We start from the raw sequence: 72,089 nt of genomic DNA on the forward strand, positions 1-72,089 counted from the left end.
AGAGTCCTTGTAAGGCATCCCCTGTATTTTTAGACAAGTCCTCAAGGGCCCGTGTGAGATTTTGTAGCATGATTTCATGGTATGCGAAACCTCCTCAGGAGGCCACCAGTCCAAGAGCAATCCCTACTCCTGCCAGAGTGAGTTCTATTGCCCTTGTATCTGGGGGCTGGGTGACATTATGAATGGTTATACCTAGGTTCCTCGAACTTAGCTGGCCTAGCATGCATTGTGCACAAACTGGGCATTATCAAAGCAAGGGCAGGCTAGAGCCCACCCTGGAAAAGGGAAGGCGTTGGGGTTGTTCTGATGTGGCAGCTGGTTTACTCTCGGGCCACAAAGGAACAGGTACCCAGGGGGCGTGCATGTCTGGTGCACCTCTGAGTAATTGAACCACCTCTGTAAGTGGCTAGCCCAAGAGGGGGTGCCCTTGTAGTGTGGGGAGAGAAGCCCACCTGCATAGCAGGGGTCACTGGGGGATTCTGGACCTAATGGCTTTTCCCCAGACCTCAGGAGGGCCACTTACTAAACCCCAGACAACTGGTGTCTTCCCTCCCCAGTAAGTACATCTCCCATCTGGTCCCTGTGTGTATTCATTGAGTCAGTGCAGAGGGCACCAATGGGTGAGATTTCCATAGGAGTCAGTCCCGGGGCACTTAAATTGTGGGGTAATGGAAGAAGCAGTGATCAGAGTCCAGAGCAGCCCTCACTGTTATTGCAAGTCCCTCCCTTTGGTAAGGGCTGCTGACGGGCAGTGGCAGCAAGACAGAGACTGGTTAGAGTGATGGCACTTTAGAGTGAGGGCTTTGTATTTGTTAGAGATGTTAATGCAAGGGGTGAGGTCCAAGCAGGGAAGCTGCATTATGGATGGGATACGAACTTCAAGTGGGGAAGGTTTAGCAGACTCGTTAGCCAAGGTGAGAGTGAGGCTGTCATTCTTAGGGGTAAAATGTAATACCTTTAATCCATAGGCATCACTTTGTGGTTGGGGGTGACAGACCAGCACTGGGATAGACTTTGACCACGGGCTATAATCTGTGAGAAATTTACTATTGCACTGAGTTCCCATTCCATGTGGACAGTTGTAAGAGAGCAGAGAAGATAAGAAGGAATAGACAATAATGGCTACTCATCCTGCTTCCAACGTTAATGTCCCTGATATCCAGCATGGACAGAGGAGATGTCTGCCAGAGGGAGGGAGTTTGGCAGAACAGCAGAAGCCAAGTAAGGCAATAGCAATGACAAGGCCAACTACTAAGCCTGCCCACCGCATTACTTATCTATTGGTAAGTTAGGCCTTTTGAAAAGTAACTTAAGGTCTGTGACAGGTTCATAGGCGCTTTGCGTGGATGGCTCAGTAACTTCTTCCTTAGGTGTAGGTGCTGTTTTCACTCTGGTAAGGTGGGCCCATGGAGTTATGCCCTGTAACTGTAAAGCAGAATAAGTAGTCCAGATTACTAGATAAGGTCCTGTCCACTTGGGGTCTAACTGGTCTTGTGGATTTCCAGCCTTCCAGGTTTTCAAATAAATCAATTTTCAGGGGAGAAAGGATGTAAAACCCTGTCTAAAGGGGAAGGCAGTTCCGGATTCCCGTAGGCATGTAAAGCTTTAATTATTTCCCCTGTCTGTAAGGTATATTTCTGCCGGTCCATATCCTTAAGATTGGTCTTGGAGCCGGGTCCTTCAGGAATGGGCCTTATGTACCTGGGCTCATATGGACTTAACCTGAGCTTTCCTTTAGGGGCTATTCGCAGTCTCGAAAGTGCTGTGGGGAGAAGGGAGATCCAGGGTTGATGACTGTCTTGACATGGTTTGGCTAAGTTTCTTTTGAGGGTTTGATTTATTCTGCTTTTCTTTCTTTCTTTTTTTTAAGATGCTGGGGGTAGGAGTTTATTAATTTATTTATTTTTGCTATGTTGGGTCTTTGTCTCTGCGCGAGGGCTCTCCCAAGTTGTGGCAAGTGGGGGCCACTCTTCATCGTGGTGCGCAGGCCTCTCACTATCGCGGCCTCACCCATTGCAGACGCGCAGGCTCAGTAGCTGTGGCCCACGGGCCCAGCTGCTCTGTGGCGTGTGGGACCCTCCCAGACCAGGGCTCGAACCCGTGTCCCCTGCATTAGCAGGCAGACTCTCAACCACTGTGCCACCAGGGAAGCCCTATTCTGCTTTTCTTGAGTATTGTCATCTCCAAGTGGAGTGTAAACCCCATTTAATTCCTAGAGCTCTAGCGACTCCCTTAGTCATTTGGGAAACAAAGGCAGGCCCACTGTCATTCTGGATGGACTTAGGGAGCCCAAACTGAGGGATTATTTCCTTGAACAGGGCCTTAGAGTCCTCCCAGGCAATCTCAGTTCAGGTGGGGAATGCTTCCATCCAGCCGGAGAAGGTGTCAGTCAAAACCAGCAAGTATCTAAAACTTCCTTGTGTCCAGGGCATTACTGTAAAATCAGGTTGCCAGTCTTGACCTGGATATGTGCCTCTATGCTGGGTGGGGGTCACTCCCTTGACCTTGGTTGGGGGTTTGTGTTGGCCTTATTCTGGAGGCAGGTAGGGCAAGCTTCAACCACCTGTTTAAGGAGACTACGGAAATTGGGGGCAGTCATGGATTTGATGAGCCATTAAAAAAAATATATATTTATTTGGCTGTGCTGGGACTTAGTTGTGGCACGTGGGATCTTCTTTGCAACGTGCAGGATCTTTAGCTGCAGCATGAGGACTCTTAGTTGCAGCATGTGGGATCTAGTTCCCTGACAGGGATCAAACCCAGGCCCCCTGCACAGGGAGCACAGAGTCTTAGCCAGTGGACCACCAGGGAAATCCCTGATGAGCCATTGATATAGGGCCTCCTGCTCACAATGTGTCCTCTGGTGAGCTTCCAGGATGGCCTGCAGTGCAGTGGCTGATGAGGAACAGCTGCCCATGACTGTTAATCATCCACCTTGGGTATTCTGGGCTTTTCAGTGGTAAGGTTTTTTGTCTCAGAGATAAATTGTAGCTCCCAATTTGTATAGTAAGTCTTTTCCTATTAGGGGAATTGGGCATTCTGGTACATATAAGAGTAAGATAACATTCTCCCTTTCAAATCGCACTCAAGGGGCTCTATAAAATTATGTTCCTGTGGCTTCCCTTCCACTCCCATTATCTTACATTTATCCTTGGTCATTCTGCCTTGTCGGGTGTTCAAGACTGAGTAGATGGCCCCTGTGTCGACTAGAAAGTGCGTTTTACCCCCACAGTCAGGGTCAGCCAAGGCTTCTCCAAGGAGCCCCTGGGCCCCTTCAGTCCTCTTCTTCTTTCACGTGTGAGACCAGCAAGGATGAGCCTGGACACAGTGGTCCCTTTTGCTTCCTTCTGAGACGTCTGGGGCATCCCCCTCCCCGTGGCCCTCCTCCCTGCAGTATGCACACAGACTGGCTTTGAGCCCTTCTCTCCACTGTGGGTGTGGTCTTCAAAACCTGGGGTGACTGATGTCACAGGGTCCCTCTAGGGGAGGCCCCATCATCACTGGGAGGTTGACTGACCCTGAATTACTGAAGCCAGAATACTGGCAGTTAGTTCCGCTGGTCTAGCTTCCTTGGCGTCTGCCTCCAGATCCTGGTTGTTGAACACCCGAAATGCTGACTCCACCCCAGGAAGAAGGTGTAGTGCGCCCTATCTCCAACTTCTGTCATTTTCTCCTAATGTCTGGGGCGCTCTGGGAAGCGAAATGGGACTTAAGAATGGCCTACCCTTCCACTGACTCCAGGTTCACCTTCATGTACCCACAAAGGCACTCCCTTAGGCATTCCAGGAAAGCCAAGGGGGTTTCCTTCAGTCCCTGGATGACTCCCTGAACCTTACTCCAATTTAAGGGTTTCTTCCCAGCCAACTGAATGCTCTTAAGAATCAAATCCCTGAAATGTGTGAGGTGCTGCTGACCATTTTCCACTTACTGGTCCCACCCAGAGTCCATGTAGGGAATGGCCTGGATTCAAGGCTGGTATAGAGCTTGTCCTGCATTATCTCGCTTGGTCTTATCAGCTTCTTCAGTTGCATTAGTTATAATCAGTGTCTTTTCTTCCACAGAGAATACGATGTTCAGGAGGGTTTGGACATCCACCCAAGTGGGGAAAGGAGTGTGGAATATTCCCCAGACTAAATTAAGGACCCCCTTGGTATCTTCTTTCAAACCCTTGGATTGATCCTTCCAGTTACATAGATCTGAGGAAGATAAGGTACATGCACAGTGGTCAGTCTGCCCTCTCCATTAAGGACCTCGGAAAGGGGGAATAGCCTATTGTTTCCAGAGGGCTGGTACTGAATGCCGCTATGGGTGTGAACTGGACTAGTCCCCAAGGGAGGCATGCTGAGAGATGGAGGTGGGAGAGTCGGGGAGGTGGCAAGGGCACCAGGTAGGGTGGTTGTGAATTAGAGGGAGTAGAAGGTGTCAGGGAACCAGGTCAGGTAGGGGTAGATGACTCAGGAGTCTCGGGTGAACTGTCAGAAGGGGGAGAAGCTACCCTTGGCAGAGAGAGGAAGTCAAGAGAATCTTCAGGGGCTTCCCTGGTGGCGCAGTGGTTGAGAGTCTGCCTGCTGATGCAGGGGACACGGGTTTGTGCCCCGGTCCAGGAGGATCCCACATGCCGCGGAGCGGCTGGGCCCGCGAGGCATGGCTGCTGAGCCTGCGCGTCCGGAGCCTGTGCTCCGCAACGGGAGAGGCCACAGCAGTGAGAGGCCCGCGTACTACCAAAAAAAAAAAAAAAAAAAAAAAAAAATCTTCAGGCTGAGATTCCAGTACCAGGAGAGAGAGACATTAGAGATAATGTTGCATTTCTCACGGAGGCCCTTCTTTTTGCAAAGCACCATGAAAAATTGGACATAGGGGATCTCATCCCATATTTTTCAAATGCTGGCAACAGAGGTCCAATTGAAAAATGGTATTATAATTTAGAAAGCCATTAGTTGGCCAACTTTCTCCATCCACCAGTTTATACTGGGGTCACGTGTTGCAAAAGAAAAGAAGCTGTTTGTTAGTGGGCGGTAATTTCTAGTTATGGAGGATGCACCCTAGTGGCGATTTCGCTGGGATAGAGGCTTGGTTACCCCTACTGGGGAGTCCTTATTTCTAGTCTGTTTCCAACTTCCCAGTGGCCTCCTTCTAGGGTTGGTGGCGATGCAGATCCCACAAGATTAGCCCACACCAGGTGATCTAGGTGCTCTGAAACGTGAACCAATCTTTGTGGGGGATGGGAGGGGAGATGCTGTCTAAGAGGGCCTTAGTTATAAGGTCCCCCCTCTCTGTCTCTCTCTCTCTCTTTTTTTTTGGCTGCATTGGGTCTTTGTTGCTGCCCGCGGGCTTTCTCTAGTTGTGGCGAGTGGGGGCTTCGTTACAGTGCATGAGCTTCTCATTGTGGTGGCTTCTCTTGTGGAGCATGGGCTGTAGGTACACGGGCTTCAGTAGTTGTGGCTCATGGGCTCTAGAGCGCAGGCTCAGTAGTTGTGGCGCACGGGCTTAGTTGCTCTGCGGCATGTGGGATCTTCCCAGACCAGGGCTCGAACCCGTGTCCCCTGCACTGGCAGGCAGATTCGTAACCACTGTGCCACCAGGGAAGTCCCAGATCCCCTCTTAAGTCAGCAATTAGACATTCCCAGACCCACTGTGGGGCTGTAGGAGATACCTGATATAGGTGGGTGCTTTCAGCAAGCAGTCCCTGGAGATAGGGTGAAGGTGGAGTGGGAAATAAGGGTTCTCTAGCCAAATAAATTACCCAGAGAGCCTCTCCAGCATTCAAGGAGACTGTTCAAAGAGGGCTTGTCCATGCTTGGTTACAGGTGATCGAGCAGGGAGGCCAAATACTCATTTGGCATGTGTCCAGTTCTCTATACAACCAGCTACAAGGACCCAAGGACTTCGGATGATTTGGGGGTCCTCTTCTTTCCGCAGCCAGGCAAAGCGATTTTCCTGAAACCTGACAAAAATAATATTTTTAAAGGGTTCACGTCTGAGGAGGGATCCCAAGAGATCTGTGATGGACAGTAGTGGGGAGAGATCTACCTGACAGAGACAGGTACCCTGCCCTGGGATGGCAAATTGGGGTAAGACAGACCAACACAAAAGATGTGCTCTTGGATTTTTTACTATATCCTAAAGGATATAGGGAACACAGCAGGGACTGGGTGGCTTGGGCGTTTTACAGTGTGGCTACTTACACGGACATTTGTTTCCAGTCAGCAGGGTGCCCAATGCTCATCTACCCTGGTCTGTGACTGACTTATCCTTTCACAGGAGTGTTCCAGTGGTGAGTGCCCTAGTGGCTTTTATGTGCTCGATCCGTGCCCACAGTTGCAGCAAGGATTTCCAAGAGCATTAGGACAGATAAGAGCACACAGAACAGAGACTGAAGCTTCACTTGTATAAAGAACAGAGACTAGAACTTACGATACAGACAGAAAACAAGGCGATATTCTTACCATGTGGTGGCCTCCAGAGGGCTTCTCGTCCAGTCCAGACCCCTTGCTGGGAACCAGTCCAACTAGACAGCCTATTGTCCAATCTCACCCACAACTAGAGGATCGGCTATATTTAGATAACCAGTTGCCCAGTCCAGTCCTCTAGACAGAGGTCTGGCTCTAGCCAGGCCAGGATCCTTTCCTTCAACCAGCCAACCCCTACAACCAATCTTGGCTTTATTGGCTGAAGTAGGGTCAGGGCCCCCTGTGCCAGCCATCCCCTGGATACTACCCCAATGTGTAGCAAGCATCCTTGCTATAGATACGCAAGGGTGGGGAACCGGTCTTTACCTAGGGAGAACTCTACCTAACCCTTGGCTGCTTTTTGATCTCAGACTGGATTCAGTAGCCCTCACTGGCCCAGAGGTCAAGGATTGGGGCAAACTACCCAGTTATTTAGCCAGCTTTGCCAATCCTAGGTCAGCAAGCAAGTCCTGGCTGAATTACCGGATAGAAAGGCAGATCCAAAGCCACCCTCTGGCTGGCTCACTAAAATTTGTTACAGAATCAAGTCGTATGGACCTCCAAGGAGGGGTCCATACAACTTAATTCAGCAACAGAAGCAGTGTACATGTTCAATGCAATCCCTCCAATGTTCAAATGGTATTTTTCATGGAAACAGAACAAACAATGCTACCACACGTATGGAACAACAAAGAACTCTGAACAGCCTAAGCCATCCTGAGAAAGATGAGCACTGCTCCCTGACTTCACACTACATTACGAAGCTACAGTAACCAAAACAGTATGGTATTGGCACAAAAACAAACAAACACATGGGCCAGAGGAACAGAATAGAGAGCACGGAAAGAAACCCATTTGTATGTTGTCTGTAAATTCACGAACAAGGAGTTAAGAACACAAAACGGGGAAAAGACAGTCCCCTCAATAAATGTTGCCAAGAAAACTGGACACCATCAACAACACATACAAAACTAACTAAAATCCACAATTTTCCACATCAAGTCCTTCCTCTGCTGGGTCCTCTGAAAATGGACACCAAACCCCCCCACCCCCGCCCTTAGCAGTAAGGCACACACAGGAAGCTTCTCCTCCCATTTTTCCTCACCTTTTACTCCCAAGGTGGTGCCTCCTGGTGGTTCCTAAAGACACTGGGTTCAGATCTGTCTGCATGGACTCAGCCAAGTGTTGTCCCAAAGCTGAAACCATGGTGGATCCTGAAGAGACCGAGCTTCTATCAGTGGCACAAGTAGCCAAGTTCCTTCATGAGCCAAGTCCACCAGTGGAACACACATGCACCTCAAGTATCAGAGAGGTGGGCTTGGTGCCGCCTGCTGGCCAGCTGGGAAGTGCAGACCTCAACCTCTCAGTTCCCTGGAGCCCACGCTCACAACTGGCGAGCCTGCAGAACCACTAAATTTGGAAATTCAAACTGAGGTGGAGCCAAATATCCCGTGACTTCTCCAAAAATAGTTATAGAATAATAAATTGGAAACCATATGCAATCAAAAGACTGTAGACACAAACTTTACAACTTACACCAAAATTCACTCAAAATTGTCCATAGACAAATTTAAAATGTAAAACTATAAAAATTATAGGTGAAAACATAGAAGGAAATCTACATAACCTTGGGTTTGGTGATGAATTTTAACACAGAGTCTCAAAAGCCTAAGAAATATTTTTTTTTTTTTTTTTTTTTTTGTGGCACGCGGGCCTCTCACTGCCGTGGCCCCTCCCGTTGCGGAGCACAGGCTCCAGACGCGCAGGCCCAGCGGCCATGGCCCACGGGCCCAGCCGCTCCGCGCCATGTGGGACCCTCCCGGACTGGGGCACGAACCTGTGTCCCCTGCATAGGCAGGCAGACCCTCAACCACTGCGCCGCCAGGGAAGCCCAGAAATAAAATTTTGAACATGGATTTAAAAAATTTTAAACTCTATGAAATATTCAGAAAACCAAAAGACAAGCTACAAACTGAAAGAAAAATATTTTCAAAATACATAACTGATAAAAGATATGTACTCAAATTACACCAAGGACTCTAGAACAAACCCCATTAAAAATGGGTAAAGACTGGAACAGACACCTGGCCAAAGAAGATATGCAGATAGTAAATAACATCATATGCCATTAGGGAATTGCAAATTAAAACAACAATGAGATAGCACTGCACACCTATTAGAACTAATAAACTCAAAAAAAATAAAAAAGAAAAAGAAAAAAAAAAACTACTACTGATTGATGGAGGGTGAGGAAAAACAAGAGCTCTCCTTCACTGCTGGTGAAATGCATATACAGCTACTTTAAAAGACATTTTAGAAGTTTTTTCCAAAGCTCAATAAGGCTCACCTGAGGATCCAACATTGTGCGTCCAGTATTTAGACAACTGCTTTTAAGAACTATGTCCAAATGCAAACAAGGATGTAATTAAGCACAGCAACTCTATTCATAATGGCTGTAAACTTAAAGAAACCAGGATGTCCTTCAGTAGAAGAATGCATAAGCAAATTGGGGTACATTCATTTCAAGGGGAGCAGAATATGCCACCCCAAAATATGCCTGTTGGCATAAGGATTACTTTGAGCTGATTTCTTTTTTTTAAAAAAGAAGACACATAAGAATCTCTGAAAATCAAGTCAAGATTGCCCTTTTGTGAAGGAAGTTGACATTTATAAGGGAAGTCTCCATTTGAAAGGTCTCTCTCTCTCTCCATACCAAGAATGGAAGGATGAATAAATCTCAAGAAACTCTTATCAGTGGAGAAGGTAAGATTTAAATCTGCACAACCATACCCTTCCTTCCTTTTTTTATCTTTAGATGAAGATGGTATTTAAGGTGATGGCTTGGGCCATTTCAGGGCGTTAACTCAGTTTTCCTGAATACCTCTTTTGCATATAGGAGGTACACACATTATTAAACTTCTGAATGTTTTTCTCCAGTTCATCTGCCTTTCATTTTCATTACTACATGGGGGATCTCAATGAAGAACAAAGAAAGGTAGAGGGAAAATTATTTTCCCTCCCATATACATGCAGTGGAATAGCATTCAGAAATATAAAGGAATGAACCATCAACCCATGCAAAAAACATGAGTCTTACACATATATTGCTCAGTGAAAAAACCCAGTCTGAAGTGCTATACACTGTTTGGCCCCATTTATGACATTCTGCAACAAGTGAAACAGAGAGATGGTAAATGGGTTATGGGTGGGAGACTGAAATATTCCATGATACTTTAGTGATGAATACCTGCCACTATGCATTTGTCTAAACCCATAAATTTTTACAGCCCAACAAATAAATCATTTAATTTTAGTTATTTAGGATATGGGAGTGCCACAGGATGCATTACAGAATTTAACAAAAACTGATTTAGAAATGTATTAAAAAATAACCTCACTGTTGGTGGTGGGACAAAAAGTGCTGACCTCAGTAACTTTGGAAATAAATGGAATCTGTAGAATAAAGGTAACAGTGGACTCTACCTAAACAGTGGACTCTATTTTATGTTTTTGTTTCTTTTTAAAAAAATTTTATTTATTTTTGGCTGTGTTGGGTCTTCGTTGCTGTGCGCGGGCTTTCTCTAGTTGTGGCGAGCAAGGGCTACTCTTTGTTGCAGTGCACGGGCTTCTCATTGCAGTGGCTTCTCTTGTTGCAGAGCATGGCCTCTAGGTGCGCGGGCTTCCGTAGTTGCAGCACGCGGGCTCAGTAGTTGTGGCGCACGGGCTTAGTTGCTCCGCGGCATATGGGATCTTCCCCGACCAGGGATCGAACACGTGTCTCCTGCATTGGCAGGCAGATTCTTAACCACTGCACTACTAGGGAAGTCCCTGGACTCTATTTTATAAAGTTATTTCCCTGGGGGTAGGAGCTAAGAATGCTGAAACCACTGTATTTGTAATCTGGAATGGAGCAAGCGATGAATTCAAAAAATGACAGATGGTGGAAGCCAGGTTTCTCACCATTGGAGTAGGAAGTTACAGATAAGCAAAGGGAGAAGGTTGCAATATCCATGTAATAATGGATCAGGTTGGTGGCATTTATGTAAACTCATCTTTAGCTTAACATGGATACAAACAGTTCCACATAGAAATGTTTATAGGTCTTCCCTGGTGGCGCAGTGGTTAAGAATCTGCCTGCCAATGCAGGGGACACAGGTTCGAGCCCTGGTCTAGGAAGATCCCACATGCTGTGGAGCAGCTAAGCCCATGCGCCACAACTACTGAGCCTGCGCTCTAGACCCGTGAGCCATAACTACTGAGCCCGCGTGTCGCAACTACTGAAGCCCACATGCTCTAGAGCTCGTGCTCTGCAACAAGAGAAGCCACCACAATGAGAAGCCTGTGCACCGCAATGGAGAGTAGCCCCCGCTCGCCGCAACTAGAGAAAGCCCGCGTGCAGCAATGAAGACCCAATGCAGCCAAAAATAAATTTTAAAAAAATGTTTATAATTAGGTATATATGCATAAGTTGGAATACATATTTCAGTGCATTATCAGCTGGGTACATTTAGCTTCCAAATGTAAGTTTTTTTTTTTTTTAATGGGAGATCTTCTTTTGTTGTTGTTAAATATTTACTTATTTTGGCTGTGCCGGGTCTTAGTTGCGGCACATGGGGTTGAGGACTTCCTAGTTGTGGCACGCATGTGGGATCTAGTTCCCCGACCAGGGATCGAACCCGGGCCCCCTGCATTGGGAGTGCAGAGTCTTACCCACTGGACCACCAGGGAAGTCCCCAAAGGTAAGTTTTTTAATACCATCCTCTAATAAAAGGAATCAGGGCTCTTTGAAGAAATGGCTGCTACTAGGACTGAGAGAGTAAATATATGAGCCAGGATAATGTTGAATTATCGGAAAGTAAAGAAGTACCAAGAAAAAAAAAACCCACAAGATGTTTTCATTTGACATAATTCCACAAGACAATGAAAAAAGCTCTCAATATCCAAAGCAAGAATGAATTAAGCACCCAAATACTGTACTGCTGAATTATAACCACAAGTATGAAATAACTATTCAGGTGCCCACACTAGTAAAATAAATGATTACAAACATTTTTATGAATTGGGTTGAATAGAAATGTCCTATGCAGAAGAATTCCAAATAACTGATGTAGACACACAACCATCCATCAAGGAGGTAACCCAACCCTCTTCTGAAGTGTGGGTTCTTCCTAAATAAGACATACAGTATGGACACGGGAAAAATAACTTCACAGGGAAAACTGATGAACACGACCTCAGCCATGTGACCAAAGTTAACATGAACGGTGATAAGTTGCCTTGAGAGCCTGCTCCCTTGACATAAAATGATGAGAATGCACTTGACCTCTCTGACCTAACTTCTTCAAAACGCATAAACCCAATCTAATCATGAGAAAAACACCAAGTAAATCCCAATGCGGAACAGTCTACAAAATACCTGACTAGTCCTCCTCAACCCTGTCGAGGTCATAGAAACAAGGATAGTCTGAGAAACTGTCAAAACCCAGAAGAGCCTGAACAGACATGATGACTATATGTCATGTGGTGTCCTGGATGGGATCTGGAACAGAAAAAGGTAGAACAAAGGGAACCAGAATAAAATATGGACTTCAGTTAATAAAAAGGTATTAATATGTGTTCATTAATTGTGACAGGTCTGTAGGAAGCTAAAAGGGAGGGAAAATTAAAAGTCAAGTAAGAAAAAAACCTGTTTATCAAACTGGAAATATAGAGGAAATGGGTGATTTTGTAATAAAAACACATTAACAAAATGATTCTAAAATTAGGAAAATACAAACAATACCAATTAGCCACCCTGGGACCTCTTTCCCCTGCTGGTTCTCCTCTCATTATGCTGGGGTTTCCCTCTCCTGGACAGGGAAGGAACAGGAACAGAGATGTCCAGCAGCTCCCCTACGATCTGACCCCACCCAGTGTCTTCACCTCCACCCACCATGACGCCCTGAATGAGAACACCCTGCGAGAGGGAGTCTCAGGGATTACTGATTCTGATGTGTAAGCTAGGACTTTTTTGATTCCAAGGGACGGGACACACTTACTGATGTAAAAATAATAAATTTCTTAATGATAGAAATATGTATTTCTACTTGCAAGAGGCAGTTATGGCAGTGGTTTGGGGCCTGGTGGGACAGGGGCTCACACTCTCATAGTGTGACCTGGTCCCTTTGTCCTACTAAGTGACTTTGTGGTGGCCCCATCCACAGGTACAGTCTCTATCTCTGCATCAGGGGCCTCCAGCAACTCCAGGCTGACACCCACTCATGTCCATTCTACTGGGAAGGGTCTCTCCTTCTTTAGGTTCCATGAAAAGTCACAGCTTTAAAGACCTTTGCTCAGCTTGGGTCACATTCTCATCCTTGAACAAGAGGATGGAACATGGGACTGGCTAGACATGGATCATATACCCATTTTTGAGGTGAGTGGAACATGGGATCAACCCTCTGCAAAAGTGTGGACTGGAAGCAGGTGGGATGTAATTCCCAAAAGCTGAGATGCTGAGAACAGATGCTGGGTTGGGGGAAGCAGCAGATTCCACATCACCGACAGCCCACTGCACAGCACAGAATCTGAAGTCCAAGGAGGGAAACGGTTCACTTAGGGTCAGGGGCTGTGGCCACCCTTCCAGTGCTCTTGCTGTCCTCCCAGGATGGCAAGAAGCTCTCCCACTTGCTGAAAAAGCAACTTTGTTGTTGGTGGGAAACTCAGGGCTCCTGCCTTGGGCATCGGGTCCACACATCTCAGAGATTGGTCAAGAATAGCCTGTGTGTCCTCGGAAGGCACAGAGATCTCATTCTTGTCCCTGGGAGGTGGGAGCCCAGGCATCATGCCCCATGTTCACATTAATCACCCACCCATGAAGAACAAATTTGCTCATTTTCCAGTCTGTTCTCTCTACAAAAAGTAGAGAAATTATTACTCAATGAAACAGTGGGAGTCTCAAGGATTATTTTATACCACGCTAACACAGTTGGTGGCTTTCCAGAGACCACAGGGTATGGGACAGGGATGCACTTATCTCCCCAACAATATGGCCTCAATGTGAAACTGTCTGAGTCCCAGATGCTTCAATACCTTTTTTTTTTTAAACACCTTTACTGGAGTATAATTGTTTTACAATGGTGTGTTAGTTTCTGCTGTATAACAAAGTGAATCAGCTATACATATACATATATCCCCATATCTCCTCCCTCTTGCGTCTCCTTCCAACCCTCCCTATCCCGCCCCTCTAGGTAGTGCTTCAATACCTTTGATTCTCAATGGATATGGATGTCAATCTTGGTTACAACCAGAAGGTTGAAGGATTGCAGGGCCACAGTCTGTGTATGGTTGTCATGACCAGGGCCACACTCAATGTTTGGAGGGTTATTACCTCTCTTGGCAGGCTAAGAGGCAATGAGGGAGGAGGCATTTGTTTCAACCACATGGATACTGGGAACTGAAACATCCCAAGGAACTGTCTAGGATAAGCAGGTAGCTGTTCAATTACCCAGCAGCACAATTGGCTCAGTAATTGGCCACAGGGGCTTGAGGGGCAAAGGCTGACCTGAGCTGGAGGACCATGGATGCCTCCCTGGATGCTCAGAGGCCAAGGGCTGTTCTGAGACTTGACTGTTTTTACACCCATGCAGATGGAAAAGAGGATCCATCCAGTCCCAGGAGGGCCCCACCAGCCCTCAACAAGGTAGCACCAGTGGGCCAGCAGCTTGATGCACCCAGTCCTGTATAAATCCACACATGTCTTGAGAGTACCTTGCATGTCAGGGCTGCGCTGGACTGTGGCTGCTCAGACAGAGTGGGGCCAGCATCCCTTCCCAGGTGGGAGGGTAGAGGGAAACCCTGCATGATCTCTGGGACCCTAAGTACCCTTGACTGAGGCTGAGTTCAATTTGAATCACTTGAGTGACTAGAGCAGCCATTACATTCATCTATCAGGGCCCAGGGCTGGAGGGGCAGAAAAACAATGGCCTAGCTCAACCTTGATCCTCACCCTGACACTGATCCTAATCCTAAACTCGGACCCTGACCCTAAACCCTGACCTAACCTTAACCCTAGCCCATACCCTAAACCTAACCCATACCCATACCCGTATCCTACCTGTATCCCAATCCTAACCCATACCCTAACACAATGAGACCAAAACCATAAAGCTTAATAAAGAAAACTACAACCGTGACCAAAACCATAAAATATTCATTAACCATACATATGTCATAACCATAAACCATAACCCAGCCCCAGCCCCCGCAAGTCTCAGCCCTAACACTAACCCTCCAAACCACTAACACCAAGCCAAATCTAATCACATCATACAAATACATCATAAAAAAGAAAACTACATCAGTATAACTTAGGAATGTAAGAATCCTCCACAAAATAAGAGCAACATGAAAGCAAAAGAATACTAAACGGATGATGCCATAAGCGTCTCTACACCAGAAATTTCAGCTTGTTCAACATATTAAAGCTAAGCAACGTATTTAAACCACAATAAAGGTGTGAAGTAAAAACACATGATCAGGGCTTCCCTGGTGGCGCAGTGGTTGAGAGTCCGCCTGCCGATGCAGGGGACGCCGGTTCGTGCCCCAGTCCGGGAAGATCCCACATGCTGCGGAGCGGCTGGGCCCGTGAGCCATGGCCGCTGAGCCTGCGCGCCTGGAGCCTGTGCTCCGCAGTGGGAGAGGCCACAACAGTGAGAGGCCCGCGTATCGCAAAAACAAACAAAAAAACAAAAAACCCCCCACATGATCCTATCAATTATTGCAGAAAAAGCTATAATCAAAATCCAGTGCTATTTCATGATACAAACACTCAAAAGTAGGAATAACAACCTAAATGTCCATTGATAGAGGAATGGATAAAGAAGATGTGTACATATAAACAATGGGATATTACCCACCTGTAAAAAGAGAACGAAATAATGCCATTTGCAGCCACATGGATGGACCAAGAGATTGTCATACTGAGTGAAGTAAGTCAGAGAAGGACAAACATTGTATGATATCGCTTATATGTGGAATCCAAAAAAATGGTACAAATGAACTTATTTACAAAACAGAAATAGAGTCACAGATGTATTGGTATATAGGTAACAATCTTATGGTTACCAGGGGGGAAAAGAGGGGGAAGGATAAATTGGGAGATTGGGATTGACATATACACACTACTATATATAAAACAGATAACTAATAAGGACCTACTGTAGAGCACAGGGAACTCTACTCAATACTCAGTAATGACCTACATGTGAAAAGAATCTAAAAAAGAGTGAATATATGTATATGTATAACTGATTCACTTTGCTGTACAGCAGAAAGTAACAACATTGAAAATCAACTATACTCCAATAAAATTTTTTTTAAAAAGTAGTAATAAAAGGATATTTGTTCAGTATGGAAAAGAGTAGTACACAAAGCCACAGAAAACATCATACTCAATGTTAAAGCCTGAAAGATTTACTCCTGAAATCAGGAACAAGGCCAGGAAGCTGGCCTTCACTGCTGTTACTCAATAGTGTACTGGAAGTTCTAACCAGAGTCTCGAGGTAAGAAATAAAAGGCATCCATGTGTGAATGGAAAAATTAAAGCTGTGTCTATTAGAACACAGATCACATCTTGTATATAAAACTTCTTATATCAACAAAAAATTATTTGGGCTATCAACTAATTCAGCAAAATTATAGGACAAATTATTAATTCATGAAAATCTATCTTATATGTGTACACTAGCAATAAGTAATCTGAAAAACAATTTATGAAAACAATTCCATTTTAAATAATGTCAACGTTGATATTTAGGAATATACGTGATCAAGATATGACTTGTTTTTATGTATGTAAAGTTGTTTGTACGTTCGAAATTACTGGGAAGTAAGTTACTTTTCAAAACGCCCTGTCATTACCATGCCAGAAAAGCAGAGAAAACATCAAACTTCCATATAGAGGCCAAGCCTTACCCAGATCCAGTTCACCCAAAGTCCACGTGGAATTTACAGGCACTGTGGGAAGATTAGATTAGGAGCCACTATGTCTTTGGTGTTGTGGATGATCTGGATGCAATAGAAACAGTGGGATTTTCAAGTTCCAATTTTCTACCTCGTCACACCAAAAAAACTATTAGAACTAATACATGAATTCAGTAAAGTTACAAAATCAATACACACAAGTCAATTGCAATTCTAAACACTAGTAATGAACCATCAGAAAGAGAAAGAAAACAACCCTATTACAATTGCATCAAAAAGAACAAAATACCTAGGAATAAATTTAACCAAGGACTTGAAAGACCTACACACTGAAAACTTTAAGACATCAATGAAGAAATTGAAAAAGACACAAATAAATAGAAAGATATCCCCTTCTCAGGGAATGGAAGAATTAATATTGTTAAAATTTCCATTCTGCCCAAAGCAACGTACACAGTGAATGCCATCCCTACCAAATTTCCAATGGTATTTTTCACAGAAATAAAACAAATCATCCTAACAGGGCTTCCCTGGTGGCGCAGTGGTTGAGAGTCCGCCTGCCGATGCAGGGGATGCGGGTTCGTGCCCCGGTCCGGGAGGATCCCACATGACGCGGAGCGGCTGGGCCCGTGAGCCATGGCCGCTAAGCCTGCGCGTCCGGAGCCTGTGCTCCGCAACGGGAGAGGCCACAACGGTGAGAAGCCCGCATACCGCAAAAAAAACCCCAAACCAAACAAACAAAAAAAGTGACATAAAACGCAGTTTTCCACGTTAAGCCCTTCCTGGGGGGCATGAAGACGGACACCTCTCCCTCAGCAGTCAGTCACACACACACACACACAGGAAGCTTCTCCTCACTTCTCCTCACCTTTTCCTCCTGGCGTCTCCTGGGTCGTCAGGAAACCCAGCTCCTGTCAGCATGGACACAGCCCCGTGTTGTCCTGAAGCCCAAGCCCCGGCGAGTCTAAAGGACACTCAGCTCCTGTCAGCAGAGACGCTGACCCAGCCATCCCTGCACAAGCTCTGGCGGCGCCTGAGACAAACTCCTGTCAGCTGCGCGCAGAGCCAAGACCGTTGGAACGCGCGTGCGCCGTGAGTCAGAGAGGCGGGCTCAGTCTCGTCTGTGGTCAGCGCGGGACATGCAGGCTGCACCTGACTCACAGTTCACTGGAGACAGCGCACCCTGCTGGTAGAACGGCTGAACCCACTAAACTGCAGAAATTCAAACTGAAATGGAGACAGTGTCCTAAAACTTTTCTAAAAATAGTTAAGGAACAATTCATTGGATACCATATGGCATGAAATGACGCAAACTTCACAACTTACACCAAATTCATTCAAAATTATTCATAGACAAACTTAAAATGCAAAACTATTCAAAATTATAGAAGAAAACAGAAGAAAATCAATAGGAGCTTGGGTTTGGTCATGTAGATCATGAGCTTTGAGTTTTAACACACAACACAAAAAGGCAATCCACAAAGAAAAATAAGGACCTCTGTCATCACAAAGCTACCTCACACCTCAGGAATCACAACAGACGATTCCCAGAATGAACTGATTTGCAGGAGGCAGCATGCCTGCAGCCTCAGCCCTCAGCCCCCAGGTGGTGCACCTTTCATAGGAGAGATTTATTTCCTGCTTTCCAGGAGACACAGAGAATATGCAAAGTGTCTCTTTTGCATGGGTCTTTTCTTAAGTAACATTAATTCAAAAGAATTAATATGTCATTAAGACATATTTAGAAGTGACCTGCTCTGGGCCCTAACAATATATACATACATACATACATACAAGAAAGAGAGAGACAGAGAAACAGAGAGAGAGAGGCGCTGACAGACAGAGAAAGAGAATGAACGCAACGGAGAGGGATTGAGTAGAAGTCACAGACATTTCATAAATCAGTCTTCATGTTAGAACCCAGTCACAATGTCCATGCACCCTGGAGGGGTGGGGATTACACAAGGACGTTTGACCAGGGGGCACCACAGAGGCTGAGATGAGACACTGGTTCCTGAATCTAAACATAATAGGAGGGCTTCCCTGGTGGCGCAGTGGTTAAGAATCCTCCTGCCAATGCAGGGGACGCTGGTTTGATCCCTGGTCCGGGAAGATCCCACATGCCGCGAAGCAACTAAGCCCGTGTGCCACAACTACTGAACCTGCACTCTAGAGCCCATGAGCCACAACTACTGAGCCCGCATGCTGCAACTACTGAAGCCCACACGCCTAGAGCCTGTGCTCCGCAACGAGAAGCCACCACGATGAGAAGCCCGCGCACCGCAATGAAGAGTAGCCTCTGCTCACCACAACTAGAGAAAGCTGGCACACAGCAACGAAGACCCAACGCAGACAAAAATAATAAATAAATTAATTAATTTAAAAAAAACAGGAGAACCTGGAAGGTTGTATGCCAAAGGGGACGATGTCTGAATTTTATTTAATTTCAACCCTCCCACGGTGGAGGAGGGATGGGAAACAGGCAGGAAGGGGAGTGACTTTCCCTAGATCCCAGAGCAGACCCAGGCCTGTTTCAGTTGTATTCTGTGCTACGCCAGCCCTTTACGTAATCCTTCCTTTGCTAAGTCTCTGCATGAGCTACATGTGATACCAGCCCAGGGGGTTTTACAGGCACTGTAGGTGTTTATAGGTCTATACACGTGATGGACTCCCTAGGAAGTAGCTGCTAGAATGACCTCCACTGTGCAGGTGGGAGATTGGGGAGCTCCTGAGAGGCACATGGCTTGTCAGGGCCACATCACTGGGGAGGAGGAGGAGCCAGGTCTGAAAGCAGCTGTGTCCTCAGCTGGGGTCCTGGCTGCACCCTGGCCTCCCCAGGGCTGTGGAGTGGGCTGTGTTGGTGTCACTGTGCATGGACATGGCATGGGGGGGCGGTGAGCACTCAGCAGCCCAGAGGTGCCCTTGGGGAGCTCTGTGTAAGGAAGAAATCTGGGTAAAGGGACCCTAGGAAGCGACCTCACTTCCCTGGCAATAGAGCCCAACACAACTTGGAACCTGAGTAAATAGGCACCCACATTCTAGAGAAGCCCCTACCCGGTTCACTTGGTTGGAGATGCTCAAATGGATATGTTCTGCTGCGTCCCAATATCCTGAGGACATGGTCTCAGGAAAGTCCACAGTGAGAGCCTTTACTGACGCTCCAGACGTTAGGTCAGGCCTCACCCCAGATGCCTTTGGCCATTTGCCCAGAGGGACCCAAAGGTAACAAACGGAGGCCCAGGGCAGGCCAGCCTAGGCCAGGCCACCACTCTGATCCCACCCAGGTAGCCCTGTGTACCCTCCCTGTATGTGTGGAGGTGGGGGATTTACGTGGGGTAGGTCTGCCTCAGCAAGAGCAGGCTGATGAGGGGTCAGAAGCCTGGTGGGCCGGTCATGTCCACACCCCAGGTTAAAGCTGGCTGGGTAGGATGTGGAGAGCTGGGGCAGCGCCCTTCTGCCCAAAGTTTACCCCAAGCCCTCCAGATGTATCTCTTTCCTCCTGGATGGATATCTGAGCGGACACATGTCTGTGCCTGATTGGGGAGCAGAGGTCAAGTGGGCAGAAGAATCAGTGATTATGGCTGGACAGGGCTCTGATACCTCTGGGCTGGGCCGAGCCAGGCCGGCTGCTGGTCACTGTCATTGCAGAGCCCCACTCTGGAGATAAGCGAGGACTGGTCGACGGGGACTCCCAATCCATCTCCCCAAGAGAGGGGGCCGTGCGCCACACTGCCAACGAGGGCCAACGCAGGCTCCCACTGAGTGTGGCCATGGAGGGTTCTCCAGAACCAGGACCCAGAGATGAAGGCCTCCTGCCCAGACACCACCCAGGCCACTCCCCAGGGTCCTGTCCCCGGCTTACATATAGCTCAGCATATCTGGCTCTGACCTGGAGCACCGTGTCAACCTTCGCCTGAGTCAGCTGGAGGCCCTAGAGCCTCTCACTGTGGCAGAGCCCAAAGGAGAGAAGGGGTGGGTGCGTGTGAGTCTGTGGGGAGGGGTGAGTCCTGGGCCACACAGGGAGGAGTCCCTAGAGGCTGGTGTTAGGCCAGGAGCAAAGACTGGCATCAGACCACCCATCTGGTGGACTGCAGTCAAAGAAGACATCCTGCTATGGGTTCCTGGGCTGGGACTTCTCTGGAAGGCTCTGGGAAGACTTCTGTCCTTGGAAAGGCTCGTGAAAAGGCAGGCCTGTGGGTAATCTTTTCTTTTCTCACAGCTCCAGCAGGAGACCCAGAGCCAGATGAGGATCCACCACCTGGGCAGGGAGAACCTGCAGCTGCTTTTGCAGGAGTCCCAGATCCAGATGTTAATTTACCACCCCTGCAGGGAGAACCTGCAGGATACCCAGCGCCATTTCCGAAATCACCAGCCCCATGGGCAGAGCCAGATCTGCAACCACCATCACTGTCAGCTCCAGATTTATACCATCAACCCTCCCCCGACCTGAAATTTACTTTACTTCCCCTGTCATTGTTTGTGTTTGGGTGTTTTGTAATTTTATTGTTTTCTTTCACATTATTTATGACATCCTGTACTTTAAGTGTTTTAAGTGTAAAATAGTAAAATTTAAACTTTTTCAGTTTTAAACTGTGCGATTCAGGGGCATTAAGTACATTCACAATCCTGGCAACCACCGCCACTGTCTAGCTCCAGACTGTTTCATCCCCCAAATAAAATCCTGTAGCCAACGCATGCACTCCCCGTTCTTCCCTCCTCCACCCTCTCACAACCCCTAAGCCTCTTTATTTCTCTGTTTCTTTACCTATTTGGGATGGTTCCTATAAATGAAATCATACAAAAGGTGGCTTTTGGTGTCTGCCCACATATTTTAAGAGGGGACTGGTGAATTTTTGTTTTTATTTGAAATAGCATTTTTGTTACTTGAAAGGGAAATCTAGATGGATTAAAGATGAGATGTACAAGATTTTAGTAAATATGTGCATAATTTCGGGGTAGACGCTGCTGTTCTAAGTGTGACACCGGAGCCAGAAGACAGAAGGGAAATGCTTAGCTTCTCATGTGGCAAAAGCAAACCAACCAACCGACCAAGAAAGACGGCTGGAAAGACAAATCACAAACTGGAAAAGCATTCCCCATGATCCAAGCCCAGAGAAAGGTTGAACATCCCTGTAGTCCAAAAATCTCTCAGAAATCAATGTTCTAAAAGGAAACAGAGCAAACACACATAATTTCAACAAGAGGCCATGCATACGGCCAATATATCTTAGAGATGCTTGACCACTCAGGTTAGGACACACACAAACATAAATTCTATGGAGAGAGTGTTGGTCACCATCACACTGGCAGGTTTTTAGTCTGGTGACCACCAGCCCTGGTGACAACGTGGGGAAGCAAAGGCCCCAGCAGATCCCCTAGAGGGAAGAGTGAATGCACAGTCCTCTAGGGGAGAACAGTGTGCAAGACCCATCAAAGTTCCACAGGTATATCCCTTTACTACCAGTGCTAATCCTTAGAGTTGATCCCACTGAAATTCCTGCACAACTTTTCAAAGATGTCTTTTCAAGAGTATTCATCACAGCACTGGTTGAAATAGTAGGGAATTGTAAGCAACACTAATGTTCATGGAGGGGGAAATGATCTATCAGTTCTGGTCCACATAGATGAATGAATGCTGTGCAGTTGGGGAAAGTGGGTGCAGGGTCTCTACCTGATGACGGGGGAGAGAGGGGACTTCAGGGTTCTTTATGTGGGATGCACGTGGACCAACCGTCTGCATCCAGGATCCCATCTGTAAGACTACATACATCTGAAATCAACGTAGATGTAAATGAATCTGCTTTTGTGAGAGTGAGAGAGACAGAGATAGAGACAGAATGAGACAGAGCCTGAGAGATATGCACCAAACCACTCATGACAGTCACCTCTGGGGGTGGGATTTGCAAATATCTTCTCCTTAGGTGATATTTCAATTTCTTACAATGTGTGTGTACTACCTTTATAATTCCAAAAAGATTATAATCATATGTGCTCCATTCATCACTCATCTATGGAGTAGTAATTAAATTACATTATTTCATTTTTATTTTTAAAAGATTTACTACAAGGATAATAAACATTTATGAGAGTGAAATAATGAATTCTAAAGGAATTAAGAATCAAGTAAAGAACAAAATCTTTTGGTGACTCAGTTTCAGGCCAGCTAGGTGGCAGGACATGGCAGGGTTGGGGCAAGTTTCTCCAGGAGGTTATGTATGTTCTGAATCAGCATCCACTGGAGGTGAGGAAGGAAGTACAAGACCTGTACACTGAAAACTACAATAGCTTGTTGAAAGAACTTAAGAAAGACCTAGGGACTTCCCTGGTGCCGCAGAGGTTAAGAATCCACCTGCCAATGCAGGCGACACAGGTTCGAGCCCTGGTCCGGGAAGATCCCACATGCTGCGGAGCAACGAAGCCCGTGCGCCACAACTACTGAGCCTGCACTCTAGAGCCCACGAGCCACAACTACTGAGCCCGCCTAGGGCCCGTGCTCTGCAACAAGAGAAGCCTCCGCAATGAGAAGCCCGCACACTGCAACGAAGAGTAGCCCCCGCTCACCACAACTAAAGAAAGCCCGCATGCAGAAACAAAGACCCAACACAGCCAAAAATAAATAAATTTTTTTAAAAAGACCTAAATTATTGCAAAATAATCCCATATTCATGGATCAGTAGGCTTAAGTCTATTAAGATGGCAACACTCCATAAATAGACCAAAAGATTCAAAGAATCCCTACCAAATTCCCAGGTGGTGTTTTGCAGAAATTGACAATCTAAAATTCATGTGGAAAATGTAACGGACTCAGAATAGATCAAGGAATCTTGAAAAAGAAGAACAAAGTTGGAGGTATGGAGAGCCAGGCGGAACCCTATGGTTGGTATAAAAACAGTTTAAGCTGAAGATACGTGAGATTCAACACATGCAGGAAAAAAGCCTTCTTGGAGCTCCCCTTATCGGAATAAAAGCTGAAACTTCTTAGAATGACCATGGCCATAAATTCCCTTTTCAGAGTGGCTTCTCTTCCCAGAAGAGAGACCAAGAGTAAACCTACCATAAATCCTTCTGCAGGGTGTTTTATGACCCTGAAGAAGATGCAAAGATCACGCAACCTTGTACAGACAAACACTGTCACAAACTTTCTCGTTGTTTTCCAAAATACCCGTTTGTATTCCTGGAGAAACCTATCTGTTCTTCCCATAGAAGCCAATTCTACCCTCTGTTTCCCCTATTAAGTCAGGTTTATAAGCCTTTAACTTTCACCATTTATCACGTTAGTTACTCTTTTGGTTGGCTGTCTTCTGTAAGTTTAATTTACAAGCCCCAGCCACTAATCCTGAGAAGGCGGAAGAAAATTTTCTGCTCCCTCACAGTTTTGGCGAAAACAAAGGGAAGGCTGGGACACGCCACTCACTCCAGAGGCTGTGACGGGATCTCAGGATGTCTGAAGGAACTAAGAAAAGGTAAAAATTCTGACCAATTCAGCCTCCCAGATATCTGCTCTGAATGGGTCAACTTAGGGCAGTAACAGTCTCTCCTTGTCTCCTTTCCAAATTTAGACTGGTAGGAGGAAACACTTGGAGGGACTACTTCTCTGGGTGTTGTAATCTTGCATGACCCTCAGTTTTGGGGTCCCTTCCCTCCAGGCACAGCACTGCTTTCCCTTTTGCTCTATTTGGTGTCCTGGGAGCTTGGCTTGGATCCAGTGAGTATGTTCTCTCTATGGCTTTCCTCCTGCGGGGAACACCACTTGTGTACCCTGCATCCGTAGACAGCCAATTGTCACATTTGGGGCCTCAGAATTTGTAGCTGGCTGACCAGAAATGTGGGCTGCATCCCACTTGAGGCTGATGTCCTACCTATGGAGGCTGCCAGCTCTTAGGGGTTCATCTAGTCTATTTCTTTTGGCTGTCTTTGGGAATGACTCACTAGATCATGGGGGATGCCTTTTTTACCCTCTTTAGTGACACGTTTTTGTCCATGGTTAAGCAATAAAATGGCTTACTGGATTTGTGTCATGTTTGGAATATACATTTGGAGACTCCCTGGGAGGAAAAAGAGAGTTCAATACTGCCAGGAGAATTTACTGGTTGCTTTGGCCAAATACCTGATAAGACAATATTTGCAAGGATTTTTTTAAAAGGTTCTCACCCTAAAACAAATATCCTATTGAAACCTCTCAGATGATCAAATTAAAAGAAAGACAAAGGAAGATCATGGTGAGCCTAAGAACACTTCTTTAACAAAACAAAAGAACAGGGCTTCCCTGGTGGCGCAGTGGTTGAGAGTCCACCTGCCGATGCAGGGGACACGGGTTCGTGCCCCAGTCCGGGAAGATCCCACGTGCCGCAGAGCGGCTGGGCCCGTGAGCCATGGCCGCTGAGCCTGCGAGTCCGGAGCCTGTGCTCCGCAACGGGAGAGGCCACAGCAGTGAGAGGCCCGCGTACCGCAAAAAAAAAAAAAAAAGAAGTTGAATGGGCACGTCAGCCTCTTGATGTTATCATTGAGTGGGATATTCAATTCTTTGAAGAATTAAAAGCAGCCATCCTTGCTTTACTAATCTCATCGATACAGAAACAGAACTGCGGTTCTAGGAGGAATTCAAAGCCCACCCACCCATCTCACCGATATCAAAGCCTCTACTTCCTTCTCATGTCAGGTCATTAGAAAATGAACTGTCCTACACTCAAGAAAGAAGAAAAACTTAAATAGTAATTGCCCTACACCTCTGATAATAAGAAATAGGCCCCCAGAATTCCTTCTTTAAAATGCTTACATCCCTCCTCAGGCCCTTCTACCAGCAAGAGCTGTGTTCTCCAGGTCCTGCGAACCATGTCTTTATTATTTCTTTTTTTAAATTAAATTTATTTTTTTATACAGCAGGTTCTTATTAGTCAACAATTTTATATATATCAGTGTATACATGTCAATCCCAATCACCCAATTCATCACACCCCCACACCCACCCCCTGCCACTTTCCCCTCTTGGTGTCCATACGTTTGTTCTTTACATCTGTGTCTCAATTTCTGCCCTGCAAACCGGTTCATCTGTACCATTTTTCTAGGTTCCACACATATGCGTTAATATACGATATTTGTTTTTCTCTTTCTGACTTAACTTCACTCTGTATGACAGGCTCTAGATCCATCCACGTCTCAACAAATGACCCAATTTCATTCCTTTTTATGGCCGAGTAATATTCCATTGTATATATGTACCATATCTTCTTTATCCATTCATCTGTCGATGGGCATTTAGGTTGCTTCCATGACCTGGCTATTGTAAATAGTGTTGCAATGAACACTGGGGTGCACGTGTCTTTTTGAATTACAGTTTTCTCTGGGTATATGCCCAGTAGTGGGATTGCTGGATCAAAAGGTAATTCTATTTTTAGTTTTTTAAGGAAACTCCATACTGTTCTCCATAGTGGCTGTATCAATTTACATTCCCACCAATGGTGCAAGAGGGTTCCCTTTTCTCCACACCCTCTCCAGCATTTGTTGTTTGTAGATTTTCTGATGATGCCCATTCTAACTGGTGTGAGGTGACACCTCATTGTAGTTTTTTTTTTTTTCATTGTAGTTTTGATTTGCATTTCTCTAATAATTAGTGATGTTGAGCAGCTTTTTCAAGTGCTTCTTGGCCATCTGTATGTCTTCTTTGGAGAAATGTCTATTTAGGTCTTCTGCCCATTTTTGGATTGGGTTGTTTGTTTTTTTAATATTGAGCTGCATGAGCTGTTTATATATTTTGGAGATTAATCCTTTGTCCGTTGATTCATTTGCAAATATTTTCTCCTATTCTGAGGGTTGTCTTTTCATCTTGTTTATGGTTTCCTTTGCTGTGCAAAAGCTTTGAAGTTTCATTAGGTCCCATTTGTTTATTTTTGGTTTTATTTCCCTTACTCTAGGAGATGGATCAAAAAAGATCTTGCTGTGATTTATGTCAAAGAGTGTTCTTCCTATGTTTTCCTCTAAGAGTTTTATAGTGTCCAGTCTTACATTTAGGTCTCCAATCCATTTTATTTTTGTGTATGGTGTTAGGGAGTGTTCTAATTTCATTCTTTTACATGTAGCTGTCCAGTTTTCCCAGCACCACTTATTGAAGAGACTGTCTTTTCTCCATTGTATATCCTTGCTTCCTTTGTCATAGATTAGTTGACCATAGGTGTGTGGGTTTATCTCTGGGCTTTCTATCTTGTTCCATTGATCTTCTGTTTTTGTGCCAGTACCATATTGTCTTGATTACTGTAGCTTTGTAGTATAGTCTGAAGTCAGGGAGTCTGATTCCTCCCGCTCCGTTTTTTTCCCTCAAGACTGCTTTGGCTATTCGAGGTCTTTTGTGTCTCCATACAAATTTTAAGATTTTTTTTGTTCTAGTTCCATAAAAAATACCATTGGTAATTTGATAGGGATTGCACTGAATCTGTATATTGCTTTGGGTAGTATAGTCATTTTCACACTATTGATTCTTCCAATCCAAGAACATGGTATATCTATCTGTTGGTATCATCTTTAATTTCTTTCATCAGTGTCTTATAGTTTTCTGCATACAGGTCTTTTGTCTCCCTAGGTAGGTTTATTCCTAGGTATTTTATTCTTTTTGCTGCAATGGTAAATGGGAGTGTTTTCTTAATTTCTCTTTCAGATTTTTCATCATTAGTGTCTAGGAATGCAAGAGATTTCTGTGCATTGATTTTGTATCCTGCAACTTTACCAAATTCATTGATTAGCTCTAGTAGTTTTCTGGTGGCATCTTTAGGATTATCTATGTATAGTATCATGTCATTTGCAAACAGTGACAGTTTTACTTCTTCTTTTCCAATTTGTATTCCTTTTATTTCTTTTTCTTCTCTAACTGCTGTGGCTAGGACTTCCAAAACTATGTTGAATAACAGTGGTGAGAGTGGACATCCTTGACTTGTTCCTGATCTTAGAGGAAATGCTTTCAGTTTTTCACCATTGAGAACGATGTTTGCTGTGGGTTTGTCGTATATGGCCTTTATTATGTTGAGGTAGGAGAACCGTGTCTTTAAATGCGAACATCCAAGGATATAAGTCTAACTTGAGGGTGCCTTTCTTTTAATTGTGCTTCTTGCTTCCTGTCATAAAGTATGAGACATTTATTTCTTCACCTGAAGTGCAATTAACACTCCCTCCCCCCCCCCAAAAAGTGCAATGCTTTCTTCCTTTGCATGCCCAACCATTGGAAAGTAACCTAGTTCACTAAAAGCACTATCTGAGACTGAAAAGGAAAAGGCTAACTGTAGACAAACTGGATATTTTATCCACTCAGATTGGCTTTAAAAAACACCAAGATGGACACATGGTATTTCCAGAAGTTCCTTTGTTACAGACTTTGGTCCACAGCCTCCATAAGGTTACATATCAGGGCAAATCCAAATCTTAAAAGTCTTCTCCACAAATATTAGTAAAAAGCTTTAGTTCTCACTAAGCAAGTAATCTTTCTTGTTTCAACTGCCAGAAACACAATTCAGAGCCTATTATTTTACATAAACTGATGATTATATTACTCAGTTTTACTGACTCATGGCTAAAATTTTGCAAAAAAAAAATGATACTATATCTATTTGCATTTGTCTGTATGATTACGGACGACTTTTATCACAGCAGGGGGTGCTCCTCAACCAAGAACCTAGGAGGGTAAAGGGAAAATTATTTTTCCTCCCATACACGTTTTCGAATACTATTCAGAAATAGGAGGAAATAAACTATCAATCCATGCAAAAAACATGGATGAATCTTACATGTATATTGCTAAGTGAAAGAATTCAGTCTAAGGAGGCTACACACTGTATGATTCCATTTATATGACATTCTGGAACAGGTAAAACAGAGAAGGTAAACAGGTTATGGGGTGGGGGGTTGAAATATTACATATGATACTTTAGTGATGGACACCTGTCACTATGCATTAGTCTTTTCTAATGGATTTTTACAGCCTAACAAGTAAATCATAATATATTTAAATTTAGCTTTTTTATGATATGGGAGTGTCACAGGATGGAATAGAGAATATGACAAAGAATCTAACTGATTTAGAAATGTATGAAAAAAAAACTCACTGTTGGTGGTGGGGCAAAAGGTACTGACCTAAGTAACTATGGAAAAGAACGGAATCCATGGAACAAAGGCAAAATGTAGCATACACAAATACTGGACTCTGTAAGTTCTTTCCCATGGGGGTATTAGCTAATAGTGAAACTACTATATCTGTAATCTGGAATGGAACAAGAAATGAATTCAATGAATGACAAAAAGCCAGGTTTCTTATCATTGGAGTGGGAAGTTACAGATAAACAAAGGCAGAAGGTTATAACATCCATGTAATAATGGATAGATTAGATTTCCTCAATTTTAAACACTTTTCTGCATCAAAAGGTGCTATTCAGAAAGTGAAAACACAGCTCACAGAATAGAAGAAAGTATTTCACATGATATATCTGATAAGAGTCTGTTCTTCAGAATATATCAAGAACTTTTACAAATCATCAACAAAAAGACAACTCAAGTTTTAAAATGGAAAAGAACTTGAACAGACTCGTCTCCAGACAAGAAATACAAATGGTCAACAAGCACATAAAAGATGTCAAACATCAATAGTCATGGTGGAAATGCAAATTAATACCATAATGTGATCCCCCTTCACAAACACTAGAAAGGTTATAATCAAGAAAACTGAAAGTATCAAATGTTAGCAACAATGTAGAGAAATCAGAACCCTCAAATATTGCTTGTGGAAATGGAAAATACTGCAGCATATGTGTACACTAGTTTGGCATTTCCTCAAAAAGATAAAAAAAATACAATTACCATAAGCTTCAACAAACCCACTCCTAGATATAGACCCTGAAGAATTGAAAACAGGTGTTCAAACAAAAACCTGTACATTAATATTCATAGCAGCACCGTTCACAATAGCCAGAAGATAGAAATGACTGAAACGTCTATCAAAGGGTGAATGGATAAACAAAATGGGTAGATCCATAAACTACCCTATTATTCTGCCATATAAAGGAAAAAGTAAAATGGTGCTGCCACTATGGAAAATAATATGGCAGGTCCTCAAACACTTAAACAGTTAGTGTATGATCTGTCAATTCCACTTCAGGGTATATACTCAAAATATTTGAAAGGAGGAAGTGGAACAGATATTTGTACAACCATACACATAGCAGCATTATTCACAATAGCCAAAAGGTGGAAGCAACCCAAGTATCCATCAATGGATGAACATATAAACAAAGTGTAGTATATACACAATGGGATATGATTCAGCCTTTAAAACTAAGGTAATTCTCACACACGGTACATGTGGATGAACCTTGAAGTCACCATGCTAAGTGAAATAAGTTGGTTACAGAAGAACAAGTATTGTACAATTCTACTCATATAAGGTATCCAGAGATGTCAAATTCAGTGACAAAAAGAATGTGGTTGTCAGGGGCTGAGGGCAGTCAGTTAATGGATACTTGGGGGAAATGAAAAAGTTCTAGAGATGGATGGTGAGAATATTTTTACAATATGAAGGTAGTTAATGCCACAGACCTATACACTTAAAATGTTTACATGGTAAATGTCATGTTATGAATTTTAATCACAATGAAAAAAATGAAGTACTGATACATGTTACAACACAAATGGACATTGAAAACATCCTTAGTTTAAAAAGCCATCCAGATCATACTCATCTTGTGTGCTTTAAACCCATCAAGGTTGCAAAAATAAGTAAAAAACTCAGTAACGGCTCCAGAAAAAGAAAACTGGATCACAATGGAAAAAGATGTTTTCAAACAGTTGGGACAGCTGGTACAAGTTGAAGTGGGCCTGTGGATTAAATTATAATGTCTTCTCATGCTCCATGTCAACAGCAGAGCCTAACAGGAGGAAAAAAGACTTCTTTTCTAGCAAGAGCTTAGCCAATGAGAGACCATCACAACTCAGCCAAAGAAAAGCCATGACTCTTTGTTTACTATGGTCCTCTCAACTTCCCTTTCCCCCTCTATAAGATTTCCCCTCTCCATTTTGCTTGGGACCTTCACGTGGCTCACCATGGTTGCAGACCCTTGAAGTGGTTGTAATTCTTTGCTGATTGTGAATAAACCCATTTTTGCTGGACAAATAACTGAAAGTCTATTTGTTTTAGGTCAACAGTGGTCATGTGCAAGCTCTGGAGTGCCACCCTGCTCCAGGGGCAGCAGGCACGAGGGTTTGCCCCCTGCCCATATTAGTGTTCAGAGCAGCCAACTCCGGATGGACTTGACTCCCAACAGGAAGGTATCATGCCTGTTCCAGGCAGAAGGTAGATGTCTGGGCAGTAACTGTTCAAGGGGAAGCGGGACAGGGTACCTGAGGTCTCCTAGGGCTGCCATTCCCTGGGGAAGAGCCAACTCTCCATCTGTTGTGGGTCTGAGGTCACAGGTCCTTAGCTGTGAGCAGTGTTGTCACTTCAGTCTGATCTCTGCACAAACTTTGCCCATTTGATTTTTTAAGAGTTCCATTCTGGTAGCTCCTCCCCAACTGTTTGTAGGCTAATTGGGCAGTAAAGGCACAAGTGAATCCAAAAGGTCCTGTGCCATCTGCTTCTAAAGTGCAGTCGCAGGGATTTGTCAACAGAGCTGAAGACTGACAGAAGGCCCCCAAAGGGAGGAGGAGATCCTTGTCAGCATTTTTGTCCCCCCTTGCTCCCCAGGCACACCCAGCAAGGCAGCATTCACAGTCCTGTTGAATAACTCTGGAAGGGCGTGAAGTGTAACGATCATGCTTAGTAAGCCCTGGAACCTCCTCTTGTTCCCGTGCGCCTTTCCCTGGGTGACCTGAGCAAGGCGGCAAATCTCTGCTGCAACCCAGCAATCACATTACAATTTGGCAGCTCTCCAAACTCTGCTTAAATTTTAAAAGCTAGCACAGCCGGGTTTAGTTTTACCTCTCTGCATGTGGGAGACAAGAAAAGTATTTATCTTTTGAAACTCAGATTTAAAAAAAAATTTTTATTTATTTATTTATTTATTTTTTGGCTGCATTGGGTCTTCGTTGCTGCATGCGGGCTTTCTCTAGTTGTGGTGAGTAGGGGCTACTCTTCATTGCGACATACGGGCTTCTCATTGCGGTGGATTCTCTTGTTGCGGAGCACAGGCTCTAGGCATGAGGGCTTCAGTAGTTGTGTGTTGCAGGCTCTAGAGCGCAGGCTCAGTAGTTGAGGCGCATGGGCTTAGTTGCTCTGTGGCATGTGGATCTTCCCAGACCAGGGCTCGAACCCATGTCCCCTGCATTGGCAGGCAGATTCTTAACCACTGCGCCACCAGGGAAGCCCCAAAACCTCATATGTTAATTTAAATTGTATTACCAGGGTTTTGAGCTGGCAAGTAAGACGACCAGCAGAACGACAGTGGGTCGGGAAGGTGAGGGTTTTGTTCATGGGATGTATCCATCACCTTAAAGTCCAGACATCTCACAGGACTCCTTTGCAAGACATGACCTAAACAAGACATTATTATCAGACTGAAGAGAATCGGACTCCCTGCAGCTACAGGGAGAAGACAGAATCTTTTCTCCTCTTGCTGAGATTTCTTTCAGCAGCAAGGCCAAGTGCTGGAATGCTTCAGTCTACCTAAAGTAAAAGCTCCCAAATTTATAATACAGAAGGGAAAAGGCAGGATAGAATTACCAAGAAATGAAATATATTGTAGACACATTAATGATTTGCATTTGTATCTGCTAATATCTCTGGCCCCTCCCCCACACACAGTTGAGGTTTGGGGAATTTAAGGGATGTGGGCAGGGGTAGATGAAGCTGAACACTCCCTGGGCCTCAGTCTTCCATCTGTAGCCTGAAGGGGGAGGGAGTGGCCAGGCTGCTTTCCTGGGTGCTGCTACTCCCCCTCATGTACACACACACACACACACACACACACACACACACACACACACACACACCCCAGTCTGAGGTAGCTCAGGACTCTGAGACCTTCTCCCTCCTCTCTGAGCCCCCACCACTGCCCTGCCACACAGTGACGGTTTAGAAGGTGGACAAGGGGTGAGGAAGAAGAAACCAGATGTTGTTGTTATAAGCCCTAGTTTTGGAAGGTAGGGGGGAAAAATGCTAAGAAATTCTTCTGAAATTCAAAGCCCAGGGACTCAGACTCACTATAAACAACTGAGATTTAATTATTAGATTACAGAATGCTTTCCCTACCCAATAGCTTACCACCACATCAACAGGCTCCAGTGTACGAACAATGGATTACAACGGGGAGAGTGCCAGGACTCAGACTCTATGTAAGAAAAGTTTCTAGAGAAACCTAAAGACAACAAGACGCAAAAATAAGGACACCAGAGGACACTGAAGCCTCCAACACTTACGGCTACAGCAAACATTAAACACAGCCCAACTCCTAGTAGAGTAAATGAAACCTCACACTGAAGACCCATTTACCTCAGTTCCTATTACCCAACACAACGTGTCCAGCTTTCAACAAAAAAATTACAAGACATGCCAAAAGGCAAGAGCACACTGTGGAGAGACCAAGCCAGCATCAGAACCAGACTAAGATAGGGTACAGATACTGGCATTTTCAGACAGAGAATTTAAAGTAAGTATGATTAATACATTAAGAGCACTAGTGGAAAAATGAGACAATGTGCAAGAACAGACGGGTAATGTTAGCAGAGATGGAGCCTCTGGAAAATATCAAAAAGAAATGCTAGGAAAAAAATACAGTGACAGAAATGAAGAAATCTTTCAATGAGCTCATCAGTACACTCAACTTGGCCAAGGAAAGAATCAATGTCAATAGGTCAATAGAAATCTCCAGGCTGAAATGCAAAAAGAAATAAAGAAGGAAAAAACCCAGAACATCCAAGAACTGTGGGCCAAAATTAAAGACGAAATACATATGTACTGAAACACAAAGACAAAATCTTGAAAACAGCAAGAGAAGTATGACCTGTCAGATACAAAGAAACCCCAATAAGACTAACATCCGACTTCTCATCACAAACAATGGAGGCCATAAGAGGGATGACAGATTCAAAGAACAAATCGTTTTTATGGGGAAATTTCTAGCTTTGTACCTGTGCAGCACTGGAACATGCCTAATCCTTGTGTCGTTAAAAGTTCAGTCTCCATCACTCTGGTCTAGAGCTGATATGGCACCCCATGGGACAACATAGTATTGTGGTTATTGGTACCACCTTTCCCCCTTACAGCTGTGACTTTGAGTTTTTTCTTATTTTCTGGCACCTAGGGATGACTCTTTGGTTCTTTAGAACTTGGCTCTGTGTGTATGTACTGCTTAGCATTTATAGGAATATTTAATTGAAAAAGAATAAAAAGGAGTTTTTTTTTTTTTTTTTTTTTTTTTTGGCGGTACGCGGGCCTCTCACTGCTGTGGCCTCTCCTGTTGCAGAGCACAGGCTCCGGACACGCAGGCTCAGCGGCCATGGCTCACGGGCCCAGCTGCTCTGCGGCACGTGGGATCTTCCCGGACCGGGGCATGAACCCGTGTCCCCTGCATCGGCAGGCGGACTCTCAACCACTGCGCCACCAGGGAAGCCCTAAAAAGGAGATTTTTATATATAAAAAAAAGAAATACATATGTACTTGGAATACCAGGAGAAGAAAGGGAAAACTGAGCAGAACAAATATTTGAAGTAATAATGACTGAGAACTTTCCAAAATGAATGACAAATACCAACTCTTATATACAAGAAACTCAGAGAATACCAAGCAGGATAAAACACAAACAAACTACTCCTAGGCATATATTCAACCTTTAAAAAAAAAAAAAGACAAAGAGAAAATCTTGAAAGAAGCCAGAGAAATACAACACACCTATAGAGGAACAAGGATAAGAATCACAATGGACCTCACATCAGAAAACCTGCAAGCAAGCAAGAAGTGGAATGAAACATTCAAAGTGCTGAAAGAAAAACCCTCACCAGCTTAGAATTCTACAAACGGTGAAATTATCCTTCAAAGGTAATGGAGAAATACTTTCTCAGACAAACAAAAACCAATGGAATTAATTGCTAGCAGGCCTGTCCTTAAAAATGTTAAAAGAAGTTCTTCAGGCAGAAGAAAATTTATTTATTCAGAAACTTAGATCTATATTAAGACATGAAGGGCTTCGCTGGTGGCGCAGTGGTTGAGAGTCCGCCTGCTGATGCAGGGGACACGGGTTTGTGCCCTGGTCTGGGAAGATCCCACATGCTGCGGAGCGGCTGGGCCCGTGAGCCATGGCCGCTGAGCCTGCACGTCCGGAGCCTGTGCTCCGCAATGGGAGAGGCCACAGCAGTGAGAGGCCCGTGTACCACAGAAAAAAAAAAAAAGACATGAAGAGCGTCAGTGAGGAAATTTTAGGAAGGTAAAATAAACATATTTTCTTATTCTTAAATCTCAAAGATAATTGTTTATTTAAAGCAATAATAATGACAACATATTGGGTGATTGGGTGATAGCATATGCACAAGTGAAGCAAATGACAGCAATGCCACAAAGGATGGGAATACTTCTGATATAAGGTACCTGCATTACATGTGAGGCAGTGTCGTTTTATTTAAAGGTGCACTTAGTTTAAAATACATATTGCAAGCTCTAAGGCAACCAATAAAATGTTTTTAAAAGACATATAATTAATGTACTACAAGAGATACAATGGAATCATAAAATGCTCAATTATGTATTTGTTTATAATTAATAGCAAAATATCCTGCCACAGGACGGCCACTGTGAAAAGAGTCTACACTTTAAATGTGAGGTTTGGAGGTACTCTTACCTTCAGGTGCCTTCTGACCCCCACGCCCCACCGCATGCAGCATCCGATGGTCCTCGTGCTTTGGGATGTCATAGCCTACTTTTGATGAAAGTTGTGGAGGGAGAAGGCAGAAAAAGATGGAAGAAAGGAAACAAAAACACAAAGAATAGAAAACAGTAACAAACATTATGTTAAAAGTAAAGAGATGGAGAAAGATATGTCATGCTAACACTAATCAAAAGTAAGCTGACGTAACTTTTATTAATTTCAGACAGAGCAGACTTCAGAACAGGGAGGATACTACGGGATAAGAAGGGGCATTAAAGTATGAAAAAAGGGCCAATTCTCCAAGAACACATAACAATCTAAATCTCTATGCACCTAACAAAACAGCGTCAGTATGGGAAACTTAAATTTAAAATATTACGTAATGTTTTACTTTATCCCAGGAATACAACATTCCTAGAAATTCTAATTGTAAGCAAGAGTGGGTGGCATGGGTAAGAGACATATGACCAAAAAGTAAGAGTGGCTCATGAAAGGATGAAGTAGTCCACAAAACTGCAGTATCATTAGGATGACTCTAAAGTGTGAAGCTGCTGATGTCTGATCAGGATTGAACTGTTACCAAATGCTTTTCCACATTTATCACATTTAAAGTGTTCCTCTCCAGTATGAATTCTCCAGTATGAATAAGATGAGTGCTCTGGCTAAAAGCTTTATCACATTCACAACATTCATAAGGTTTCTCTCCAGTATGAATTCGATGATGTTTAGTAAGAGACGAGTTTTCAGGGAAGCCCTTCCCACATTCACTGCATGTATAGGGTTTTTCTCCAGTGTGAATCCTTTGGTGTTGTGTAAAGGTTGAGTGGGCACTGAATGCTTTTCCACATTCATTACAGTTATAAGGCTTTTCCCCAGTATGAGTCCTCTGGTGTTGGGTAAGGTGTGTACTTCGTCTAAATGCCTTCCCACAATCATTACACTTATAGGGTTTCACTCCAGTGTGAATTCTCTGATGTTGTGTAAGAGTTGAGATATCAGTGAAGGACTTCCAACAGTTAATACATTCATAGGGTTTCTCTCCACTGTGAATTCTTTGATGTTGAATAAAGGATGAGTAGTCACTGAAGGCTTTCCCACATTCATTACATTTATAAGGTTTCTCCCCAGTATGAATTCTCAGATGTTGAACAAGTGATGAATTTACAGTGAATGCTTTTCCACAAACTTTACATTTATAGGGTTTTTCTCCAGTATGAGTTCTCTGATGTTCAGTAAGAGATGAACTTTGGATAAATGCTTTTCCACAGTCATGACACTTATAAGGTTTCTCACCAGTATGAATTCTCTCATGACGAAAAAAGTTTGAACGGTCACTGAAATTTTTTCCACAGTCACTACAATTATAAGTTTTCTTTTTAGAAGCTCTCTGACTTTTAATTGGAGATAAGTTCCATTTGACACTTTCCCCAAATGGATCAAATATATGTAGTTTCTTTTCTGAATGAGTAACATTCCGTGGGATAAGTTTAGATCTTAGATCAAAACCTCTCTCAAACTCATTAAAAGTATGCCCATTTTCCTCACAAGATATTTCTTCATGGCCAACTATTATTTGCTGAAAACCAGTGGTTTGGGCAACAGATTTTTTTGAAATTTTGTCTATAGAGCGCTCCTTTTGCTTTTCTACCTTGGCCTCATATTCACAGGTTTCTTCAAATAAGTACTCTTTGAACACATCCCCTCTGAGCCTTTCCATGATGACAGTGATGGAACTGCTCACTCAAAAGTATATTCTAATGGTCTTCTCTTTGGTATCTGCTCTGCTCTTCAAATCTGAGGGGAATAAAACATTTATAAAAACATATTTTCTGTGTTGGGATTACAGGAACTGAACTCAGGAGGAAATAAATAACCTTACTAAAAATTAGAATGCATATTTACAGTCTCGTAATCTGGGAAAATAATAAGTCAATGGAGTAGAGTTAAGAAGAGGCAGAAGTGCTAGGAAAGAAGTTGGCCCAATAGGCAATGTGACAAAGAGTCTGAAAGCTGAAAAAAATGTTTTAAAGATGTAAAAGTTTAACCTTCTCATTTAAAGATAAACAAGTTTAGAACTAGAGAGGTTATGTGATTATAACCTAAAGATACAGAAGTTATTAATGAGATGGTCAGAAATAGAACTTAGGCTTTGTCCACTATACTACCACAGTAATCTGGAGACTAAACAGAGCTTAAATGAGAGAATGGACAGGTACCTAGTCAAAAGACAAATAATGAAGGGGATGCATAGCAGTATTAGAAAATGTACGACAGGGATTTCCCTGGTGGTCCAGCAGTTAAGACTCCACACTCCCAATGCAGGGCGCCTGGGTTCAATCTCTTGTTGGGGAACTAGATACCGCATGCCTCAACTAAGAGCCCGCATGCCACAACCAAAAAAAAAAAAAAAAAGCCCGCATGCTGCAATGAAGATCCCATCTGCCGCAACTAAGACCCGGCACAGCCAAATAAATACATATTAAAAAAAAGAAAAAAAGGGGTTTCCCTGGTGGCGCAGTGGTTAAGAATCTGCGTGCCAATGCAGGGGACACAGGTTCAGGCCCTGGTCCGGGAAGATCCCACATGCCACGGAACAGCTAGGCCCATGCACCACAATTGCTGAGCCTGCGTTCTGGAGCCCACGAGCCATAACCACTGAGCCCGCATGCCACAACTACTGACTCCCACGCCCCTAGAGCCCGTGCTCTGCAACAAGAGAAGCCGCTGCAATGAGAAGCCCACGCACCGCAACGAAGAGTGGCCCCCGCTCGCCGCAACTAGAGAAAACCCGCAAGCCCACAGGCAGCAACGAAGACCCAACGCAGCCAAGAATAAATAAATAAAATAAATTTAAAAAGAAAAAAAGAAAATGTGTGACAAGAAGAAATGGCAGAGCTAAGCACATGGAGAGAAGCCACTGAGGAATGTAAAAACAGCACCTGATAAAGCAATGTACAAAGGAATAACAGCATTTATCCGTACACGAATTCATACTGGTGAGAAACCTTACATGTGTGATGACTGTGGAAAAGCATTTATCCAGAGTTCATCTCTTACTGAACATCAGAGAACTCGTACTGGAGAAAAACCCTATAAATGTAAAGTTTGTGGAAAAGCATTCACTGTAAATTCATCTCTTGTTCAACATCTGAGAATTCATACTGGGGAGAAACCTTATAAATGTAAGGTTTTTCACTGTGGTAAAAAAAAACAAAAAACATATTTCCATGTTAAAAAAAAAAAAAAGAGAGAGAAGGTCCAACTCTGAACAGAATAGCAGAATTTAAGGCATTAAGGAGAGCTCCTTGAACAACATTTTAGAGATTCCACTCCTCCTAAACATTCACCCCTAAAGTGCACAGATTTATCCCTCATCTGAATAAGTGCCTCTGGAAACCTCAGCATCTCACAGGATCTCCACAATTCTTTCCTGGGCTGAGACACATTTTAGAAACTGAGAATTCTGCTCATGGGGAAAGAAAATATGCAACAAAATCAAAACTTTCATCACGTAAATATTTTGAAAAATTTAAAGCACTAGCACTATCAGTTTTTAAAAGCATATAATCTGAGTCTCCCAAAAGTCTGTGTCGAAGGACAAAGACTTACTGTCCTCCACTCAACACAAAAAACAAGACACAAAACTAGAGAAGACACACACAGAGCCTTAGAGAGAGGTGTTATCAGACTGGTTGAAAACAGAAGGGCAGTATGATAAGGTGATCTAAGATCACAGTCAACGTTTGGGTAGAATCACTAACTAGAGGCAACAGCATTTTCACCAATCATAAACATAAGAGATGTTCTGGTACAAAGAGAGGTAAGGCACTAGAGAACTGTTCCTTTTTCTTTTTCACAAATACAAACCTCTGAGAATCCCAAATGAATGGTCACTTAAACTGTGGAAGCCAATACTTTGCTTTCTTAATTAAATCAAGGTTTGCATACTCAAATAATTTTCAGCAAGTGTTAAGAATAGAAAATATTGGAAAGGTGTAGATTATAGTGTATGGATAAATGCAAGTCCTTCACAAGTCCTCCCAAAAAACAATTGTTTCAAGTCAAATTTAGGGTCTTCAAGCAAACATTTTAGCAAAGGCTCACCGTCTAGGGGTCGCAGGCTGCAGTCCGGAGATTAAAATTTTGGCCCACTGCACCAAATGTGCTGTCACAGCAAGGAAACTCTGGCTCGGTTTAGTTTCCCTTTAAGCAGTTCTCTTCTTGACATTTCTTTCTCCTTCCACCTCCGCTCTTCCTCGGCACAGGGAATGCCCTGGGCCTCCGTGGCCTCTAAGGAACCCGGGGTCCCGCTCCCCGCCAGGCCCCAGCGCCGAGCGCCCGCTGCTCCCGGCCGGAGACGAGGTGGGGCAGCAGGGCCGCAGTCCGCACGGACCTCACGTGAAACCAAACGGCTCCGCCTGCGGGTCCGAAAGCGCCTGACGATGACGAACTGCGACTCCCAAATGGCCTCGGGCCGCGCCGCTTCCGCTTTCCTTCTCAAGGACTTTTTCCCAGAAGTCCCCGAGAACTCTCTGCCCCTGGGTATCCCTCCCCCTGCGCGGAGCGGAGTGGGCGAGCGGGAGGTGTCTCAGCTAATCAGAGCCGCACACTGGAATTCCATGGTAACCACCGACGCTTGCTCCCTTCTGCGGTGCTCTTGATGGAGGCTGAAGCTTGCTTCCGAGGTTAGGGGCGCTGGCCGGCGCTTAGATTCTGGGGTCTGGTGTGCGCAGGACAGAGGGCTCCCCGCGCCCGACCGTACAGGCCCTGGGAAGGAAAGACAGTGTAAAATGTTACAGACATTAGAGGACGCTGTGGTTCTTTGGATACTGTTTCTAACAAATTGTAAAAAGATATTTTTGAGATTCGGGGGAAAATGGAACGAGGAACTAGGTATTAGAAAACATTAAGGAATTATTATGAGTGAACGTCACATTTGGCATTTCTCAGCAGACACTTCAAAACCATCCAGATGTCAGCTATGTTTGTTTTTAATCTGCCAAGAGCTCAGGCAGCCTGGAATGCAGGGTGAAAACGTGCAGTGGAGCAGACCCACCAAGTACTGCAGCCCCTGAGAACAATCAAGTCTCCGTCTCAGAGCCACTGCAGCAGTGACAATGGGGAGACCTATCCTGCTGTTTATCTTCTCATTTCCTCTCTCTGGCCAAGCCTGCAAAGAGCATGACAGAACCCTACTGTAACTGCAAATGTTTGTTTTCTGGTTTCAAATGCGACAGCATGTTCATTATGCAAAAGTTGGAAAATGCAGGAAAGTATATATAGAAAAAAATACCAGGAGGAAATACTATTTTGGGCTGCAGGGATCATAGGCTTTAAAAAATTTTTTTTATCTTACATGTTTTTCCATATTTCCCAAAATTTCTACCATGAATTAGAATTACTGCTTTATCATAAAAAGTTTTAAAAATACATATTTTGCGATTTATAGGAAGGTTACATGGCAAGCATTACATACTCTCACATAAAGTTAGACATAGGGCATAGAAGCAGATACCTCAGAGTTGATCACAAATAGCTTCGTAAATAGCAAAACTGGCATAAGGTACAGAATATGGAGAAAGTATGCCATCAGTGACACTATCACGATGAAAAAAATGGGAGAGTTGCAGTGCAGAGTCAATGCTGTGGCACTTTGCTGATGAGACAAAAGGCCTAGGACAATGCCCCAAAATATGGTGGTGCTCTAGAAATATTTGTTAAATAAAAGGGTCAAAATATAATTCCAAATAATTAATTTCTTTTTTAAAAATAAATTTATTATTTTTAAAATTTATTTATTTTTGGCTGTGTTGGGTCTTCATTGCTGCACACAGGCTTTCTCTAGTTGTGGTGAGTGGGGGCTACTCTTTGAGGTGCACAGGCTTCTCATTGCAGTGGCTTCTCTTGTTGCAGAGCACGGGCTTCAGTAGTTGTGGCATGTGGGCTCAGTAGTTGTGGCTCGCAGGCTCTAGAGCGCAGGCTCAGTAGTTGTGGTGCACCGGCTTATTTGCTCCGTGGCATGTGGGATCTTCCCAGACCAGGGCTCAAACCCATGTCCCCTGCATTAACAGGCGGATTCTTAACCACTGTGCCACCAGGGAAGTCCATAAATAATTAATTTCTTAATGATTAACATTTACTATATGTAATATGGATACAATATTCATCAATTTGTATATATATACATATACGTATATATATATTCCAAAACTGAAGGCAAAACAATGAAAAGAAATCAAAAAAATAATAGGAGGGGAAGCATCACTCCATCATTTTTAGTCCTTGTCAAATCAAGAAGACAAAAAATTGGATATCAAAGAGCTTAGAAACAACAGGAATTTATTTCTCCTAATCCTGGAGGCTGGGAATTCCAAGATCAAGTTACCACAGCTAAGGTGACCTCAGGCTCATGGGTCCACCTGCCACTCAACATCGCCACTCCAACATCCGTGACAAGGACTGAGCTCCAATACTCTCCCCAGACCTGCTCCTCCGAGCTTTCTCATCTCCATGGAGGGCAGCTCCATCCTTTTAGTTGTTCAGGCCAGAACCTTGGAGTCATCTTCTCTTTCCCTCCACCCCACATCCAGTTTATCAGGAAATCCTACCAGGTGAGCTCCAATACACATACAGAATTGATCACTTATTTGCATCTCACCAGTTACTCAGGGGCCACCATCCCTTCTCACCTGGGTGGTTGCAGAAGCTTTACTCTGGCACCCCAGTCTATTCTCAACGCACTAGCCAGAGGGATCTGCTAACACCCAAGTCAACCTGTTCCCCTTCTGCTCCCACAGCACTCAGAATAAAAGCCAATGTGGTGCTCGTGAGGGCCCTCAAGACGTGCAGAGGCCTCACCATGCTCCACCTCCTCTGACGTCCTCCTAACCTTCTCCCTCAGCTGCTCCACGTGAGCCCCTTGGGCCCTGGCTGATCCCTGGATGTGTTGGATCTTCAGGGCTCATGTCGCTGTTTCCTCTGCCTGGGAGACCTTTTCCACAGATAGCCACACGGCTCACTTCTCACTTTCAGATCTTTGCACAAATGTCACCTTCTGAGTGGAGGCTCTAGAGTCTAGGCTGTGCCCAGCACATGGTAGGTGCTCAATAACATTGGTTGAAGGAATGAATCTGTGAGTTGGACCAAGGAGATCTCTATCCTCAGAGGGACCTAGTTCAGGAGCTCCTCTTTACTCACTATCACTTACTGATAATACTGGGCACTGCCTATTAACAAAAAATAATAACAAAACAAAACTCTTTGCCAACTCAGTAAGTGAAAATGGCACCTTGTTGTTTTAATTTGTATTTCTTTAATTAAGAGTGGGTTGAGCATATTTTCATGTGTTGTTGGCTGTTTATTCATTTAGAAAACATACAAAATGCTGGTGATTATTTTCCGTGTCCTCTATCAAGATTTGATCATGTCATTTGCCGTTTCTTTCTGATATAAACTCTCAAAATATAAAGGGTATTAAATCTTTCTTTCTGAAACTTGTGTTGCAAATAATTTTCCAATTTATATTTTGGCTTTTAATTTTGTTCATGATGTTTTAAAAGAATCATTTTAATTGTTAAGAAGGCACACCTGGGACTTCCCTGGTGGCACAGTGGTTAAGAATCCACCTGCCAATGCAGGGGACAAGAGTTCGAGCCCTGGTCCGGGAAGATCCCACATGCCACGGAGCAACTAAGCCGGTGTGCCACAACTGCTGAGCCTGCGCTCTGGAGCCCACGAGCCACAGCTACAGGGCCCGTGTGCCACAACTGCTGTGGCCCACGCGCCTAGAGCTACTGTTCCACAGCGGAGAGAAGCCACCGCAATGAGAAGCCCGCGCACCACAACGAAGAGCAGCCCCGGCTCACTGCAACTAGTAAAAGCCTGCACACAGCAACGAAGACGCAATGCAGCCAAAAATAAAATAAAAAAAATTGGAAAAAAAAAAGAACGCATGCCAAAATAACTTTATCTTTATGGTTTCTGACTTTTACTTTTTCACCATAAGGGTTTTTTCTCCTGCAAGGACATAGAAATATTCACCAATACTGTCCTCAAATACCGTCACCGTTTCATTTTTTATATTTAAATTTTACTCCAATTGGGAGTACATTTTGGTGAATGTCCTATTTGAGGCAAGTTTCTAAGTTAATTCTTTCCTCAAAAGGCTAAGTATGGTATAGATTGCAAACAATACGTGACGACAAATTGCTCGAGACCCTCTCACGTGCCTTTTTGCCTCCTCTCTCATGAAGAGATGGGGTCCATCTTTTCACTCCTGGATCTGGGATTGGCCACGTGACTTGCTTTAGGCAATGGTACAAATGTGATGCACAGAAGTGTTTGTGCAATGGGACTTGATCTCCCTGGCTGATTGATCTCTCTTTGGAGAGTAGCTGTCGCTTGAAGGCACCTGAGACAACCTGCTGCATGCTTGTTCAACATGCATTAACCTGCTGCATGCTTGAGGAATGTGTCAATTACTAAGAGGGTCAGGGGAACTCAGGTGAAGCCAGCAAAGTCACCGTCCTATTTGAGCAAAGCCCAAATTGTCCACCCACAGAATCACGAGCAAATAATTGATTGCATTAAGCCACTAAAATTTGGGGTGGTTCGTTAAGGAGGAAAAGCTGAACTAGCAAGCACTCATCCCGACACTGTTTCTAAAGTCGTCTGCCCTTTCTTCCATGGATTTGAAGTGCCCCCAGTACATCAAATACGCTTTTATAGAATCAGGGGTCTGTTCTTGGATTTCTGTTTTGGTCCCAGCCCAGGAAGCTTTGTCACCCTCTGACCACATCCTGGTTCCAGGTGCCTTCAGTTGGGAGGTTTTGCTCTTCACTCCTGGGCCTCAGGAAATCAAGGATTCGATGGCCATAGAGTACAAACAGCACCACTCCTCATCTAAAATTTAGATTCTGAAAGGGAGTTCTTTACCTAGCATCCCTGGAGTACCCCTACAGGTGTTTTCACAAACTTGGGCACGTGCATTTTCCTGAGAAGGCGGCTTTTCCCACGTTTAAGCAGATTCTCAAAGGGCTACTTGCCTCCCCGCACCCAAATGTTGAGCTGAGGTCAAAGGGAACTGATTGGCTGCTGGTCAGCCTCTCTTTGGGGGTGCTGGGTGGCAGCAGAGGAAAGAGCAAAGCCGATCTCTGAACCACACAAAAGCCGGGTAGGCCCGTGTGCTCCCTCTGTGCTACTGCTCTTAGTTGTGTTTGGCTGCTGCTTTGGTTTATTGGTTCGTGCTGTCTTCTTTCTCCTGCTATGAGCTTCAACAGGGATGGCTTTGGACCCCAACCCCTGGCTTTAGCAAGGTGCTCTGAGCCTGGAGCTAGAAGTGGTTTTAACAGGGGCAGCCAACCACTGGGGTGTGGCCAGAGGCTGTGTGTAGGATTCTGGCTGAGTACTTAGTGCCTTGGGGCTCCATTTGGGGGATTGGGGTCTCTGACACACAAGATCATTCACACACACAGGGCCTGATGCACGGTGGGTGACTGTCTGGAAATGCAAATCCCTTTCCCTACACTGTACCCGCCAGGCTGCACAGTATTCCTCCTGGAACTATGGCTGGCACACACGGAAGAGGACAGACTCTCCAACAGGCGCCAGGAACTTGGCACTTTGGGGTGCAGTGGACAGTAATGAAATGCCCACGATGTGCTGTTCGTGCAGAAGCCAGTGTCAGTGGCCTAAGTAGCACAGCCTGCCTCGGGGCGGCAGGACTCAGCTCATCACCCTTGAGCACCCAGGCTGGCAGGAGTGCCCCCTTGGCATTTGCCGGCCAGGATTCACTGCAGAGGAAAGCTCTGCTCTTTGTGCACGGGGCAGCTGCTTCCTGCTTGCTGGATACAGCAAGTCACCAGGGCAAGGGGTGGGGGCGGGGGGCGCACAGAACGCCTGAGGCAGTCAGTTCCACGGGGGTCCCATCTCCACCAGTGAGGCCAGGACAAATGAGGAACTTCGCTGTTGCCTGGTCAATATCCACCACCCACCACCCACCAGGTGCAACAGGGAAGACCCCCTACCCTTTGGAAAAGGGCGCTGGTGCATGGAACTCTACCCTGAACTGGCACTTGTCTAACACTAGCCCCTTTGCAGAGCTCCCCCATACTCCCCCTAGACACAGCAGTGACGCAGTGTCCTCCAGCCGCTTGGACAATTAAGTGAGCTTGGCTGGGAGGTAGAAGAAGGGTTCGAATGGAAGAAAAGAGGGTCTGTGAAGAAGCCAAGGGGGGCTTCATGTACGAAGGTCAGAGAAAGCAGCTGGGTGGTCTGTGTAGTTGGGTGGGGGCGGGGGCTCATTGGGGACCTGTCCAGAACAGAGGGTGTGGCTCAGGACACACCCCTCCAGCCAGGACACAGTCTCCAGACGTTGTGGCTGGCAGCATCCCCACTCACTAATTTATTCATAACTCATGTTACTGAACACCTACTATGTGCCAGCCGTCACCCCAGGTGCTGGGGGAGCAGGAGGAAAATGAGGCCCCTGTGTCCTGGGAGCTTTGGTTCTTGCAAGGAGACAGATCATAGGCAAGCAAGTAAGATGAGCTTTGGTGTGAATGAAGTGAGGCCAGCCGTGCACATGCCTAGGGGAAGAGCTTTCTAGCAGATGGGTGGGATGTGCAAAGGCCCTGAGGTAGGGGTGCTTGTCTGAGGGGAGCCAGAGTCCAGAGTATCTGCAGGGCAATGAAGATAGAGGGGACAATGGGGTTATGGCATGCCGACCTCCTGAGTGTCATGAAGACTTTGGATTTCATTCTAAATGAGATGAGAGAAGAAGGTCATGACTAGGTCTTTCAGTGGCTGAGGGTGAAGAACAAGACCGTGGGCAGCAGGAAGACAGCAGGGGAGGTTGGGAGGCTCTTTACCATAATCCGGGCCCTGGTGAAGTAGCTTAGACCAGCAGGAGGCCGGGTGGTGCTGCTGTATGACAGGAGTGGTGGATTTGGAAACATCATAAAATTAGAGCAGCAAGAAATCAAGGATGGATGTGGGGTTTGTGAGAAAGAGCCAGGTGGAGCGTGACACTGCAGTTTGGCCTGAGCATCTGGAAGAACGACACTGCCTGTTACTGAGTGGGAAGCACGAGGTTTCGGGGGTCGATGGAGGGCCTTTATTTGCACATGACATGTGAGAGGTGACCATGGAGAGAGTCTTCAGCAGAGGAAGCAGCTGGAGCTGGAAGATGAGCTCTGTGTGGGGACAGCATTAACTGTGAGGGGAGAGACCGCCCAAGGAGGTGAGCCCTGGGGCACCCAGCATCCAAAGGTGGCGGTAGGTACCTCCAGCACAGGACGCCGAGTAGGAGGCAGGAGCAGGGTTCTGGAACCAGGTGAGTTCGTGTTTAGGGTCTTAGCGCTGGGCCATCCAGCTCTTGTCTGCAGCCCCCTCCAGTGTCCCTGCCCCCACATTCTCCCAGAATGGTATTGCCTGGGGTCTCCTGTTTACCTTCCCTCCTCTGCTCTCCCCCTCTGCTCTGGCATATTGGGTTTCTGGCTGCTGCCTGGGGTACCCAAACAGGACAAACAGGAAAAACTGGCCCTGTCCTGGGGACACCAGTTTCAACTTGGCTTCTGGGCTTTGAGGAGGGGGCTCATGGGCCATCCTTCTGGGAAGCGGGACAGTTTCAGGTGTGGCCTCCAGGAAACTATCCCCCACCTGTTATCTGAGAGCCTCCCTCTGCAGTGGCAGAGACAGTCCGGCGGGGCTCAGCCTCCTCCAAGAACCCCTTCCTCTCGGGCCACCTGTGGAAAGCTTCCAGCAGGGCACAGTCCATGAAGGGTAAATTAATTTTTCTGTTTGGATTTTTCTTTTAAGAAAGAAGAAGACATAAAACATTGTACTCATCACCTTTAGAAACAGGCACACAGCACATAAGTGTGTTCTACAAGGCACACACCCTAATCAGCACATCTGTTCTGGGCTGTGGCCAGTCAGGGCAGAGAGTGGGACTCGTGGTTGGAAATTCCATGCAGGCAACAGGGAGGGAGGTAGATGGAGAATGTGGTAGTGGAGAGGGCATGGGAAGATAGCAGCTCACATCGGCCGAGAACGTCAGAGCAGAGGCCAGTGAGAGTCCGAGAGAGAGGGACGCAGGGCCTGGGATAAAGGGAAATCCAGAGGCTGAGGCGCAAAGGGACACACACAAGGGAGGAGACACGCCTTCCAAGTCTTGGCCCATTAGACTTGGCGTCAGTCTCCAGCTTTGGATCTGTCGGCCACGGCGTGGCCTTTCCTTGGCAGGTTCCTGACCTGGTTCCTTACCTGTGTGAACCTCCACTTGGAGGGAAGGGGCCGTTGTGAGGGCGGTAGAGACTCCCTTCCGGAGGCTCCCTGGCTGGCGCCTCTTCTCCCCCAGGCTTCATCCTTGGCCTCCTGAGCCCGGTCTTAGCAAAGAATTCCCCACGCTTGAAGCTAACTAGGTTCCTCTTAGTAATTTGCATTCGCATCCTCACCTGGCTGTGGGCTGTCTCGTCCTTCACTCTTCACTCGTCCCTGTTATACTGGGAGTTGAAATCAGTTTCTTCCCACATTTGCCAGTCTTGAATAAAGTCTCTCTGGCACTTTCTAACAAGTGTCCGGTGAATAATTTGTCCTTAACAAGCGTTGTGAGACGGCAGCCATGAGTGCCTAGTGAGGGCTTGGCGAGAGCGAGGGCTATGTACACAGCTGTGTATGTGCATTGTGTAGCAAAGTTCCTTTGTGGACACATAGTATGTACACAGTTGTGTACATAGGTGCTGTCCTCCTTGGAGCGGGGGCGGCGCTCGGACTGATTCAATCAGTCCCTTGGATCACGTGACTCCTATTGTTAAATCAGTCCCCATAAATGAGGTGACTCCCATTGATTCAATCAGCACCCTCGTATCATGTGACTCCCATATATTAAACCAGCCCCTTAAATCACGTGAGTTCCACAGATTCAATCAGCCCAGTTAAATAGCCTGATCCCCATTAAATCAATCATCCTTCTTAAATCTCCTGATGCCTCTTAGGAAGGATGATTGATTTAATTAGGGTCACCATATTTAAGAGGGCAGGTTGAATCAATGGGAGTGCTGTCCCCCGAGGGGGGTTCTCGGGTGCCCCAGGGGGAACCCCAGCTCCTGCTGCAGTCTGTGTGGTGCTCCCAGTGCCTGGCGGCTTCTCATCTCAGGGACCTTGGCTCTAGCTGTGAGCCTGGCCTAGAGAGGGCCACAGACACGTGAACGAACCTGAATCGAAGGGCAACCCCATGGGCAGATGCCCCCGGGTCACAGGCAGACGACCTTGATGAGGCAGCAACAGTCAAAGGCCTCGGATGCCAGGTATGCTTCTTGATTTGAGGCAAATATGGAAACCACCTCTCAGTACAAGTCCTGGGGTGAAAAAGGAAAAATTAAGTTAAGGGTCAGATCCCCCACCTCCTGTACAGAAATAAGAAACCCTTGGAAACCGTGCTAAGGCAAGACACGGCCCTCCCCGTAGGCCTCCTCAGCACAGGTATTTTTAGGTCTCCTTCTGAGCATCCCAAGCCTCTAATCTCAGCAGCCTATTGGGGAATTGTCTGGAGCAGGCAAGTGAGTTTGACACCCTGGCCCACACAGCTAACCCGCTCTCCCAACAACAACAAAAAGGCAGACTTATGGTTAAGAACTGCCATACAGGGACTTCCCCGGTGGTCCAGTGGTAAAGAATCCGCCTTCCAGTGCAGGGGACGCGGGTTCGATCTAAGATCCCACATGCAGAGGGGCAACGAAGCCCATGCTCCACAACTACTGAGCTCATGTGCCTCAGCTAGAGAGCCTGCCTGCAGCAAACTACAGAGCCCACGCGCTCTGGAACCTGCGCCGCAACTAGAGAGAGAAAACCTGCATGTCACAACTAGAGAGAAGCCCGCACGCTGCGACAAAGATCCCGTGTGCCACAAGTAAAACCTGAGGCAGCCCCCCCAATTTTTAAAATAATAAATAAATATTTTAAAAAAAGAACCACTCTGCAAGCAAATTTGTGGTAAATTGTGTTTACTTTTAGCATAAGGGTATAAATGCATGTTGGATATTTATTCTATTCTTTTAGTTACCCATACTGCTTTTTTTTTTCTTTTAGCCTTTTCTTACTTTCTGGGACTGTAAGACGGTCCAGGCTCATCTTGCATTTTCTCAGCCTCAACCCCAGTACCAGGCATTTCTCCAAGGAGCCCTGGTTCCTTTTATCGAAGATAGGATTTAGAAACCAAAATCTGGGCATGAGGTACTCTTGTGGCCACTGGGGTGTTACGTGCTTCCAGGACTCTCAGGGGGCAAAGCTAGGAAATATGGGTGTGTGTGCTCACCCACACGTGCACATATGATGCAAGCCTGAGTTCACACTGATATGACCGTTCATTCTGGCATCTCCCCAAGTGTACCTGAACCCTCCTTGTGCAGCGGTTCCCTACTGCATGTTCACTTGTTAAATCCTAGTGTACATGTAAAGTAGGTTCAAACTGCTAACCTGTACCACTGTGGGAAATAAATTTACCAACTAGAGTTCAGTATGTATACAGAGTCGTCTTTTCTTTATAGCATTTAGCAAAGCACTGTTTTGCAAAGTTGTCCAGGTCAGTTCCTTTCTGTCTCCCCTTTTAGTGAGAGTGTGTCTTCCATCTGATACACCAGACTCCCTTCAGCCTGCACTGGCCCGGGACCCCACACATCCAGCTGTTCTTGATTTTTTCATAGCCAGGATCACTCTTTGTGGTGTCCTATGGGGTTGCACAAGTACATGGAGTACACACCCCCATCATAGAACCACCCAGAACAGTTCCATCACCCTACAACTTCGCTAGTGAGGCCCTTGAGGGGACGCAACCCTGGCAACCACTGTTCAGTTTTCTGTCCTTATAATTTTGCCTCTTCAAAAAAAAAAAGAGTAAATAAATAAATAATTAAATAACGTCTGGTGGTGAGGTACACTTCCCTATTGACCCTGGGAGTGGCACATGGCGGGACAGGTCAGGGCCAGCCCAAGGTATGAACCCCAAAGCCAGGCACCACACTGGAGCACCAGGGGACATCCAGAAGTGGCACTTGCTGAACAGCCGCTGTGGGAACAGCAAGAGGCACCACTAGGTCCATTTGGACAGAAGGAGTGGCGTCCCGGGCAGGGTGGCTGGTGAGGAAACACCACTGGCCCCAGTTCCCAGAGGTGTTGCGTCGCTGGCAGCAGGAGGGCAGTGTTCACAGCCTCTCTCCCCTCCGCCTCTCCCTCCTTCCTGGTTCTTCCCCTTTCACTGTCACAACAGGGATTTGACATCCTCATTCTTTGCTAGGATCATTCGGAGTCAGGTTCTTGACTTTCAAGGCGGATACAGGAAACGTGTGTCTCATGTCGCTCAGAAAGTCACCGACACACACTGCTTTTCACTGATGTGGCCTTAGGTGTTTTCCCCTGGGTTTCGGGACCTTGTAGACAAAGCTGGTCTCTCTCTCTGTCTCTCTCTGCCACCCTCCTCTCTTACTTTTCTAGCTGTCTGTCTGTCTCTGTCTCTCTCACTCTCCACCCCCCCCTCCTCTTCTCTCCCTCTCCCCCACTGCTCCATCCTTCTTCTGCAGACCAGCTCCCCAGACTCTTGGTTCTGCTGCATCCAAACTGCAGCTTCCCTATCCTGGTTGTCTACAGACCCTCCAACATGTGGCCCCCACCTGGTCCCTCTGGCAGAGGGTCACTGGCTGCCTCCAGCCCCATCAGGTCATCCCCATATCACTGAGTACTGCCCCCTATTCTTCTCCTGTCTCCCTTCTGTGACCTTGTCCTCTGTACTTGTATGAATGAAATCACCTTCTGACAGACCCCTCTCTCCCCACCTAGCCCCTCCAATCTCACACCAACTCTGGCAAAAATGACCTGCCTAAAATGTGGATGGATTCCTAGCCAAGCCCTGCCCAGCCCGCCTGCTCCCCCTTCACTTCCCAGGCAGGACATACACAGAGGAGGGGCCTCAGGAGCCCCTCGATCCACCCAGCACACTCCACACTTAGATGCTGGGCTGGTGTGGCTCCTCCGGAAAGAGCCTTGGACACTTTCCCGCATATTTGTGAGAGGGCAAGCGAGGCAGGCGTGTCCCTTGTCTTATGGGCTTAGATCCTAGGGAGAGGGCAGGTGGGCACAAGGCCAGTCAATACAGAAGCCACAGTTTGTAGAGGGTGGGTCCCTGGAGGAGAGCCCGAGGCTGGTGAGAACAGAGCAGAGGGAAGCTCAGAGAGGAGGGGAAACCTGACCCTGCAGGTAAGGACTCTTGTCTCCAATGGAAAGACATTGAGATTTTTAAAAAGGGGGATGCCTTGATGAAATGTCTGTACCTATAAATGACGTGGGAACAACAGGACAATATGCAAACGACGAACCTTGACTTAAACCACACACCTTACACAAGAATGAACTCAAAATGGATCATAGATTTAAATACAAAACTATAAAACTTTTAGAAGAAAACATAGAGAAAATCTTCATGAACTCGGGGTTAGGGAAGAGTTCCTAGACTTGACAGCAAAAGCCCCGGGACAAACTGTGGCAAACAGTGACAAACTGGACTTCAACAAAATTAAAAACTTCTATAGGGAGGGTGGGAGGGAGGGAGACGCAAGAGGGAAGAGATATGGGGACATATGTATATGTATAACTGATTCACTTTGTTATAAAGCAGAAACTAACACACCATTGTAAAGAAATTATACTCCAATAAAGATGTACATAAATAAATAAATGTTTACGAATCAAAAAAACAAACAAAAAAACCCACTTCTGCTTGGCAAAAGACGATGTTAAGAGAATGAAAACAAGACATAGACTAGGAGAAAATATTTTCAAATCACATATCTGACAAAGGCACTGTATCCAGAATAGAGAAAGAACGCTCAAAATCCAACAGTAGAAAAGCAAATAATCCAGTTACAAGCTGGGAAAGGACTTGAACAGTTGCTTCACCACAAAAAGATACATGGATGGCAACTGAGCCCATGAAAATATGTTTAACATCATTAGCCATTAGGGAAATGCAAATTAAAACCATGGTGAGATACCACTACATACCAAATGGATGGAGTTAAATTACTGACACTATTGAGTGCTGATAAGAACATGGAGCAATAGGAACTCTCATTCATGACCGGGAAGAATGCAAAATGGTATGGTCACCCTCAAGCACAGTTTAGCACTTCTTATAAAGTTGGACGTATATTTATGATATCACTCAGCAATTGCACTTGTGGGCATTTACCCAAAAGAAGTTAAATCTTTTTAAAATTAATTAATTTTTGGCTGCGTTGGGTCTTCTTTGTTGCTGCGCGCGGGCTTTCTCTAGTTGCGGCAAGCGGGGGCTACTCTTCATTTTGGTGCACGGGCTTCTCACTGCAGTGGCTTCTCTTGTTGCAGAGCATGAGCTCTAGGCATGCAGGCTTCAGTAGTTGTGGCATGTGGCCTCAGTAGTGTGGCTCACGGGCTCTAGAGCGCAGGCTCAGTAGTTGTGGTGCATGGACTTAGTTGCTCCGCGGCATGTGGGATCTTCCCGGAGCAGGGCTCGAATCCGTGTCCCCTGCATTGGCAGGCGGATTCTTAACCACTGCGCCACCAGGGAAGCCCCAAAGAAATTAAATCTTACATTCACACAGAAACCTTTACACAGATGCACGTGGCAACTGTGTTCAATAACCACACAAACCTGGAAACAACCCAAATACACTTCAGTGGAGTAAGTGGGTTCCCATAGGGTGGCACACCCCACAGTGGAGCACGACCCTCCAGTGAAAGGAAGGAGCTATGATACAGCCGGCAGCCGGGGTGCATCTCAGGTCATTACAGGAGTGAAAGGAGCTGGGCTCAAAGGTGACATTCTGCGTGATTCCATTCATAAGAAACAAAACTATAGAGATGGTTGCCAAGGGTTGGGTGGCAGAGGGTGTGACTATAAAGTGGTTTGGGGGCGATGTAGCTGTTCTGTACCCATAAAGTTATTACATGAATCTATAAATGTGTTCAGTTCTTAGGACCGTACACCGAAGAACTATAATTTTACTGAATGCTAATTTAAAGAATTAATGTCTAAACTTAATAAAGAGCAACTTTACAAGTAAAATCCCAACCTTGGGCTTCCCTGGTGGCACAGTGGTTGAGAATCTGCCTGCTAATGCAGGGGACACGGGTTCGAGCCCTGGTCTGGGAGAATCCCACATGCCGCAGAGCAACTAGGCCCGTGAGCCACAACTACTGAGCCTGCGCGACTGGAACCTGTGCTCCGCAAAAAGAGAGGCGGCAATAGTGAGAGGCCTGTGCACCGCGATGAAGAGTGGCCCCCGCTTGCCACAAGTAGAGAAAGCCCTCGCACAGAAACGAAGACCCAACACAGCAAAAATAAATAAATAAATTAATAAACTCCTACCCCTAACATCTTTGTTAAAAACAAAAACAAAAAAAACCCCAGCCTCATTCCCCACTGAGCCCCCTGTGAGCCCCGGGGGTGGGGGCATGGAGCCTGTCAGATGTTGCCCAGAAGCAGGGGAGAGGGCTGCAGTTCTGGACCAGGTGGACCTGTCAGGCTCCCAGAGTCTGTTCTGGACCCGGGCCCAGCTCTGCCGAGTGGGCCCCCTCAGACTGCCGAGCCCAGGCTGGCTGCTCCTGTGGGTGTGGCCTCCTCTGACCTGCCCAGCGTGCGCTTCGTTTGCACTTGGACTGACTTCAGATTTTTTCCAGTTAAATTCCGCCCTGCCTTGCTCTTGATGGAGGGTAAAGAAGGCCAAGGCTTTGGGTAGAAAAGTCCTGTGTCAGAGGCCTGAAGGGCAGGTTACGGATTCTCATCCCTCCCTTCAGCAGAGACCAAGTCACAGCGCCCTTTTGTGGAAGATCCTGGCCCCTGACTCGGTGATTCCCACAGGAGGAGGTCAGCTGGAGCCACGGTTGCTTGTGTGAGGCCAGGCAGGCAGCCCTGAGCAGAGCTGCCCAGGTCAGACTCCCAGGAGCAGAGATGCCCAGGATGACTGTCCCAGGATCAGAGATGCCCCGGATCAGACTCTCCCAGAATCAGACTCTCCTGGAATCAGAGCTGCCCAGGTCAGACTCTCCTGGGCACCAGGGGAGCAGCCTTGGTTCAGGACCAGCTTCTGCTGGGATCTACCCTTCATATGGCCTTGGAAACTACTGCTGGTGATAGGCAGGGTGAGGAGGGAGGCATCTGGGTGAAATTACGGGAGGACAAATGGTTGCAGCCTGGAAGGAACAAAGTGAACAGGGGCTGGGAGGAGAGGAATCAATCGGAGAAAAGTGGGAAGTGAGGGTTTCAGGGATGTCAGATGCTCACCAGAAAAAGGGATGAAAACCACAGGGGGACGTCTGCATCCTTGGAACCTCCCAGCTCTTGTGAACACGGAAGGGAAGGGGGCGGGGTCCCCCAGGTCTGCTTTAGGCATCAGCGGTTCCGGACCCCCTCGGAGGACATCTAGCCCCAGGGGAGACAAGAGGACCCTGACAGGAGCCTAGGGTAGCCTTGTACCCCCTCAGAGACCACGACCACCTGTGCCAGCAGCCCATGGCCAGGTGAGACCCCTTGGGGTGGCCTGTGACCAACACTCAGAGAAGAGTGAACAGGCCAGGGCCTCGCACTGGGCAGGAGACCCAAACAAGAGACAGCATCTCTTGAATCGCAGGAAGACGGAACCAAGATGAGGCAAATCTCCCTCCAGCCCAACGATACTCAATTCTGTGGACATTAGCTCCTCAAGAGTTCCTAGGAGTATGTGGTGTCAGAACTGGTGTCCAATTACTTTATTTTGTTTCTCTTGCAGGCTTTGTTTCTCTTGCAGTCATTATTTTGTTTCTCTTGCAGGCTGAGAAGGGATGGGGAAGAGTTTTGGGAGGTGAGCCGAGCAGGGAGATGCTGAAGAGGATTTAACCCCGTAAAGAGGAGGCGAGTGAGAATGGGTGGCGGAAGGGGCAGGAGAAAACACTTCCTTACAAGTGGGCATCTGCGTCTGGGCAGTGTGGGGTGTGCACAGAGCCGTCGGGATGATGTTTGTCTAGTTCAGACAGCCCCAGAAGCCATCAGCCACAAAGGAGCCACCTGCAGCATCTCGTCTTCCTCATCCTGGGCCCCCATCTCAGGGAAAGGGGGTGCTGTCAGAGCTCGGGCCCAGCACCCTGGTTACTGGGGGTGAGTGCGGGGACCTGAGGGGTCCTCATCTCTGTCCCCATTCCCACCCTGCTCTCATCCCCCAGTGATCTGTCTCCATCTATCTATCTATCAATCATCTATCATCTCTCATCAGTCTGCATGAACAAGGTCAAGTCAACAGGCTCTAAAATACGTTATCACATCACGTTTTCTGCTCCAGTGTGCGTGTGTGTGCGTGCGTGTGTGTGCATGCGTGTGTGTGTGCGTGCGTGCGTGTGTGTGCGTGCATGAGTGCGTGTGTGTGTGTGCGTGTGTGCGTGCGTGTGACATAGAGAGAGAGGGGATCGGGGCCCGGAGAGAAAGGACAAAGGAACTGTGTTAAACGGGTCTTCCTGCTCTAAGGGCCTCAGTCTCCTCACCTGTAAAGCAGATGGTAGGGCTTCCCTGGTGGCGCAGTGGTTGAGAGTCCGCCTGCCGATGCAGGGGACACGGGTTCGTGCCCCAATCCGGGAAGATCCCACGTGCTGCGGAGCGGCTGGGCCCGCGAGCCTGCGCGTCCGGAGCCTGTGCTCCGCAACGGGAGGGGCCACAACAGTGAGAGGCCCGCGTACCGCAAAAAAAAAAAAAAAAAAAAAAAGCAGATGGTAGCACCTCCAGCACCTCCAAGATGCAAGTGAGCGGTAAGGCACATCCTAGCCTTCTGTGAGGCAAGCAAGATGGTTCTCTCTGGGGGACCAGCGGAGAGGAGAGGGTTAACCACCAACTCCGTAACTGAGTAACCAGCAAATCTTGATTAGAACAAAGCAGCAGGTGGAAAGTTACGGGAACCAATGTCAGCACCAGGGGGTGAAATCTGGGATTTTTCAACTCCAAGGGGGCAATCCAGATAAGGGAAAAATCCTCTCTCTGGGGCTGGGTTGAGAAACTAATTGGGTGAAGTAATGAGTTGAAATAGACTCAACCAAGTGCCAAGTTGTAGCTGAGTGTCCTGGAGACTGGAGATCTGGTTCAAACTTTTATGTATTTTTAGGCGAACTGTTACACTGTTGTCTTCAGTTAGAGTGAGCTTTTACAGAGAATGACACCACGCTCCTGAATAAAGAAGGAGCAAGGCCCAGGAACGCCCCCAGTGTGGAGGGCGCTGCTGCCTGGGTCTGGAGGGGCTTGTGGGGCTAAGCAGGCTGGGGATGCGCGTTCAGGCAGTGGGAATGCAGCAGCCCAGAGTCAGAGAGATTCTGCAGCTTGGTGAAAAAGCCATGCACTATCTCGAGTGGAATCTAAGGGACACACTAATAAGCCACACAAAACTTGCATCTGCTTCCCCCAAATATTCTTTTCCACCCTCTGCAGCCTGTTCACTCTCTTGGGGTGTCCTGCCAAGGGTCACCTCATGGACTAGAGCTCAGGCCACGTCCTTGGATTTCCTGGTGTGTCCATGGGATCAGCTGGCCCATCCCATGGGAGCCTGTGTCCTTACCTGGACCTTGCTTTATCAAGGAGGAAGCCTCGACTCCGGGACCTGCAAAGGGAATGGGCCGGGGCAGGGAGCAGTGTTGGAAGGCTTAACCGGTCACCGTGGCTCAGCGTCCAGCCCTCCTGCGCTCGCCCACTTCCAAGAGGAAGTCTGGGAACGGAGCCCAGCTCCTGGCGCCAAAGCTTTGCTTCTGCCCTTCCTGACTCTAGAAATTGGGGTCCAGGTCCCTGGCCTTACCAGTCTGCACCCCTACCCCCTGTCTGAACCTGTCCTGGGGCTCTGGGAACCTTGGGTCTGGGCAGATAGATGCCCAGGGCTGGTGCCCAGCGCACACTGAGGCTCCCTGTGGCCAGCAGGTGGCGCTGCAGGAGCAGTGGAGGGGCAGCGGGCTGGGCCCACTCCCTGCAGCCCTGGCTGGAGCCCCAGGTGGTTGCTGAGGCTCCCCTGCTGGCTGGGGAGTGTGGGCTCAGGGTGAGGGGTCAGGCTGCAGTGCAGAGAGGGCTGCGACGTCGGAGGGTGTCCCAACGCAGAGGCCGGAGCTCTGGGAAGCCCTCCACCACTCTCCCATGTTTTCTGCCCTCTGTGTCCGATGCTTCGGGTGTGGTTCCACTTAGGCAACCTGGTCAGCCCTTGATGCCCATTTCATGGATAAGAAGGTAGAGGCTCAGGTCAGCCTGGGGCCCTTGGTCTCCAGCCCGTCCACCAGGCTGAGGGTGTGTGCAGTGCCGGCATGGGTGGGTGTCTGTGAGCGTGTCGGGGTGTGAGGTGGGGGTGTGTTTCTTGTGGGTGAGTGTGAGTGTTCTGAGTGTATCTCACTGGGTGTGTATCTCACAGTGTGTGGGCCAGGCGTGCGTGTCTGTGTATCCAAGTGTGCATGCAGTTCCTGGGTCTCTCTGAACCTGTACGCTTCATCTCTTCCTCAGTCTAAGATAGACAAGTTGTCTCACAAAAGCTTCTGCAAGACGGGTCCAAGCCATTTCCTCTGTCAAAGGGAGCACCAGCGTCTGCAGGTGGAGATGTCCCCACCCTTCGTATGACTTCACTTGACACCATCCCTGCTGACCCTGGAGGTGCCCCAGGGATGACGACAATTCTTGGAAGGGGATGCTCGGTGAAACTCATCAACTCCCCTTTGATTCCAGGAGCAGCAGTAACTTTGCTCACATTCGGCAAGTCCAAGTTGCCTCAGTTTGGAAGTCATGTGGCTGGGCTTCCTGGAGCTCGAGTGTGACTCAGCTCGAGAAGGCTCTGGGCTGCACTCCATCCACCCACAGCCCTCAGAGGCTGGCCACGTCGCGCCTCTGCAGGCCCAGCACGCGGGTTCTGCTCCCTGCCGCCCTCACCCAACCTCCTTGGGAACACCTCACCTGCCGCCACCCTATCCTGGGGGGTACATGGGGCGTGGAGGGTAGGGTCTACAAGCCCCCCAGCCCCGTAGGTGATTAGGACGAGCTGGGCACTGGCAGCAGCTGACTCAAGGGGCAGGACAACTTGAGAAGTGGTGACCATCAAACACTCTGGTGGCCCTGGCAGGTCAAGGTGTGAGAGAGGAGGGGCTGGACGGCTGCAGAGCCGGGACTGAGCGGCCGTGTGGCCTGGCCAGCTGCTGGTGTCTCCTGGGATTTCCAACATCAGTCGGTGCCCCAGCAAACCTGTGTGGGAGCAGAAGGGCTGAGTCCCAGGCACTTGGTCAGCCTGTAATGAGAGATGTTTTGAAATATGCAACGTGAGAGAGAAGTTCCGGGTAGACCCTGCTAAGAGAGAGGACCCTGGGTGTGTGCATTTTGCAAACGGAAAGAGGCTCAGTGGGGACAAGAGGCCATAAGCAGAAACTTGAGCAGGCCCATGGGTCCCACCAGCCTGCCCAGAAAGTGACACTCTGGAAGCGTACCTGAGACTGCCCTGTCTGTGCCCAGTTACACTGCCCTGAATGTGCCCGGTGGGCAGAAATCAGGTTCCCAGCCTTGCGTTCCCTGCACACCTGCTGCGGGGCCGTCTTTCCAGACTTTGGACTTCACCTGCTCTCAGGGCAGGGCTGAGCCCGAACCTGCCTGCTCTGATCACCTCAGGAGAGGGTTCAGAGCTCCTGTGGGCAGCATGTCAGTGGGGGCCCAGGGCCTGCCCAGAATGCCCACCCCAGTCCAGATGCCCATCACTCACACCCCTCACTGCCCAGACCCCTACCTACACCCTCCCAGGGGGATTCTCGACGGTGCCTCTGGCTGCATGTCCCGTGTTCCAGCCCAGCTTGGATGCGTCCCAACCAGGTGTGTTGGGCAGGCTGCTCTCCAGGGAATGCAGGAAGGGGTGTCTGAGCCCAGAGTACCTGCCCTCCCCTGTACAGGAGAGAATGCGGCCCCATTGGTGCAGTGTTCTGTGGTCCTCGGACCTAGGAACCTCCTGTGATCCTGGTTGCTCCAGCTGTCCTCCTCTGGCCTCTGGGAAGGTCTCCCCTACCCCGACCCCACCCCCAACCCTGCTGCCAGCCAACGTCTGCTCAGGGGAGCCCACAGGGATGTTCAGTACCAACACCATCTCCATCAGACTGACAGAAGTCAGAAGTCGGTGCGGAGGGCCTGTGCCCTCTTGCAGAAGGATGGATGGGGGTACTTATGAGCAGTGCCCCCTCTGGTTTCCATTCAGTGCCATTGGTCCCCATGAACTCACCAGGAACAGGCGGTATTCTTGTCGAAAGCACAGAACGGGATGCCTGGGGCACTCTGCAGACCCCACCCCCAGAGCTTCCATCCACCTGGCCCGGAAGCAGTTGGCACCCCTGCACCCAGGCTGTTCTGATTTTGGGGGTCCCTGGCATGTCTGATGGGCCTCAGCCCACGAGGGGTCGAGGGCTCAGCAGAGGAGGCTGGGATCAACCCTGCGAGCCTTGCTGCTCTGGGGCTGTGCTGGGTCCGTGAGAGCTGAGACGGCAGAGGAAGGGCCACTGCCAAGGGAGCTGCTTAGGGAGGGGGCCGCCGCCCTGCTCCGACCTCCCCACTGCTGGCTGCTGCCTTGACCCACCGCTGCCCTGAGTCTAAGACCTCTTTGTTGACAAGCAGCCGTTTCCTTTGCCCCAGCCCTAATCCAGCTCCAATTAGAGGGAGAACATGTGCTTTGACTGAATGGCCTGGCTGGTGGCAGAGCCTGAAGGCGTGCTCACCCGCTGGCCCACTGGCCTAGCACAGGGGCCCTTCCTTGGTTTGCGGAATGTGGCTTTGAGAGCTGTGGCCACTCCATACAGAAACCAGAGTGCCCGAGGGGCACCTCTTCAGCCTCAGCACCCCCTCCACAGCCAGAGAGAAGAGAATGGAAGGGGTGAGTGAGGCTGGAAGATGGTCAGGTCGCACCGGCCAGGGGCTCAGCAGGAGGGCAGCCTCTGCATCTAGGCGAGGGGGACTTGGAGGGGTTCTGCCCAGCTTGCCAGGAGAGGGTTTCCTCCAGCTGGAAAACTGGCTTTTCGGTGGAGTGGTAGCTTCTGGAGGCACAAGTGGAGGGAGTGGGCAGTGATAGTCAGGGAGGGGTCATGAGCAGGGTCTTATCAACGTCATCTCAACCTCACCCACCCGGAGCACCTAATGAGATGCTCACGGCCACTCTGGGTGGGCTGGGCTGCCCTCACGTGTTCTCATAGCCCCTGGCCAGGAGCCAAGCAGCCTGTCCTTTCAGGACACCAAGCTTGCCCTAGGCCTGTCCTGCTCTGATAGTCTCTGTGCCATCTCAGTCGCTGCTGTGTGACATTGGGCAAATTCCCCAACCTCTCTGTGCCTATTTCTTCATCTGTAAATTGGGTGTGATTGGAGGACAAGATGCCCAGGACCTGTCAAATGCTTGGAGCAGAGCCCAGGGTGGGCTCTTCCTTCCCAGAGCCAGACTGGTCTGTGAACGCTGCGGTGTGAGCCCAGGAGGGTGAGGAGGTGGTGGCCAGCCGTGGCAGATGTACATCTCACAGAAGAAGCCTTTGGGGAGCACTCCCTCCATGTCCTGAATTTTCTTCCTTTTGTGCATTAGCAAGTTGGCACAGAAATAGCTGGCGCTTCGTAGATCTACGTGATGAAGGTTCTGGACCTTAAATGATGGGCTTTGGGGTGTCGACTAAGTAGCCCCTGAGGTTCGAGGATGAGCTCCCACATGTGAGCGCCTGGGGCAGGCACTCAGGACTCGCAGTCCAGAAACAGTGCAGAAATAGATGACAAGGGAAGAAAGGGGTGGGGACAGGCTGGGTGGACACTCAGTGCCCCTGGCTAAGGTTGTCACCAAAACCTGGCGGGAAGGCCGAGACCACTCCCAGATCTCGCCTCTGTGGCTGCCCAGCTTGGAGTCTGATCTTATCAAAGTTTGTGCTGCTCAAAGATCCTCTTCAGGCAGTACCAGGAACAGGATCCTGAACTGTGAGGACCCGGCCATGTGAGATTAAGGTTCAGGTTCACAGAGACAGGCCCTGACCAGTGCACTGGCCTCATGGGGAGCTAGGAGCCTGGGGAAGATTTTCACAGTTGATAACTGTGTTCAGGTGCTGTGCTTTGCCATTTAAACACTTTAAGAAGAAAGCCAGCCATCCCAATATTTACCACATGGTAAAGTCCATGGCCAGACAGGGCAGTGTGGACAACCAGGGACTGGGCCTGCGACACAAGAGGTCCGAGGCTGAGCTGGGAGGCTTCCAGGCCGGAGTCGGTGATGCTAACTTCATCCATGCCGTGAAGCTCCATAGCCACCTGCTGCTTAAACACAGGCTTGAAAACAGTAAGATGTTCTGTAAAGCTCAAACACATTCCATTGCCGGGTCAGTGAGAGCAAGCCTGGTTCTTTGCTGAGCCCAGGATGGGCCCTTACAGGTGTGGACAGGGGAGAGCAGATCCCGGCATCTGCCCCGCCTGGCACTGCCCAGCAGGAGGGACTGGAGGAGACAGTGACCCCTTGGCAATTGTTCTGCAGCCAGACACAGATGCGAGGGTCCCAGCACCACCCAAACACTGGCCGACCAGGGACTGACCCCAAAAGCACTTCCCCACCCAGTGTCTCTAGCCTGGATCCAGGTACCTGGGCTTGGAGTATTTAAGAGAAATCATACCCCTGGTCTCGGAAGAGGTGCCTTCCCTGAGCTCAGGCCATTCGAGATGTTTGGATTCAAAAACCCAGGAAGAGCATGAGAGGAGATCAAGGGTGAGACATGAAACACCAACATCCCAGCCAGTGGAGACAGTCAACAGCCCTGGGTGCTAGGGTCAGAGGTCAGAAACCAAGTCCGCACCTGTAGGTGGGGGGAGAGGAGAAGGGTCTGATTTACTCAGGAGCACCGCCCTTGAACTGCATGGGAGGGGCAGGAGTGGGATGGGTGGGGGCCACAGGAGCCCATCTCACAAGGATTTGGAGAGCACAGTTGTCACCCCCTCCCAGGGAGATCACAGCTGTACCTTCACGTCCTGGGGAATCTCTGAATCTCGCCAGCCCTTTGCGAATGGTAACGTCCACCCCTCAGCCTTGCTTGGAATGGAAAGGCACCAGGAGCCATGGGCAAGCCCAAGCCCCACTTAGCCACCCCTTCAGCCCCAGCCATCTGGATCCCCCCTCTCTCCGCCTGGGTTGCCAATAGCCAGTGAGTACCTGCTAGGTCCCGGCAAGATGAGAGCAGCTGGAAGGCAGAGAACAGGCCCCTCCCCTGGCCTCCTCACGCCAAAACATGTGCACGTGTGCATGAAGGCGTGTGCACGTGTGTGCGTGTGCATGTGCACACCCATGGAAGCCCAGGCGGGTATACGAGCATGTGCATGTGTGAGCACATGTGTGAGCACATGGGGGTGAGTGTGTGTGTGCATATGTGCACACATACACAAGTGTGAGCACCCACACATTTGTGATAAGTGGGCAGGGGCTGGGCTGCTCTTTTTCCTGGTTCACTTTCAGGCTGAGCTGAGGGAATAAACTCTTCTTTCTCCCTCTGGGGGCCTCTCCCCAGGAGGGGGGGGTCTGGAACTTCCTGATTCCTTTAGTTTTCAGACCTTAAATCTCAGGGCACAGAGTCCACAAGCTTTTGAGGACCTATGAAACTGCTGAGACTCGGGGAGAACACTTTTACTGGCTCCAAAATACGAAAACTGCTTTTGAGTTTTGCAGCTGCTATCTGGGGACACGCCACAGGTGTGTGTTTTGGGGATTTCCTGGGAAGGGCGTGTTCCCAAACAAGCCTCCTCCCCAGCCAAGGTGCCTTCCCTTCTCCCCCCAGCCCCTGTCCCCCGAGGACCCCACCCAGCTAGGAGGCAGAGAGAGGCCCTGACTCAGGCAGAGCTGGGCCAGCTCACCTCCTCTGCTGTCTTCCCGCCGAGATGACCTGGATGTCCAGGGCGCTGCCTGTGATGAGCTGGAACCCCGCCCGCCTCCATGGCCACGTGCCTCAGGCCTGGGGCTCGGGGAGGAGGTCCAGCCCAGTGCAGGCCCCCGGGGAGGTGTCCCCGCCCCAGGGAACGGGGGTGAAAGGCATGTGGGACTTCCTCAGCGCTTGCTGGCCTTTCCGTCAACTCTGAGCTGAGTTTTTCTCAAGTTCACATTCAACATTGACTTAGGCTCACGAGGCAAATGATTTGCCTGCTGGCTCTGCAGCTCACGGGCTGGCGTTGGGTGGCCCTTATCCTCCCCGGGCTCTATCCCCCTCCACCCCCTACCCTGTAAGTGAGAAGCCTGTGGCCGGTTAGTGCTAAGGGCCCTCAGGCTAATATTGTGAAAATGCTCAGAGGACTTCAACCCCAAAAGTCGCTTGAGGACGCTGGTCCACTCCTTCTAACCTGCACCGCGCATCCAGAGTCAGAGCCTTTCTCTGTAAAGACTGCATGAAAAGTAAGGTCCACGGCCTCAGCCGGCAGCCTCACGGGGCTGCAGCGGCCTCAGCACCTGCTCCCCTGACTGGCAGAACCACGGTTGCTACTGTCACTGCAGCAGGGCCCATGCTGACATCCTGGGTCTCAGGCAACTGTATAGCACGGGGGTGAAATTTCTGCTTATTCATGTGTCCACATAGATCTGGAGATCTCACAGGAAACCAGAGGCCTTGTGCCCAGGCTCTTGGGGCAATGCTCACCATTCCCCACCAGGGTGAACGCCCAGGTGGATATGGGCTCTGCCCACCAAGTCAACCAGCCTGAAAATCCACCAGCTGTGCTCTGTCCCCAGGGACCAGGGTCCCTGGCAGGGATGACCCGTGAAACACTTGCATGTGTGTCGCTCGTTGGTAAGGTCCTGTGGTTGGTAAGAAGATCTGAACCAGGAACAAACACCCAGCAATTAGCTATGTGTGCAAAAGTGCAGGCAGCTCAGGGCAGCTGGGAACTTCTGCCTGGGCTGGGTGTGGGGTGCAGCCTGAGGGATCTGCCTTCCTGGAGGCCCCCGAAGAGCGGCCCAAAGACTGTGGAGTCTGCCTCCACTTTCCTGTTACTGGGGATGAGCCTGATTCATGTGTTTCCTGTGACAGCCACTACATCATCACATCCGCTCTGAGAACTATTTTTAACTGATTTATGTATTTCTTATATGAGGAACACATCAACTTCTGTTTTAGTCCGTTTTACAGGAAAGTGTTGCAACTGTGCTCAGCTCAGCAACATTAATAGGCACGGAGCGGCAGGGGAAGCCCGTCTCACCTCCCAAGTCTCACAAAAATTAATAAGGTTGGAAATGTGAGGCAGGCTTGGATGGAAAGGAGGAAACTCAATAGTTTTCTCCTTCTGTAGAATTCAACAAGCCCGTTTTGAAAAGAGCACGCTCTTCCTTCACATTCTGGCAGCAGGTTCTTGGGGCCTCCGCTGTTGCTGCCAATGCTCCCAGACTGACCTCCCCGAGCTGGTGTCTGGCTGGGGAGCCCCGTCCCTCCGCCCCCTCAGTGTCCATCCTTGAGGCGGTGGGCCTTGGGAGGGCGCTGTGGGCAGCCGGCATAGCCCCTCCTCTGTCAGACAAGGAGAGCTCGGGAGAGAGGTCCCACCACGGTCAGCAGTGTGGCTTGGGCCTGGGGCTCCTGGCTCCTGGTCAAGCTCCATCCCTCAGTGGTCCAGGCCGCCCGGGGGGTGCTCTCGGCAGTGGTGGTCTGGGGAGGGTCCTGACTCAATCCCCATGACTCACACCCTCACCTCCCGCTCTTGGCCAGGCCCCTCTACTTCTCACCTTTCTTAACCACTTCCCTTATGTCCAGTTCCAGCTTTCGGGGCCTCCGTGGGCTTTGTCAAAGTCTGGCTGGACATGACAACATTGTGACTGTTTTCTCCCTAGAGGCCTCCAGCAGCCTGGTGGGGCTGTCTCTGTCCTGAGGTCACCAGGGTGAGGGGGTTCCTGCAGAGCGTAGGTGCTGGTCTCACTCCGGCAGAGTCACCTGGAGGCTGAGGTTTTTCTTCCCCCTCCTGATCCTACCCTCAACCCCCTCTCTTCTAGAAGCAGCAGGAAGAGGTGGGGACCCCGGGCTGGGGAACCACTTGAAGGCTGTGGAGTCTCCCAGGATGCGATGCCGTCTCCCTCAGACCACCTGGCTCACTCCTGAGTCATTCACACACAGGTGCTCACTTAATCCACACAAGAACCATCTGGAGAAGAGGAAACTGAGGCTCAGACAGGCTCAGCAATACCCGCCCCGAGCCCCACCAGCCGTGAAGGGCAGGGCATGGATTCTAGCCCAGGAAGCCCTGCTCCAGAGCCTGTGCTCCGAGACCCCATGCTATAATTTGTGTCCTCCATGGCTCGTGATATCTAAGATTTAATGTGGAAGAACGGTTCCACTCTGTCTTACCCCATACCCCAAGATAAACTAAGATAGATTAAAGGCATAATTACAAAAGCACTGGAAGAAAATACAAGAGCATATGTGCACATTCTCGGGAAGGGAGGCAAGATGCAAAATCCAGAGCCTTTAAAGGAAACCACTGACAAATCTGACAACATAAAACTTGAGGACCGCTATGTGATGGAAAAAGAAAACCACCATTAGTAAGGTAAGATATTAAGCAACAGATTAGGAACAAATGTCCGCCGGGAAAATTCATCACGTATAAAGAATTCCCGCAAAGCAGTAAGAAAAAAACCGACAACCCAACAGAAAAGCGGCAAAGGAGAAGAACGAAAAAGATATAAAAACACCTTAATGAATACCACAAAATGTTCATTCTCCGTATTAATCATAGACGTGAGAAGTTGAAAACTACTTAATGACAAGAACCAGTGCTGGTTAGGTGAGGAAAAGGGGGTCACTCACAAACCATACGCGGGGGCGTGAATCAGAACAGCCTTTTGTAAGGCGACTTGGTGCCTGTACCAGAAATTTAAATGCACCTACCCTGTGACCCCCCCGCCCTGTGGAAAGACGTCTGTGCTGGGATGTTTGAGGCTGCGTCTGGAAACAGACCCTGAGGGGCCCACGCCCTGAGTTTCACCTCCTAGGGAGGCCAGTTGTCATGGAGAACTCAGAGCCCTGAGCGGTGGCTGCAGGGTCTGAGACCCTTGAGGGCCAGCGGGCTGGGTGTCTGGCAGGGAGGCCGGTGGGGGGTTTGGAGGCAGGGAGGCCATCCCTGCCTGCAGACCCTGCGTCTGTGTCTGTGGGGCTGTGGACATGTGGCTGGGACTGTGGCCTGTCTTGGACTCTGAGGGGCCACCATCAACCCTGGTGGAGACATAGACCGGGCAGCAGCGATGGGGTCCTGAGGACGGGGCAGTAGGGCCTGACTCTCCTGGTCTCGGGGAGGTGCGTGTCCCTCTGCAGCACTCCACTACCGGGACAGGCGTTCAGGCTCCCCACCGCAGCCCTCCCTGCTGTGTTTCAGGGTCCCCTACCCCTGCTGGCCCCTCCGGACCTGGCTCCCATCCTGCTCCTTCACCAGTGGTCTGCCCATTGTGTCCTCCCTCCAGCCTTCCTGTGGCCACCCACTGGACCACTGTGTGTCCCCCACCCCGACGTCCTGGACCTTCCCAGTAAGCCATCCTCCCAACACCACCAGGGCCAGTCTCTGCTCAGTTATCACAAGAACCGGAGGAGGAAATGGAGGCCCAGATGGGGTAAGAGACTCAGCGAGGTCACACAGCGAGGAGGCAGCGGGGGACACTCAGGGTCTGGCCTGGGGCACTGGCGGAGCTGTGCTCTTCAGGCAGGCCTGTCGCCTCACCATGCCCAGCACCGTGTGGCTTACCAGCCCGGCGTGAGCGCCACTGGCGGGCTGTGTGGCCACTGAGGCAGTGCTGGCGTGGGCGGCCCCGCAGCCCTTCCCTCTGGGATGACTGAATCCCAGGGAGCCACAGCCCCCGCCATGTACACTGCATTGGAATGGACTGCGGTGGCCCTGCCTTCCCGAGAGTTCCGTCTCTAATTTATTCATGCTATCAGCCAGTTATTTGAGCCAGATGCCTGTGAAGTGCGCTGTGCGGTGGGAACGTCCTGGATGGGGGTGGGTGTCCTGGGCAGGGTTCCCGTCTCATGAATCAGGGAGGGGCGCACCTCCCTTTCCTGGGAACAACCTGGGACTTGTTCCAGGTGCTTTTCCCACCCCCGCGCCTCGGGGCCTGGGGGAGGCACGCAGGAGGGGCGCTGGGCTGCAGTGGCGGGAGCTGAGGCGTGGCAGGCCCCAGCCTTCCCAGCCTTCCGCCCTCCTCCAAGTGCGGTGAGGATCAGGGTCACCCACGAGGGGCCATCTGCTCACCTGGGGGCTATGAGGCCACGGGCCAGTGCTCAGCGGTGGCCAGACGTGGGGCGACCCTGAGGGTACCTGGGGGGCTCGGCCGCCTCAGGCCCTCCTGCCCCTTGGGAGTTGAGGCTTCTTGTGTGGGACCCATGGGGCATGATGTGATGCTGTGAGGCCACCTGCCACTCCTGCTCTCCCCTCCATCTCCAACCTCGACCTTGGGACTCTTCTGGAAGTCACCCCACCCACGGCCCCGTCCCATCATCTCCTCCTGGCTGCCCCATGGGGTCTTCTCCATGGGGCAGCTGCAGGGACACAGTGGGTACCCAGCCAGGTGGCATCTCCTCTTCTGGCTGCCTCTCCAGGGACCTGCACGACCCTCTCCCACCACACTGACTGAGGCCTGCCTTCACTGCCCAGCCGGGTCAAGAAGCGCAGGCTGAGGGCTGCTTGCTCTCGTCCCAGAAGCCGACCCCAACCACCGTGGGGGACCCTCCCCTTGGGCACATCAGCCAGCCGGGGGTCAGAGGCCCCAAGGAGGCCCAGGGCCCCAACCGCCCGCTGAAGCCTCGTTCCCACCCACCCTGGATGCCTCCCTCTTTCCTCCAAACGTCTGCCCAGCTCACCCTGCAGATTGGACCTGCCCCTTCCCCGCAAAGAGCCCTGTCGTAGCGAAGTGTTCCTAGTGCTTGAATGATGCCGCTGCAGCTGGGATCGCCGACTCTTGGGGTGAATCTCTGGACAAGCCCCTGAAGGCCCACTGTGTGCTCATACCTGGCCAGAACAAGGGTGCCTGCACACACAGCCCAACCCAAGGCCGAGTGGAGATCCCCTTGGGGGCCAGGGAGTCAGGAGGGGCGATCCAGGGGGTAGGGGCCTCAAGTGGGGGATTCGCCACCCCATGCACACATTCTGGCGCTGTCCAGCAGAAGGCACGTTCCTCCCCACTGGGTGACACCGGGTCCCAGCCCCTCTGCCAAGCAGCCTCGGTGGGTGGGGGCTGCCCGGCCTCCTGCCCACCCCCAAGTCAGGGCACCACAGGCCACCTCACTTGGGTGTTCTCAGATGTGCCCTGAATCTCAGAGCCACCAATGGCAGGAAGGACTTGGACTGGCTTCAAATATGACTCTAGAATTTTAAGAGCAAAATACTAGTTAGGTTAACATGGACCAGAGCCTATTTCCCTCCCCAAACCAAAATCCAAGGGGACCTCTCATCCCCAGCTATGGGTGTGTCTGAAAAGAGCAACCACACACTAGAGTCGTGTCCAAATGACACACGCTCCAGTGTCCTCCAGGGCCTAAGGGAGGGGCTGGGAGGACTTGGGGAGGCCCAAGGGGTGAGGTCCAGGGCCACAGCCCAGGCTGGGAGCAGAGCATGGGGCACAACATGGGCTCCAGGGCAACCACAGCAGGGGGCCTGTTGGGACAGGGCAGGGTCTGGGTCTCTGAGATTCTGTCCTGAGTCCCTGTAGATCTCCCTGTGTTCACCAGCAACTAGGAGCCTCTCTGGTGCTCGTCTTCCTTCCTCACAGGCTCCAGGTGGGCGGCGTGATCAGGCCAGCCCTGCCCTGCAGGAAGAGCCCACGCTGGCAGCCCTGCCCGGGGCCGGGCTGTGCTGCGGTCCTGAATTCCATCAAAGAACAACAAACTGACATTCCAGCTGAATCCAACCAGCCTAAGTTCCCACCCTGGAGCCCATCTCAGGTTCCCTGTCCCTAGAGGAAGGTGCCTGCCCTGCAGTGGCTTCAACAGGCGTTGATGCAGAAACACAGATCCAGGGCTGTCAGGGTCCCACCCCCAAGGCCACACTCTGTTCCCACCCAGGCCCCTCCTGCCCCTCGTGTGGGCCTCACCATCCTCCCTCGTTGTGACCCACAAGTTTCTCAGCACTCCCAACACAGCCTGTCCCAGAAAGCAGGTCTTCCCTGACGGGCCTCCCCATTCCTGCAGACCTTGCCCCTCAAGCCGAAGGTGAAGGACCCCCTGTAATTTTGGGGGTCCTTCTGGGTCATGGCCCTGCCTGTTCCTTTACCTTGAATCTCCTCCCACCCCAGCCTGGAAAACCTCCTCCTCTCCTGAGCCCCACCCGGCCCTTCACCCAGGTGGAACACCCAGAGCTCCCTCCTGACACCTTAGTGAGTGGCCGGCCTCACCCAGTGGGGCTGGATCACCAAAGGCGCCCAGGCTCATAGGTGGATAGGCTCCCCGGAGAGTGGCTTTCAAGCCCTTCCCAAAAGAAACAGGTGTCTCCCTGGGCCCAGTGGACCTGATGACACCTTGCACCCATCCCCCAGGTTGGGCGGGACAGGTACTGGGACTCTGTTGGGGCCATGAGGTCCCCGGGCCCTGCTCATGAGCCCTGAAAGGCCCACTCAGGGCCTGGGAACGGTGCCCTTTCTCATCACGGCAGCCCCATGAAGAGTGCACTGAGATTCCATGAGCGCTCTTGGGGACCAGGCACAACCCGGCCCCCAGCCGCAGCCCTAGCCTCACAGCTGAAGCCCTGCCCACTTTGCTGGCCCCTGCTCCGAGACCCCCTTGAGGTCCCTGTGTAGCCCCAGCCTCCTCATTACTCAGGCTCTGCTCTGTCGTGAACTCTGAAGCCCCCAGCTCCCACCAAGAGCCCTCTCCAGGCAGAAACTGACTCAGCCGGGGGTTTGCAGGGAGGTTAGGGGACATGCACCGGCAGAGCCACAGGACCCTCGAGTCCTTCTCTGTGGCAGGAGCCAGGGACTGGACCCAATCCCCAGGGCACAGAGCAAGGCCTGGCTGACCACAGGGGAGAGTGTCCGTTCTCAGGACCCCCCAGGGGTGATGTGGGTCAAGAAATCCAGTCCTAAAGCAGGAGGGCCTCCGTTGACACCTTCCACCCTCTGACTTGGGCAGCATCAGGTCCCCTGGCTCCCAGGGAAGCCCCTCCAGAGATCCCAAGAAGGGGTTCAGGGAACCCAGGGACAGTGAGGGGGCCAGGTGGGCCTGGGGGCCCATGAAGGAAAGACCACCCTCCTCAGGAGCTCCACCCATGAAGCAGGGCAGACAAAAGACAGGGGTGTTGGTCCTGGGCATGCGGACCCACTCTGTGCAGGGGTCGACTGGGGAAGGATGGGGCTCGCAACCAAGGAAGCACCCACATCTCCAGGACAGGCAGTTTGGGAGGGTTTCAACTCCAGGAAACCTGCTCAACCTCATGGGGACCTAACAGTTTTTATTTCACATGTGTTAAAACAGGAAATAAAGTAGGTGAGAAGCAGTGTCTCCCACACCGTCCTGGGTAGCAGGTTCTTCCTGTGGCCTCAGCCCCACCCCCCCCCACAGGCCCGGGAGGGACCCCCAGGCACAGCCCACAACCCGTCCAACCCCTGCATTCCTGCCTGCTGTTTCTCTGAAGCATTTGGCGTGTGCATGCGTGTGTGAGCACACACATGCACGCATGCACACGTGTACATGCTAGTACACAGGCACAGGGCTGGGCTCAGTGGCTCTGTCAGGTGGCCCACGCTGTGCACTTGTAAAGGAGAGGCATTTGGAGCCCAGTGTTGAGGCCCCATGGAGAGAATGTGTCCCACAGACGCCTGGTCCAGGCAGGCTGGAGTCAGGAGGAGGGAGGACCCAAACCAGAAACAGCCTTAAAGGCCTTAACATCAAACAAACAAAATGGCTTTACTTTTGTTTTCCACAAGACAGTTTCTGCACCAGAAAAGTGGAGGTGCCTCCCTCCCAGGAATGAGGTTGACTTCAGAAGTTTGTTATAACCTAAAGATGTGACTGAAGTCACATGTTGGTATTTTAATCCATCCAAAGGAGGCCCCCACCTGTGGCCACCCTCAGAAGCCCCTGTCCCCCAGGTGCCATCATGTCGGCCACCTATGGTCCAGGACCCAGGCCAGTGGGTGCTGTGCTGGCTGAGCTGGGACCGGAAGCAGGACTGTGTCCGTCACAGGCAGGCCAGGGTGGAGGCCCCTCTCTCAGCCTCCATGCTCTTCCTTTACTGCCACCTTCAGCCTTGCTGCAGGTGTGAAATCGGAAGTAAAGGGCCTTATCCTTTCAGTTTCTCTAACTCCACCTCCTTCAGCTAAATAACCACCTCTAACAGGGGGCAGAGGGGACCTTCGGGTTGGCCATGTTACATGGCTTGGGGTTGATGGTCTCTGTGATGTTGACAGGCAAGAAATGGGCACTGAGGAGAAATTCTTTGAGAAGGAAGCCTACTCCCGCTGGAAGGCACTGGGGCCAGCAAAGAGGGAACACAGCCAGGGTAGCCGGGCAGGGAGCTCTCCCCAGGGCAGCAGGATGGACCTGGGGCAGCCCATCCGAGGGCTCAAGCAGATGCAGGGGGTAGGCTAGCCTGGCAAGGCAGATGCAAGTACATTCAGGGACTGAGGGGTGTGTGTGTGTATCTGGTTGTGTGGTGGATGGATGGATAGAAAGATGATAGGTCCGACAGATAGATGTGTAGAGGTTTAAGTATAGGTATAGAAATCGTGGATGGCTAGACAAACGGATGCAGAGGCAGAAGGACAGATGGGGAGAGGTGGGTGTGTGTGGAAACATGTTGTGTGTGTTAAGAGTCTGTAGGCTCAGAGAAGGCAGTGTCCATAGTGACTGGAACCCACAG

General features: G+C 48.7%; 1 protein-coding gene across 1 annotated transcript; it reads right to left on the minus strand.

Moving 5' to 3' along the window:
• Positions 1–4,718: 4,718 nt before the first annotated feature.
• Positions 4,719–37,211, minus strand: LOC114888846 (zinc finger protein 501-like). Its single transcript, XM_029211437.1, is given in 4 exon segments — positions 4,719–5,944; positions 7,555–7,859; positions 35,210–35,882; positions 35,885–37,211. Coding segments are annotated over 2 exon segments (1,191 nt in total). The 5' UTR covers positions 36,954–37,211; the 3' UTR covers positions 4,719–5,944; positions 7,555–7,859; positions 35,210–35,760.
• Between the last annotated feature and the right edge of the window lie 34,878 nt (positions 37,212–72,089).

This window comes from Monodon monoceros, unplaced genomic scaffold (assembly GCF_005190385.1).
Source record: "Monodon monoceros isolate NGI ecotype Baffin Bay Population unplaced genomic scaffold, NGI_Narwhal_1 Super_Scaffold_9, whole genome shotgun sequence".
NCBI classification, from domain to species: Eukaryota; Metazoa; Chordata; class Mammalia; order Artiodactyla; family Monodontidae; genus Monodon; species Monodon monoceros.